Source organism: Saimiri boliviensis, chromosome 8 (assembly GCF_048565385.1).
Source record: "Saimiri boliviensis isolate mSaiBol1 chromosome 8, mSaiBol1.pri, whole genome shotgun sequence".
In the NCBI taxonomy this organism is placed as follows: Eukaryota; Metazoa; Chordata; class Mammalia; order Primates; family Cebidae; genus Saimiri; species Saimiri boliviensis.
This window is the reverse complement of record NC_133456.1, coordinates 48,501,936-48,566,879: the sequence shown is the minus strand read 5'-3', so window position 1 is coordinate 48,566,879 and position 64,944 is coordinate 48,501,936. Positions and strand designations below refer to the sequence as shown.

The following is a 64,944-nucleotide window of genomic DNA, read 5'->3' as shown; positions in this document are numbered from 1 at the left end:
TGGAACGCAGAATACTTCTAGGTTTTTATAATTTCTCCATCTGATTTTTGACAGATTTCTTGTCCATACCTAACTCAATTGCATTTTTTTTTTTTTTTTTTTTTGCCTTTTTAAGCAATTCACTTTTGAGTCTTTTTTTTTTTTTTTTTTTGAGACGGAGTTTCACTCTTGTTACCCAGGCTGGAGTGCAATGGCGCGATCTCGGCTCACCGCAACCTCTGCCTCCTGGGTTCAGGCAATTCTCCTGCCTCAGCCTCCTGAGTAGCTGGGATTACAGGCACACGCCACCATGCCCAGCTAATTTTTTTTGTATTTTTAGTAGAGACGGGGTTTCACCATGTTGACCAGGATGGTCTCGATCTCTCGACCTCGTGATCCACCCGCCTCGGCCTCCCAAAGTGCTGGGATTACAGGCTTGAGCCACCGCGCCCAGCTACTTTTGAGTCTTTCCGAAACGCTCAACTTTGTTTTCCTTGAATATTTTATCTTTTTACACTAGATTTCAAAGTTTCACGTAATAAGTACTTAGATTATATGATTATAATCACATTATAACTGGAATAAACTGGTTTAGAACCAAATACAACTCAAATTGGTGGGAGTGGAAGTCCACATTCTGGAGAGGGAGTGAAAAGTAAGTCAGTAGGCTAGCAAAGCTTTTCTTGTATTCTTTCATTTATCTTTGAAGGAAAAGAAAACATTTTTGCCTCTCAAACAATTGAAGCTGATTCCCAGTTTGGTGATGAGGTGGATGTTGGTGATTCATCAGATAGTATTGAATTAGCAAAAGTATTGGTTCCCAAACTTTCTAGTAATCATAATCTGGGGAGTACATATTGTATGATTCTATTTATATGTAATTCTGGAGAAAGCAACACTATGGGGAGTGAAAATAGATTAGTGGTTGCCAGAGATTGAGGAAGAGATTATTCCCAAATGCAACGGGCTTGCCTTTGGGAATTTTTAGGGTGATGAAGCTATTCTGTATGGTACTGTGATGGTGGATACATATGTCTAGAAACTTGTCAAAATCCATAGAACAATACATCACAAAATCGGAACTTTTTTCAATTTTCAAGCTTTGCCCAAAAATAAATCTATTGAGGATGTCAAAGTGATCTCAGAATGGAATGTGGACTGTGACAAATGACACCAACTGTATTACAAATTTATGACATAACTCACTGAGCTAGAAACAAAAAGAACTGCATAGGAATCAGGAGGGAGACCGAGGCATTTGGGATTCCCTCCCCTGTCATCCTCTGTGCATCTCAATAGAAGAGAGAGCAGGCCAGCTGGCGCCTTCTGAATCTCCTTCCGGAAAACAACAAGCCAGGCCTTGGGGAAGCTCCCCAGAAGGCACTATGGAGAAGGCACTATTTTTACTTAAAACAAGATCAAACCAGAAACCTTTTCACATGTGAGTCCTAAAACTGTAAACCAGAACCCTTTCATATGTAATTCCTGAAACTGTAAACAGAGACCTTTTCACATGTGAGTCCTAAAACTATGAACCTAAGATTCTTCCACGTGTAACATCTAAAGTATAAGCCTATATAAAGGCTGAACCTCCCTTTGTGAGGAGCTTGGCTGTTGGGCACATATGCCACCAAGCTACCAGCTGCAATAAATTCCTTCCTCCTGTATTCAGTGTCTGAGATCCTTTCCCGTGGCCGCTCCTGCTACAGGAACACTCTACTCTGATTGGTAAATGTTTCTTACAGAGGTACAGGTTGTCTGTTCTGCAACTGCATCCATACTAGGCTCGAACAAATAAGTAAATATAGATAATGATGGCCAGGTACCTCACTGCTAGAAAAAGAACTTACAGATATGCAAAGGAGAAATGCAGGAATGAACTCTGTGGTGCTGGGTTGGGGTTGGAGATATCAGTATAAACTCATGTCTATACAGGTAGTTACGGAAATAAACATAGACATATATATGTCTATATAAATATAAATGTTGCTGGGTAAAAGGCTGACACATGACCCGCTTATCCGGCACAGGACGGGAGTGAATGGAAGACCATGCTTCATGCTCAAAGCAAGGAAGACCTCTCTGAAGCACCGGAATGTGGTCAGACTTGCTGGCTCTAGCTGCAACCTTTTCCCATCTGTTTACTGATTGACTCTAAAGTAGAGCATGCTCTGTACCTCCAAAGGAAATGCCAAACTGCCACAGCTGTAGATCATCTGCTTGATGCTTCGCTTCCTTTTCACCCACCACGTCCCTGAGCACAGGCTTTTTTGTTTAAGCACTCAATAAATAGTGTGGGTCTCCAGTGCTCGGGGCCTTCGCATCCTTCTACTTGAGTCAGCCCCTGGGAGTCCACCTTTATGCATTCGTACTTTTGTCTCTTGATTTCTTTGTCTCTGCAGACCCTTGTTACTTCCTAGGTTGTGTCTGGGCTGGACCCCGACAAATGTGTATATATGTATTTATATAAGTATAAAGATATAGTGTATATGTTTATTTATGAGTTAGTATACACACATACATTTCTAGCTCTGTACAGGCCTTGAAAGAATGATTCTTCAGTGGCAACATGCACACCTAGCACTCGTGTCTTGGTCTCTACCATTCTTCAATAAAAGGGAACAAGGCTCTTTGGTTGATTCCAGGGATGAGGCAAAGAAAAAAAATGATCCCGGAACATCTTATAGTGCCAGAAAGAAAGGAAGTGATAAGCAAACAAATGATCAAGTGCGTCAAAAAGACACGTGAACCTACTCGAAAGAGATCCCAATGGCAAAAGCTGGAACAATTTGAGCAGCAAAATAACAACGGATTATAAATCAAAGAATAAAATAAATATCCATGAGTGCACCCTGATGTAAATAAACTATTGAATAAATAAATAGGTGGAGAAGACGAGACAACTCTTTTTTCTAATGTTTTATTCCGCTCAGGTACAGAAGGACAACTCGTACAGAACACTTCCAAATGATAAATGTGAAGGAATGAAGGAAATAGAAAAATCACCATCAGGAAACCACTATAATAATTTCTACAGCAGAAATCCACTGATGAATGCCAAAATTAATGGGCAAAACTAGAAGAAGAGATAGAATATTTGTGTAGCCTCAAAGTATCTTCCCTTAAATATATATTGATTATTATGATGGTTTAAACATGTACTCAAAAGTTCTTTGATACTTCTTTCTTTTTTTTTTTTTTAAGATGGGGTTTCACCATGATGGCCAGGCTGGTCTTGAACTCCTGACCCCGGTGATCCACCCGCCTCGGCCTCCCAAAGTGCTAGGATTACAGGCGTGAGCCACCGCGCCCAGCCGATACTCTTTTCTTTATAAGGTAAAGCTTAATTTCCCTCTCCTGAGTGTGAGCTGGACTTAGTGACTTGCTACTAACAGATGGAGTGTGGAAAAAGAAAATTAGCAACTCTGTTGTGGAGCAACATAGCATATAACATCTCAATCAAGTGATCAAGGTTAACATCACCAGTGACAAATCATGTATGATCCTTAATCTGATGCAGTGAAAACATTTCACTCTGGTATTATTATCCCAAGTCTAACCATGAGTAAACAAACACCAGGCAAACCCAAACTGAGGGGTAATCTACAAAATGATCTATCTATCTATATATATATATATATATATATATATTTTGGAGACAGAATCTCACTATACTCCCAGGCTGGAGTGCTGTGGCACAATCTTGGCTCACTGCAACCTCCACCTCCTGGGTTCAAGTGATACTCCTGCCTCAGACTCCTGAAAAGCTGGGACTACAGGCGTGTGCCACGACGCCTGGCTAATTTTTGTATGTTTAGTAGAGATGGGGTTTACACTGAATTCGCCAGGCTGCTCTCGATCTCCTGACCTCATGATCCGCCCACCTCGGCCTCCCAAAGTGCTGAGATTATAGGCCTGAGCCACTGCGCCCGGCCTGATCATTACTCTTCAAATGTTTCTGAGGGACTGTGATAAGGAAAACCAAGTCCACGAGGGGCGTTGTTTCAAAGGCAGGAATTGCCAGCTCCACGCCTCTATCCACGTCCCCATCCGGGAGTGTAAAGTTCTTTGTCCAACTCCTCCGAGGTCAGGCTAGGTGGAGATTGCAGGGGAGCCCCTCTGCTGAGCAGCCAATCCGATATCAAAGTTGAAGATCAATCACTCCAGAGGCGGTTTGAAAGAACTCCTCTCATTGGATGAGAACGTGAATGGGGCGGGAATAACTCCGAGGTTAAAAATCCACCGCTCCCTGGCCAGGCGCGGTGGCTCACGCCTGTCATCCCAGCACTTTGGGAGGCCGAGGCGGGTGGATCACGAGGTCAAGAGATCGAGACCATCCTGGTCCACATGGTGAAACCACGTCTCTACTAAAAATACAAAACATTAGCTGGGCATGGTGGCGCGTGCCTGTAATCCCAGCTACTCAGGAGGCTGAGGCAGGAGAATTGCCTGAACCCAGGAGGCGGAGGTTGCGGTGAGCCGCGCCATTGCACTCCAGCCTGGGTAACAAGAGCAAAACTCCGTCTCAAAAAAGAACGTTAATGGAACAAATGGTGAAATCCCAATGAAGTCTATGGAAGGTTGGCTGAGAGAAAGGAGAACAGACCTAAAGTCAGGCAAACAAGTTTTATTAACCTGCCGGGTTGCTCCGTTACAATCAGAGGAAGCAGCCTCGACCTTACAAAACGAGGGGTTTAAATGGAACGAGAGGGGCATAAGGGAGTTGCAGGACTGAGGTCATCTATCCGCTGGTAACAGGCCCAGAGATAGTTCGCCAACTTGTAACAGACCTGCAATACATCATCCTGTGTCTTTTGTGGCAGCATTTTTTTTTTTTTTAAAGAGAAACCAGGGTTCTTTTACAGATACGTGTCAAACAGTAATTATTTACAAGTATGGGTAACAAACACTTGTTTTCCCTATCCTCCCTTGAGCTGCCAGAATGGCTGTAATCAGGCTTTGCTTAATTGTAGCACGTCTGACAGCCTTGCTGTGGTGCCTAGGCAGGGTTCAGGAATGCAGCTGCAGAGCAATCAGAGTGGGGGGACGGGGTCAGCTTATATGGAGCGGGTTTTGGGAGGCAGCTCGTCTCCAACAGTCTTCAGTTTATTGTATTGCATAAATGTTAGTTTCTTAGTTTTGGTAATTATACCATTGTTACATAACATGTTAACATTAAGGGAAGTTGGATGAAGGGTACACAGGAACTTTAAAAAAGATTTATTTAAATTGTACAGACAGGGTTTCATCATGTTGCCCAGGCTGGTCTTGAACTCCTGAGCTCAAGTGATCCACCCACTTGTGCCTACCAAAGTGCTGGAATTACAGGTGTGAGCCACTGCATCTAGCCAGGAACCCTCCATATAGAGAAGAACTCGTTGTAACTCTTTTTGTACATTTAAAATTAATGGAATAATTTTTTAAAAGTCTTTAAAATCTGGACAGCTTTACAAAATGTGGATATTTGTTACTCCTGCCCTTGGGACTCTGATTCAACAAGTCGCGGGTGCGGCTCAGAATCCATATATATATATATATATATATATATATATATATATATACATTTATTTATTTATTTATTTATTTGAGACATCTCACTCTGTTGCCTAGGCTGCAGTGCAGTGGCGCAATCACAGCGCACTGCAGTCTCCACTTCCTAGGTCAAGGGATCCCTCCACCTCAGCCTCCTGAGTAGCTGGGACTATAGGCTCGCACCATCGTGCCTGGCTAATTTTTTACATTTTGTCGACACAGGGTCTTACCATGTTGCCTAGGCTAATCTCAAACTCCTGGGCTCAAGCAATCCTCCTGCCTTGGCCTCGCCATGTGCTGGGTATAGGAGATCAGAGCGGTGGGAAAAATCACAGGAAAAGAACACGAATCTTGAAAGGTCGGAGGGTTTTGCAAAGCTCCAGGGGAGAATAAGCTGAAGGTAGCTGTTCTCTGCCCTGAGGCAGAGGCCAAGGAGCAGGTGCAAGGTAGGGTAGGGGAATTTCTCTAAATAGGTTTGTTTATTTATGTTCTCGGGAAACCAACCTTTGATCATTCCCACTGGAGATTGCTCCCTGTAAGGGGGAACAATAATGTTAATTACCCTCCGTTTGTATTGGCTCCAGGCTTTATGTCTACTGAATAGAAGCAAGCAGCTCCAGCTGTTCAGGGCTGGTCTCTCTTTGGCCATTAGCGCCGGCAGCCCCCCGCCCCCCAAACGAGGGTTTGTGGGATGAACCCGGCAGCTGGGATTATAGACCTGAGCCACCACGCCCAGCCTCTCTATTTTTAAAAAAGCTACTGTTTGGCCGGGTGTGGTGGCTCAAGCCTGTAATCCCAGCACTTTGGGAGGCCGAGGCGGGTGGATCACGAGGTCGAGATCGAGACCATCCTGGTCAACATGGTGAAACCCCGTGTCTACTAAAAATACAAAAAATTAGTTGGGCATGGTGGCGCGTGCCTGTAATCCCAGCTACTCAGGAGGCTGAGGCAGGAGAATTGCCTGAACCCAGGAGGCGGAGGTTGCGGTGAGCCGAGATCGCGCCATTGCACTCCAGCCTGGGTAACAAGAGCGAAACTCCACCCCCTCCCCCCCCCCCCAAAAAAAGCTACTGTTTGGCTGGGTGTGGTGGCTCATGCCTGTAATCCCAACGCTTTTGGAGGCTAAGGTGGGTGGATCACTTGAGGCTAGGAGTTTGAGACCAACCTGGCCAACATGGTAAAAACCCCATCTCTACTAAAAATTTAAAAAATTAGCTGGGCGTGGTGGCACGCACCTGTAATCCTAGCTATTCTCGAGGCTGAGGCAGGAGAATCGCTTGAACCTGGGGGGTGGAGGTTGCAGTTAGCTGATATTGTGCCACTGCACTCCAGCCTGAGCGACAGAGGGAGACCCTGTCTCACAGACACACACAAAAAGCTACTAATGTTATCTTTATTATCAGTGGAATTTGATTTGAGGACCAGGGAACTGGAGAAATCAAGAGTGCAGGAAAAAAATCAATCTAATTTTTCCCTAAACTATGCATGTGAGATTAGTCATCATTAATTACGACTTTTTTTTTTTTTTGAGACAGTTTCACTCTTTTTTTTTTTTTTTTTTAAGATGAGGTTTCACCATGTTGGTGAGGCTGGTCTTGAACTCCCGACCTCAGGTGATCCGCCCACCTTGGCCTCCAAAGTCCTGGGATTACAGGCGTGAGCCACCACTCCCAGCCCAGTTTCACTCTTGTTGTCCAGTCTGGAGCACAATGGCGTGATCTATGAGTGAGTACAATGGGCTCACTGCAACCTCTGCCTCCCAGGTTCAAGCGATTCTCCTGCTTTAGCCTCCTGAGTAGCTGGGATTACAGTCACCTGCCACTATGCCCAGCTAATATTTTGTATTTTTAGTATAGAGATGGTTTCACCGTGTTGGCCAAGCTGGTCTCAAACTCCTGACCTCAGGTGATCCACTTGCCTCAGCCTCCCAGAGTGCTGGGATTACAGGCGTTAGCCACTGCAGCTGGCCAATTATGACTTTAAAAAGGAAAATATGGCCATTAATTTGAGGTCATGGACCAACACACTAGCGACATCAACTACCTCTCTCCCTTTTAGTCTCTTACCCTTGGCAACCTCCTCCAGTTGTTCATGGTGTTTTGGAACAGAGTGGTTGGTACCTAATGTGACAGTGGTCACTTAATTTTCATTAGGTAGATGGCCTTGGAGCCCAAATTTCCATAGCTTGTTCAAAGTGGGGAAGCAAAAGAACTGAACAAGGAACTGACTTGGGCTCAGGAGTATGCATGTAGGCTTCCATAAAAACATCTGAATGAACACAGAGTCCGCTGTGGTCAAGAAAGACAAAAATACTTGATGTGCTTGTACCCCAAGCTTCTGCCATCAGAGACAGGTTGAATTTGCTTTTATTTGTCTACTCTTAAGATCCATGCTTTGTTTTGCTTAGAGAATAAAGTATGGCATTTTTAAACACTAGTGTCTAAATCACTTTTCAGATGGGACAGAAATTACTAGTTCCTTAGGTTTCATATCATCATATAAACCTTTTTTTTTTTTTTTTTTTTTTTTTGAGATAGGGCCTCACTCTGTCATCCCGGCTGGAGTGCAGTGGCATGATCACAGTTTACTACAGCCTCAACCTCCCACCTCAGCTATCCTCCCACCTCAGCCTCCTGAGTAGCTGGAACTACAAGCATGGATCACCATGCCTGGTAAATTTTTTTTTTTTTTTTTTTTTGAGATGGAGTCTCACCCAGGCTGCAGTGCAGTGGCATGATCCCAGCTCACTGCAGCCTCCACCTCTTGGGTTCCGGCAATTTTCCTGCCTCAGCCTCTTGAATGGCTGGGATTACAGGCGTGTGGCACCACACCCAGCTAATTTTTGTATTTTTAGCAGAGACGGGGTTTCATCATTTTGGCCAGGCTGGTCTTGAACTCCTGACCTCAGGTGATCTTCCCACCTTGGCCTCCCAAAGTGCTAGGATTACAGGTGTGAGCCATCGTGCCCACCCTGGTTAATTTTTGTATTTTTTTGCAGAGACAGGGTCTCACTATGTTGCCCAGGCTGGTCTCAATCTCCTAAGCTCAAGCGATCCACCTGCCTTGGCCTCCAGAAGTGCTGCGATCACAGGTTTTGAGCCACCATGCCAGGCTGTGAGATAATCATAAATGAACATTCAGTGGTGTGGTTCCTAATTTACAGTAGAGGAAATGAGTGCAGAGAAGTTAAATAGTTTGCCTAGGATGCACTACCAGTAAGAAGCAAAGCTGTGGTCCCGATCCAGGTAGGCATACTCCTTGCGTGACAGTATTCTTCACTGACTGTGCTGAGTTGGGAGTGTGGGGGCTTTGCAGTGAGAAATCTTTTAAGAAACTGGTGGTGATGGTTGGGGTTCTCTGATCGGGACTGCTCTTATTTGTAGTTATGACTGCAAAATATGGGTAAATATGGGTAAGATCACTCAAATGCCTCAGGGTTATAAGTGCTTGGGGGAGGATGGGGTCAATGAGGTCCAAAACCATGTCCTAAAAGTCACCTTGTCCTAAGTATTTTATCAGTTGTAAGACAGCCAAACTGTACATGAGGTGGGGGATCCTTCCGGGAGATCTACTATATGGGGCTCCTCTTTGATAGTAGAAGGAAGCTACCTTTATGTCCTCAAAAGGCCCCAGCGTGCGGGATTTCCTCGAGGAAGAAGGAGCATTAGATTCTTACTAGAGAAGAGATCTTTCACCCTGTGGCAGGACTTCCCTTTATCCCATTCGCGGATCCGGTTGCCCACGATGCAGGCCTGCCACGAAACACATCTGAATGAGCACGCAGAGTCCATTATGGTCAAGAAAGAGAAAAATAGTTGTCACGTATGGTAATTATTTCTTAAACCTTGGATAGCAGTACGGGGGCAGGCCTGCTTTTGGGGTCTGTGTTAAGTAACCCCTGTGCTCCCAGCCCTGAGAAACACAGTGCAGCCCACATCCCTTCTGGTTTCTTGACCACGTGTTGTCTTCTAAGGACTCCTCTCCGTTCCTGAATTTCACATAACTGCGACCGGCGATTTACCAGTTGGACAAATGTCCAAAACAGAACAACCCAGAACTGGGGATGGTGGGGCGAGGAAAGTACTCTTTGCCGAGAGACCCACATCGTGTACAGCGAGGGTAAAGGAACAGGCTGTTTCACCGGCGAAGGGAAGTTGTGGACTCATGTCAAGGCACGGGGAGATTCGAGGATCCGCTGCGCACGCGCTCGCACTTGGCGAGCCGCAGTTCTGCGGTTCAGGGCACCGAGCTCCTCCCCCGCCCAGGAAAGGCTGCCCGAGCCGTCAGCTGCGGGGCGGAGCTGCAACCCTTGCTGCAGGTGGATGCTCCCAGGAGAACCCTGAGGTCCGAAGGCCACCAGGAGGCGGGTCGCGAGGGGGGCGGGACCTCGGGCCACGGGGCGACGCCGCATGTCGCGTGGCGCGCGGGAGCTCGGCGGCGTGGAGCCCCGGGGCGTCCGCTCGGCTTCCAGGCCCGCGGGTGCCGCCGCGCGCGCGCTGCCGTTCGTCAACGCCCTCGGCCCGCCCCCGCCGCAGCTCCACCAATCGGAGCCGGGGGTCGGAGGTGAGGAGGCGTGGCCGGCCGAGGAAGCCGGGGGCCAGCGGCCGCCGGGCGTCGGGGTCCTGGGCCCGGGGAGAGCGAAGGGGTCGGGCGGGCCCCGGAGGTGAGTGCGGGCTGCGGGCTGCGGGCGGGCGCCGGGAGGGGCCGCTGCGGGCGGAGCGACCCATCGCCCGCCCTCCCTGGCGCGCTCCTCGGCTGCGAAGCCCTCCTCCGCGCGCTCCGGCCCCCGCGCCCCCCGCCCGGAGCCGGGGGTGCAGCTCCCGGGGCGCGGCCGGAGGGGGCGCGGGGGCCGCGGAGGGGCGGCCCGGGGCGGGGGCGTCGGCGGCAGCGGAGCCCGGAGTTGCCGCAGCGGCGCGGCTGGGAAGCTGGAGGCCAGGCGGGTACCGGCGGGGCGGGGCGGGGCGGGGCGGGGCGGGGCGGGCCGGCGTCTCCATCCTCGGTCCCCTCGGCCGCCGCGCCGCCGCTCCGTGCGGTCCGCACCTCCGCGCCGCCGCCAAGGGCCCCAGTCCCCCGGGCGCCGCCGCTCGGCCCGTCGGTGCACAGCGCCTGGCGGCGTCTCGCTGCCCGTCTCACGCCCCGCGGCTCGTCGCCGCCCCGGGCACCGGCCGCCCCCTGGCTGGCGCCGCCGTCCCGCGGTGGACCGCCGTGGCCGTGCTGAGCCGCCGTTTGGGGACACCGGATTCAGGTCGCGAGGGAGAAGGGAGTGTGACTTGACGGAGCGTGACGCGGAGAGCCTGGCCTGGCGCCCGGTTCTGCCTGATGTCAGGCCGACGAGGGCGGCGGTAAGAAGGGTGCCCAGGCGGGATGGAGGCAGCATGTACGTGAAATGGCACATGTTCTTTCCTTTCGGTTATCCGCGATAAAGGGGGATGGTGGCCACGTATCCCAACGAGAAAGAACCGCCCTGCTCTGGCGGGGCTCCTCCCTCCTCCCTGTGGTTCACGACCGTTCGGAACCTCAGGACGTGTTTGAAGCTGGCAGGACTCCCAGCCCCCGACGATGGTCCGAGTGGAGGCAGCAGCATCCAGTTTCTCCGTCGTCTTTAGGTTCTCCTTGTCTTTCTTTTCTTTCTTTTTTTGGCTTCTGACCAGAGATTCGGTTCACAGCAAAGGTTCTGCTTTTCTTTGACTTTCTTAGTCTTTTTTTTCCCCCATGTCTGTTACCCTCACAGTCTCTTTCGGGCTGATTGAGTGCTGTTGTTTGTTACTGAGGAAGGAAAACAAGGGGTGAATCACAGAACTGGGGTCGGCTGTCCCTATTGCCCTGGAATTGGGTTGTCCTGACTGGATAATTCAAACATCATTTTGAAAAGGTCATCCTTTTACCAACTGAAACGAGTAACACCCCCGGTCATTCTATGCTAGTGATTCTCCTGCCTGGCTGTATGTTGTAATCATCTAGGGACCTTAAAAAAAAAAGCTGCTTCTTGGGCCTGTTCCCACAGATTCTGATTTAATTGGTTGAGTCAGCTCCAGTTATTCATATTTTTAAAAAGCTTCCACGATGATTATTAACGTTCATGCAGGTTTGAAGACCACAACCTCTCAATGTGTTCAATATTTTAAAAATAGCACTTAGTACGCTGTAACTTACATAAGTGATTTTATTACTGCTCCACCTGCCATGTAACTTCCATGAATACATGGGGCCCTGCTTTGGAAGAAGGGCAAGGGAAGGTCCAGGTGAGTCAGCACTTTGGGCACGTGGCGTTGGAGGACATGAAGGAGAAGTGGCATCTGCGGAAACAAGTCTTGTAGACTACTGTCCCTGCTTCATCCTTGTTCAAGGACTGACCCCATTTGGTTAACCCGTCATTGTTGTGGTCTTGGATGGGTCTCCAGTTCTTCGTTCTGTAGATCCTGCCCTGTTTCAAGGTCTTATTCTGCATCCTATGAAATGCAGCTACTCTTTGCAAAGTTTGAAATATAAGCATTTAAGTGTAGATACTTTCCATGTAAATCTGTGCTTTTGTCTCTTACTATTCTTCTAAACTGTTCTGAACTAAAGTTGCTCTCACTAGTACAATTACATTGATGTGGCTAACAGGTCAGATTATTTAGGATAGAGACTGCCTCAGAAACTGGACAGTTCCCATGCAATTGTCCTCTAATATATTGTCTTTGTGGAATGTTTGCCTGAGACCATTAGCTCCCCAGGGGGTATAGGGTTGCTGTCTAATTTTCATTATTTAGTATTGAATTCAGGAATTTCCTTTGTGTTACTGACAATTGTAAATCTAAATGATGTAAGCAACTACTTTGTGATTCTCTTGTGAGAAGGGGTAGAACCCTAATGGCAATCTGGGATTATTGTCACAGGCCATAATGAAGTTAGATTGGCCACTGTGAGTCTTAGATATGGAAGTAGGCTTAATAAAAATTTGGCAGAACACTTCCAACAAATACTGGGTTCCACATGTAAGTCAGAGCATGCATTTAACTTTTTGCTTGTCCTTTGCACATATTAATAAAAATAAAGCATGAATAAGTGGTGGTCCGGCATTTGAAAACACGATCACTCAAGTTTAGATTCCTTGAATTATAACTTTTAGATCTGTACAGATACTTATTTTTTTTTTTCTGTAGAGGAAAACAAGATCATTGAATTATTGAGCTACATAATTGTAATAGTTTTTAAGAAAAAAACATTTGGAGCTTTTATCTTTGGTTTCTATTTTTTTAACTTATATTGCTATTTATTAAGTTTTGACCTTCAGCCAAGGTCTGAGAGTGATTTGCCAGTTTGAAGTTAATGTATTTAAATAGACAATTACTATTTCTTATTAGTAAGGAAAAGGAAACATTCCTATCCCCACTCCTTCCACTGTATCATATATAACTCTGCCTGTAAAATTGTACTCTTAATTTCTACTATTTTTTAACTTCATTTTCAGTATGTTTAACCTTTGTATCATGTGCATATTTCCGTTGCAGCAAGAAGAATGATATAAAAATAAAAAAAAAACATTTATGTGTGTTTCAAATGTGGCATGAAGAAAATAAGCACTGCTGGTCAAAATTGCCTGAGTTCAGAATTTCATGCTAGAAGGAAAGTTAGACATAACTTCTAATTTCTAGTTCCAGGAAGCATCTCTTCTTGGAAAATTTCCGAAAAAGGTAAATTACATTGAATTATATATTTTTACTTTATTGGTTAATCTGAGAAACTTTGGAATCATTCCCTGCTAACACTGTTGTTCTTACTTGATTTTAAGGCTCCTTACAAATAGCTTTCTTTTTGTAATGCGTAGGTTTTATATTTATAGGACAATACTAGAAACCTGTTATAGGCTTTTTTTTTTTTTTTTTAAACTGCAGTTACCTCATGCTGTAAAATAGGTTTCTTCTTTTCCTTAAAAACTCTTTCAGTTTAAGTTGAATTGATTTCACATATGATTTAATGCTTTATTTCTCCTATATCTCATCTTTAATTTTTACTTTTCGAAATTGGTTTTATTCTTTATTTTATTTAAGACAGAGTCTCGCTCTGTTACCCAGGCTGGAGTACATTGGTGTGATTATGGTTCACTGTAGCCTCGACCTCCTAGGCTCAAACAGTTCTCCTACCTCAGCTTCCTGAGTAGCTGGGACTAAGGTAAGTGCCACCATACCCAGCTAATTAAATTTTTTTTTTTTTTTTTTTTTTTGTAGAGTTGGGGGTCTCATTATCTTGCCTAGGCTGGTCTCGAACTCCTGGTCTGAAGCAGTCCTCCTGCCGTGGCCTCCCAAAGTGGTGGGATTACTGGCGTTTGCCACCATGCCTGGCCCAGCTTTATTCTTTGTGTTTTTGATTTTTATTTCCTGGTGAAAAATTGGGGCATACAGATAAAAGAGGAAGCAAAAACTGCCCAGAGGTGACAACTCTTAAAATTTTAGTGGACATCTTTTCAAAGAGAGGTCTGTCTAGTGTGCCTCACATACCATCTACTTAGGTGTACAAATGGGTCTCTCAAATGTCAGCGTTCTACTTGCTTATAGCACAAAGTCAGGTCTTTTCCTGGCACGATCCTCCTAAATTATTGTCAGTAGAGGTCTCTAGCTGGGAGGGGCTTCTTGCCTTGCTGCCTATAGCCCTGTAGTTTTTTCACGTTAGAGTCTCCTGCCTTTGCCTGCCTTCTGCATCACTGACAGTGTTGTGTTGCTGCGGCCTGGCCGAACCACGCTAATGTCCTTTAAATGGCTAGTGTCCCCGCAACCCACGACCACACCTGCCTATGGTGCGACTGAACTCCTGTGGAGTACCATCTTTGGTCTTTTCCCTCTCTAGCCATCAGGGAAACCTGGGTTTTTTTTTTTGTTTTTTGTTTTTTGTTTTTTTTTTTATAGACAACTTTTTGAGAAGCATTTCGCTAGCAGAACAACTGGGGTCCTGATGACAGAGTTATCCTCTGTTTCACAGCCAGTTTCTTCCCAGAATGTATAGGCAGTTTGAGGTGGATGAGTGCCTGGATATTGGACAGGGGAGGTGTTAGCGGCCAGGGAGTGGAGAAGCACGTCTTTTGCCGTTCCCGGCGTCCCTGTGGAGGTGGCCAGGACTGGTGGATTTATGTTTCCTTAAGAAGGGACGGACGTCTTGTCTAATATGAGTGTAAGCTTTTCAAGGGGAATTTCTGGCACTTACTACAGTGTGTGGTACAGAGTAGGCCTCCATAATTATTTGTTGCATACGGGAAGAAGTAAGTACCTTGAACAAATCAGAAAAGTATGATACAGTTCACTAAGTTGCTTTTTCTCTGATGTATGGTTTTAAAAAAATATAATTGGTATAGTCTAGTTTGAGAGATAAGAAATACAAATGGAGGGTGAGGGAGAAAAAAATCCAAACAGAGATCAGCTGAGAAGTGAAAATCGTAAGTGCTCTGGGAACTCTGAGGATGGAAAGCTTGTTGGAATGGCTCACCCTTGTCTCCTTTGTAAAGCTGATTGGTATTGTCATTGAGATTGGGACTGGTTCAGACAGGTGAGGCAGAGGAGTGAGAGAATGGGGGCTTGCCAGGTCCAACACAAGGCGGAGCAAAGCATTGACACAGCTGAGCTATTCCGAGATACTCTGTACCATGGTTTTGTGCCCTTTCTGCCTTCATTTCTGTGTCCTTCTCCCCATGGAAAGCCTCTCTGGGGACAGAATACTAGGACATTTTCTGTTTACTTATCTCAAAATAGCAAGTGGAAAGAGCATTTGAAGTTGTTGCATGAGAGAACACTTAGGCATGGCTGACTCTGAAGTCCTCTGCCGGTAGCAGATGTGATGAAGGATTTTGGGATCCCGTTACCCATTTTTCAAGGTTGATTTTTCTGCCCTCAATCTTCCAGGCAGATGTGTGTCCTCCTGTGCCTTATTACTTAGCTGAGGGAGCATCAGGACCACATACGTGGCGGGAGAGAGCTGGAAACCGAGAGAGTGTGTCCTATCTCCTGCCATACTTAGGAGAGGTACTCCTTGTTTTCCAGAGAATGTCGGGATGCTTTGCACTGGATCCCAGAGCCCTTCATGAAAACTTCCTCTTCATGTTCTTTAAGTGTAATTAATATAGCAGTGTTATATAACTTAAACTAAAGGGCACGGGAAGTGATTTTATTTACTGAGATCTCTGTAGAAATTTAACAGTTACTTTTATTTCACAGTTTCTGAGTTTGAAGACATACTTCCTTGATTCTTAACAGTTAAAACCTAAATAGGCAATAGGGAACATTTTATTGTATTTACACAGAAGCCTGCCCTGGGAAAGGGGACTTTGAGGAGATTGTCTGGAAATGAAAAGACATTACTGTGCTCTGGCTCTTGCTTTCTCCTTGTGACTTTGGGCCTTAGATAAGGTTATGGAAGAGGAAATGTGATGTTTTTCCTCTCCCCCGACTCTAGGCCATTGCAGTTGGTGATGTTCTCTCCTCTTTGAAGGAGTTCTTTGAAGAAAAATGTGCTCCTTGAATCAACTGCAGTCTCTCCACTACATAAGAACTCTTAAGGGTACTAGCAGAATAGAAGCAAATGAAACTGAAAGCTCATCTGCAGCTCAGAAAAACAAAGACATGGAATTTTAAAGAGTGAAGGTAGCCTGGTGTCGGCCATGGGTGATCAAGACACAGCCAGACAATGTGGACCAATTTCTTCAAACTACGGCTTTTCTGCTGTCTGCTTGCAGTGTTGATGGTGGTGGTGCTGGTCATCAATATTACTCAGGTAGAGGTGAGTACCCAGTGTAATCCCTCATAACTAAGGAAGCCCTGTCTGGGGATTTGGGTCTAACCAGCCTGGGAAAATATTGGTTATCGGAAGCTTATCCTAGTTACAGTTCTTGTTTTCATTTATTCAATAGGTATTTAAGTGCCTAGAATGGTTATCTACTGGGCTAGTCACTGAGGGTACAGTGAAGACATTTCTTCACTTACGGGCCTTCGATTCTAGAACTCACACTGTAAGTGTGCATGGAAGAAAAGAATAAGTAATAATCACATAATAATCACAATGATGGCTGGGTGCAGTGGCTCACGCCTGTAATCCCAGCACTTTGGGAGGCTGAGGTGGGTGGATCATGAGGTCAAGAGATCAAGACTATCCTGGCCAACATGGTGAAAACCCATCTCTACTAAAAATACAAAAATTAGTTGGGCATGGTGGCGCATGCTTGTAATTCCAGCTACTCAGGAGGCGTAAGCAAGAGAATTGCTTAAACGCAGGAGGCAGAGGTTGCGTTGAGCCTAGATTGCGCCATTGCACTCCAGCCTGGGTGATGGAGTGAGGCTCTGTCTTAAAAAAAAATAGTAATGGTAATTGGAGATTGTGAAAAGTACAATAAGGAAAGGGAGTTATTCTAGGATAGCTTTAGAGTGATGAAGGAAAAGCCTCTTCAAGGAGGGGACCTTTTAGTCGACACATGGGAAAAAGCTGAAGGAGGATTTCAAGGGAGGGAGTAGATGGATCTGTTTTGAAGATTACTAGATGGCACTCGGGTAGAGACCTTGTCTTACTGAATCCCTCACAAGGGCCTGGCACTGAGAAGGATCCTAGTAGTGTTCCTTCTTCCTTGCCCCAAGCCCCAACATGACCTCATATAACCAAAACCTATGGAGGAGTTCTGGATAAAAGGATGCTTTCCTTTTGTTTTGTTGGCTTGTGGTACTTCTCAGATTACATATCCAACTTAATTATGGCATTTCTTTTCTTACTAGGGGTAGCATAAGATTCTCTAAAAGCTAAGCCATAGGCTTTTAAAAACATCTCTCCTGCTGAAACCAACTTTGTGATTTTTAGGAGAACACCTAATCTCACTACGAAATGGGCACACTAAGGTCCTACAGATATTTTTATGTGTGCAATGAGTAAAACTTGTTAGGTACTTTGGAGACTGTGAAGTAATTCTGTTAAAGATTTCCTGTTGGAAGTAGCTTAAGGCATAAAAGGTGGGTATTTCTTCCTGTTTTTCTTTGCTTAAACTGTTCTTGGATGTTTTACTATGTAAGGTACTACCAGTTCTGCACCAGTAGTTCCTTTTACCTGGTAGCTGTTGCTGATGTGTCTAGGTATTTTAGAAACTCCTCTTTTTTTAAAAAATTTTTTGTGGTAAATATACATAACATAGAACTTGTCATTTTAACCACTTTTAAGTGTACAATTGAGTAGCATTAAGTACATTCATATTGTTATGCAACCACCACCACCATCTATGTCTAGAGCTTTTTCATCTTCCCAAACTGCAACTCTTTACCCATTAAACAGTGATTACCTAGGCCAGGCGCAGTGGCTCGTGCCTGTAATACCAGCACTTTGGGAGGCTGAGGCAGGAGGATCACTTTAGGTCAGGAGTTCAAGACCAGCCTGGTCAATGTGGCGAAACCCCGTCTCTACTAAAAATATAAAAATTAGCTGAGCATGGTGGTGCACGCCTGTAATCCCAGCTGTTGGGAAAGCTGAAGCATGAGAATTGCTTGGACTTGGGAGGCGGAGGTTGCTGTGAGCCGAGATTAAACCACTGCACTCCAGCTTGGGTGACAGAGAGAGACTGTCTCAAAACAAAAACAAAAACAAAAACCCAATGACAACAAAAAACAATGATTACCCATTCCTCCCTACCCCCTGCTCCGTGGCATACACTCTTCTTTCTGTCTCTATGAACTCGACAACTCTAAGAACCTCATATAAGTGGAATCATATGGTATTTGTCTTTTTTTTTTTGAAACATAGTCTCACTCTGTTGCCCAGGCTGGAGTACAGTGGCATGATCTTGGCTCACTGCAACCTCTACCTCCTGCATTCAAGTGATTTTCATGCCTCAGCCTTCCAAGTAGCTGGGATTATAGGCATGTGCCACCACGCCCTTTGTTTGCTGTTGGCAAGTATATCTTTTTGTATATAGTATAAGGAAGGAGTCAGTTTCAGTGTTTTGCATATGGCTAGCCAATTATTCCAGTACTGTATATGATATTGTATAACCACTCTATCTTTCCTTCGTTTGCTGTTAGCAAGTATGTCTTTTTCCATCATTTTGGTATTATTATTATTATTTTATTTTATTTTTTTGAGATGGAGTTTCGCTCTTGTTACCCAGGCTAGAGTGCAATGGCGCGATCTCGGCTCATCGCAACCTCCTCCTTCTGGGTTCAGGCAATTCTCCTGCCTCAGCCTCCGAGTAGCTGGGATTACAGGCACGCGCCACCATGCCCAGCTAATTTTTTGTATTTTTAATAGAGACGGGGTTTCACCATGTTGACCAGGATGGTCTCGATGTCTTGACCTTGTGATCCGCCCACCGTGGCCTCCCAAAGTGCTGGGATTACAGGCTTGAGCCACCACGCCCGGCCATTTTGGTATTATTATTATTATTATTATTATTTTTGAGGCGGAGTTTCGCTCTTGTTACCCAGGCTGGAGTGCAATGGTGCGATCTCGGCTCACCGCAACCTCCGCCTCCTGGGTTCAAGCAATTCTCCTGCCTCAGCCTCCTGAGTAGCTGGGATTACAGGCACGTGCCACCATGCCCAGCTAATTTTTTGTATTTTTAGTAGAGACGGGGTTTCACCATGTTGACCAGGATGGTCTCGATCTCTTGACCTCGTGATCCACCTGCCTTGGCCTCCCAAAGTGCTGGGATTACAGGCTTGAGCCACCGTGCCTGGCGGTATTATTTTTTATTGTTTTTGAGACAGGGTCATGCTCAGTTTCCCAGGCTGGAATGCAGTGGCACAATCGTGACTCACCACAACCTTTGTCTCCCATGCTCAAGCAGTCCTTCCCACTCAGCCAGCCCTTCCCACTCAGCCTCCTGAGTAGCTGGGACTACAGGTGTGTGCCACCATGCCTGGCTATAATTTTTTTGTAGTTTCTTTTTAGACACGGGTTTCACCATGTTGCCCAGGCTGGTCTTGAACTCCTGGGCTCAAGTGATCTGGCTGCCTTAGCCTTCCAAAGTGCTTGGATTACAGGTTGAGTCACCACATCCAGCCAGTTTACTATTTTTTAAACCTATTTGTATTTTTATATTTATTTATTTATTGAATTGTATTTTTTTAAAAATTTATTTCAAGTTTGAGGGTACATGTGAAAGTTTGTTACATAGGAAGCATATGTCAGGGGGGTTTGTGTACATATGATTTCATAACCCAGGTATTAAGCCCGATACCCTTTCTGCTCCTCTCCCTTCCCCCACTCTTCCCCCTCAAGTAAACCCCTGTTGTTTCTTTTCTTTGTGTTCATAAGTTCTTATCATTTAGTTCCCAGCTGTAAGTGAGAACGTGCAGTATTTGGTTTTCTGTTCCTGTGTTAGTTTGCGGAGGGTAATAGCCTCCAGCTCCATCCATGTTCCCACAAACAAACATGATCTGGTTCTTTCTTACGGCTGTATAGTATTCCATGCTGTATATGTAATATAAGATTTTCTTATATTTCATATGGAATATAAGGTTTTCCTTATCCAATCTGTTATTGATAGGCATTTAGGTTGATTCCATGTCTTTGCCATTGTGAATAGTGCTGCAGTGAACATTCACATACATACATCTTTATGGTGGAATGATTTATATTTCACTGGTTATATACCCATTAATAAGATTGCTGGGGCTGGGAGCGGTGGCTCACGCCTGTAATCCCAGCACTTTGGGAGGCCGAGGCAGGTGGATCACGAGGTCAAGAGATCGAGACCATCCTGGTCAACATGGTGAAACCCCGTCTCTACTAAAAATACAAAAAATTAGCTGGGCATGGTGGCGCGTGCCTGTAATCCCAGCTACTCAGGAGGCTGAGGCAGGAGAATTGCCTGAACCCAGGAGGCAGAGGCTGCGGTGAGCCGAGATCGCACCATTGCACTCCAGCCTGGGTAACAAGAGCGAAACTCCATTTCAAAAAAAAAAAAAAAAAAAAAAAATTGCTGGGTGGAACGGTAGTTCTGTTTTCAGGTCTTTGAGGAAATGCCATACTGCTTTCCACAATGGTTGAACTAATTTACACTCCCACCAACTGTGTGTATGTGTTCCCTTTCCTCTTCAACCTTGCCAGCTAAAGGTTGCCAAAAAATCTGTTATTTTTTGACTTTTTAATAATAGCTATTCTGACTGGTGTGAGATCTCAGTGTGGTTTTGATTTGTATTTCTCTAGTGATCAGTGATATTGACCTTTTTTAAAATATGCTCTTTGGCTGTATGCATGTCTTCTTCTGAGAAGTTTCTGTTCATGTCCTTTGCCCACTTTTTAATGGGGTTGTATTTCTCTTGTAAATTTGTTTAAGTTCCTCATAGATGCTGGAGATTAGAGCTTTGTCAGATGCATAGTTTGCAAATATTTTCTCCCATTCTGCAGGTTGTCTGTTTACTTTGTTGATATTTTCTTTTGCTTTGCACAGGCTCTTAAGTTTAATTAGATCCTACTTGTCAATTTCTGCTTTTGTTGCAATTGCTTCTGGTGTCTTTGTCATGAAATCTTTGTCCATTTGTCCAGGATGGTATTGCCTAGGTTGTCTTCTAGTGTTTTTACAGTTTTGGATTTTACATTTAAATTTTTAATCCATCTTGGGTAGATTTTTGTATATAGTGTAAGGAAGGAGTCAGTTTTAATGTTTTGCATATGGCTGGCCAATTATTTCAGTACCAGTATAATTTTCCTCATTGCCTGTTTTTGTCAGCTTTGTTGAAGATCAGAAGATGGTTGTAGATGTGTGGCCTTATTTCTGGATTCTCTATTCTGTTTTGTTGGTCTCTGTGCCTGTTTTTTTTTACCAGTACCATGCTGTTTTGGTTACAGTAGCCTTGTAGTATAATCTGAAGTTGGGTAACATGATGATTTTAGCTTTGTTCTTTTTTGCTTAGGATTGCCTTGGCTATTCAGGCTCTTTTTGGTTCCATATAAATTTAAAAATAGCTTTTTCTGGTTTTGTGAAGAATGTTGTCAGTAGTTTGATAGGAATACCACTGAATCTATAAATTACTTTGGGCAGTGTAGCCATTTTAATGATACTGACTCTTTTAATCCATCAACATGGAATGTTTTTCCATTTGTTTGTGTCTTCTCTGATTTTGTTGAATAGTGTTTTGTAATTCTCATTTTAGAGCTCTTTTACCTCCCTCGTTAGCTGTATTCATGACTATTTTATTCTTTTTGTGGCAACTGTGAATGGGATTGTCTTTCTGATTTCGCTCTTGGTTTGGCTATTGTTGATGTATAGGAATGCTAGTGATTTTTGTACGTTGTTTTTGTATTCTGAAACTTTGCTGAAGTTGTTTGTTAATTGGAGGAGCTTTTGGGCTGAGACTATGGTGTTTTCTCGATACAGAATCATGTCATCTGCAGACAGACAGTCTGACGTCCTCTCTGCCTACGTGGACGCCCTTTCTCTCTTTCTCTTGCCTGAGTGCTCTGGCTAGAACTTCCAGTACTATGTTGAATATGAGTGGTGAGAGGTGACATCCTTTCCTTGTGCTGGTTTTCAAGGGAAATGCTTCCAGCTTTTGGCCATTCATATGATGCTGTCCATGTGTTTTTATATTTAAAGCAGGTTTTGTCTAGCTAGCATGTAATCGGATCTTGTTTTTTATCCAATCTGACCGTCTTTGCCTTTTGGTTGAGGTGCTTAGCCTGTTTATAGTTAATATATTTTTTGAAAGCGTTGTGGTTACATCTGCCGTTTTGCCGTTCGTTTTATATTTACCCCACATCTTCTTTATTCCTTTCTTTTTTTGTGCCCCCCTTTTTTTCCATATTAATTGACAAGGCTTTTTTTTTTTTTTTTTTTTCTGGGCTTTTCCAGTCTGGCTGGTAAGAAGTACTATTCCTGTAGAAACCTAGTTATTGTTCACTTTTTTTTTTTGTCTCAGATAGTTCTTTACCCAGCCTCCAGTAGTTTCCTTGTGCACATATGCTCATCATCATTCTGCTGAATACTTGAGTGGGACTCTCTGCAATGTCCTGAGTTATTTTCTGCACAGTTGTTCTGCTTTCCTGTGAATTATAAAAACCATGGTCTTTAAGACTCGGCCTCATCTCCTTGCCCTGGGTAGTTTGCCAGGCTCCATCCACCAGGGCTCCTCTCCCTGTGCTGCAGCTTGGAAGCTCTCTCAAGATCTAAGCAAAGGACAGTCACAGGGCTCACCTCATTTGTTTACTGTCTCTCGGGCATCACTGTGTTTTATTGCCTGATGCCTGGTGTCTGGAAAACCATTGTTTCGTGCATTTTGGCTTTTTTCTTTCTTGAGTGGTTTCATGTGGGAGGCTAAATCGCATTACTGTTTCTCTATCTTGGCTGAAAGTAGAAGTTTGAGGGACTTGAATTTGAGGAGAAAGAGAATAGAGAGAAGCTGAAGAGGAGGAGAGATTGAGATCTACAGCACAGACGGAGCATATAACGTTCTACAGGACAAGGAGCACGAGCACATTGTGAGGCTTCCTGTTATTTTATTAAGTATACAGGAGGAGCCGTGTTCCTTCCTCCGACCTAAGAGGGAAAGCAAGCTGTGACGATGGTTGGCAGTGCAGATACATTTGCTGCCAGAGAGTAGGACATTCGGGATTTTCCGGCTGTGAAGGAGACGGAAGGTAGGAGGAGGCTGGAGCCCAGGAGCTTTGTGTACAGGGGTTTGAACTAACGGCTTTCTAGATGGCGTTTGAAATAACGGATTTCTAGATAGAGTAGGACAGCAGAGAGACAATAAATTTCAAGACCTTAAGTGTCATGGCACTCACCTGCATGGGTTTTGTGAGTGTGTATGCTAATTTTATCATATTCAACAGACCAGGTATTATAATAGAGAAAAAAAGATAGTTGTGTAGGTCTTGAGCAGAGGAGGAGGAAGGTAAAGGGAGAGACAGACTTGAGAGGGTGGGCTACAGTCCCGCAACAGCAGTGTTATGACAGTCAGGGGCTGGGTGTGGTAGCTCACTCCTGTAATCCCAGCACTTTGGGAGGCTGAGGCGGGCAGATCATGAGGTCAGGAGATCGAGACTCTCCTGACCACATGGTGAAATCCCATCTCCACTAAAATATATATATATATATATTTAGCCAGGCGTGGTGGCATGCTCCTGTAGTTCCAGCTGTTCAGGAGGCAGAGGCAGAAGAATCGATTGAACCTGTGAGGCAGAGGTTGTAGTGAGTCAAGATTGCGCCATTGCATTCCAGTCTGGTGCCAGAGCAAGACTCCGTCTCAAAAAATACCCAACAAACAAAAAACAGTCAGGAAGGAATGTTAGAAAATTCCCCTTTTGTTCTACTTTAGTTCTTGGAAACTTCTGTACTTAATGCCAGTTGAACCCTCTAATTATCTGAACAAACCAACTCTTCTCTACTGAATGGAGAAGGGAGGTATCAGTATTGAATAAACAGTTCTGATATTGAAAATCAGATGCTTCTGGTAGTGGAGTGAGCTATAAGCATTTTCACCTGTCTAAAGAGGTCACCTTGTCCAGCATGATACTGTTGTCATGAATTTTAAGCCGTTTATTACTATGATGATCATGGGTAAAGAAGCTTGGAGTAAAGGGGGAAAAACTCTGAAATTTGGCAGTCTCGCACTCCCTAATTCCTTTCTATACTATGCTGCTGATCCTCACTATACTCTTGATGAGTGGAGTATATGAGCATTTTCTAAAAAGCAGACTCAATTTTAATTAAAAATATTACACTAGTTGGGGACAATGGCTCATGCCTGGATTCCTGGCACACTGGGAGGCCCAAGTGGGCAGATTACCTGAGGTCAGTAGTTTGAGACCAGCCTGGCCAAACATGGTGAAACCCCGCCTCTATTAAAAGTACAAAAATTAGCCGGGCATAGTAGTGGGTGCCTGTAATCCCAGCTACTCGGGAGACTGAGACATGAGAATCCCTTGAACCCAGGTGGTAGAAGTTGCACTGAGCTGAGATTGCACCACTGCACTTGAGCCTGAGCGACAGTGAGACTCCATCTGAAAAAACAAACAAACCCATAATATGAGAAAGAGGTATTTGTATCAATATCTAGCAAAAGATTGGAGGGAGAATTGCAGTCTTTTACTTCTCTGATGAGCTCTCATTGAGCAAGGCCTGTATTTTTTTTCTTTTGCCTTATTCATTGATATTTTAGATACGTATTATAACACCTGCGTGTTAGGGCTTTGGGCTTCAAGTAAACGACACCTGATTCAAGCTAATGATAATATATATTATTCATTTGAATAGAAGTCAGTATATAGGTTAGGCATAATTCTTTTGGGAACCAGCCTTTGTTTGTAAGCCTCTTAACTGTGCCTTCTTTTTTTTGAGACGGAGTTTCGCTCTTGTTACCCAGGCTGGAGTGCAATGGCGCGATCTCGGCTCACCGCAACCTCCGCCTCCTGGGTTCAGGCAATTCTCCTGCCTCAGCCTCCTGAGTAGCTGGGATTACAGGCACGCGCCACCATGCCCAGCTAATTTTTTGTATTTTTAGTAGAGATGAGGTTTCACCATGTTGACCAGGATGGTCTCAATCTCTCGACCTCGTGATCTACCCGCCTTGGCCTCCCAAAGTGCTGGGATTACAGGCTTGAGCCACTGCTCCCGGCCAACTGTGCCTTCTTTTGTGTTACCTTTTATGTATGGCATCCTCCTTCATGGTTGATTGTAGGATGGCTGCCAGAGCAATAGGGTGGTTGTTTTCTTGTACATGTCCACCTGAAGAAACAGTTGTTCTCTTGAAACCATCTCAAGATACTGCTTGTGTCAGGCCAGGTGCCATGGCTCATGCCTGTAATCCCAGCACTTTGAAAGGCCGAGGCGGGCAGATCGCCTGAGGTCAGGAGTTCGAGACCAGCCTGGCCAATGTGGCGAAACCCCCATCTACTAAAAATACAAAAAATTAGCTGGATGTGGTGACACCAACTTGTAATTCCACCTACTCGGGAGCCTGAGGCAGGAGAATCGCTTGAACCTGAGAGGAGAAGGTTGCAGTGAGCCGAGATTGTGTCACTGCACTCCAGCCTGGGCGACAGAGTAAGACTCCATCTCAAAAAAGAAAAGAAACATTAATTGTGTTTTTTCATTTGCAGGTGAAATTCAAATGGCTGTTACCAGGGGGCTTAGTGGTCCCTGGATTTGGCTGCATGCAAGCGTAAGCCTCCGGCAGCCTCTTCTGATTCTCATAGTCCAGAATTGGGTCACATGCCCATTCTGAACCAGCCGTTTACCTGAGACTACCCCTCCATCAGTTAGGCCCACCCTTGACTGACCGGTCAGCAAGCAGCATTGCCGTGGTTCAGTAGGCCAGGAGTGAGATGATGTGGGACAGGCAGTCGCCATGTTCATTCCAGCCCGTAGGCTGTGACGGCTTGAGGAGCGAGCCATCTGTTTCCTCTTAGCCCCAAACCTAAAAGGGCGGCAGGCGTGAAGTTGCCCCTATCTTTAGGAAAATTCAGCAAATTGACATTTTCACCTTTTTTTCGTTTGCAAGTAAAATGCAGGGGAATTACCACCCAGTGTTTGGTGATTTCTGGATTGGGTTGCATGTGTCAGTCAGCTGGCCTTGGAGACTTGGTGTGGCTACCCAGGGAGCAGGAGTGAGAGTGAGCAAGGAATTAGGAAGACGGGGTATGCTGTGAGCACATGGTGCATGATTTGGTCCTTCATGGTGTGTCACAGACTTACAACAACTAAGCAGGAGAGGGTGGCTGAAAGGAAATTCCTTTCCTGAAAGGAAATCAGGAAGGTAATACAGAGAATTTTTCAGTAGTTTTCTATTCCCCATGCCACTTTTTAAATGAACGAATACTACCATGTACCCCTTTAAAATGAAGGCTCCTAAATGAGATCCTTTAACATGAAAATGTGTATATGTTAGTGTAAAATGAGAGGGGAAAATACAGAATCTAAGAAGAGCATTAAACATCATTGTATTTTGAGATTATTTTTACCTTATGTAGGATTCTGAAGTGGTTTGTCATAGGTGGGGAGCCTGAGACCTTGTTAAGTGTTTTGCTAGAAACAAGGAAATGCTATAGCTATTGAGAGAGATTCTTGGTTTTGCTTTGCTATTGTTGCTGCAGTTTAATTGCATAATGTAAGATACAGTTTTCTACATTTTAGATAGATTAGTTATATGCCTCAGGTTAGGTCTGTAACTTTTTTCCTGCTCATTTGTTCCTCTATCCTGTTTACTAATAACATAACTCATGGGATATCTAGACATCTCAAAGAGTAGAGAATGGTATTAAGCACATTATTGGATCCCCTCCCCATTCTTTTCTCTGAGTGAATGTAATTGCTTATTTTTAATTATTTAGGTATTAGCTTACAAATCAAGATACAAGTACGTAATGTATAATTAGTGCTAACCTTTACGAGGTATCTCCCATCTTGTTCATATGAGGTACTGTAGCGTGGGTGGTTAAGAAAACAGGCCTCACTTCAGACCGCTTGGCTTCTAATCCTTTGCTGCTTCTAACCTACATGGCCTTGAGCAAATTGTTAAGCTGTTCGTTGTCTCAGTTTCCTTGTCTATAAAATGGACATCATAATAACAGGACTTATCACATGTGATAATTTGAGCATTGAATTTAAAGATTCATGGATACTCTTTCCAAGCGTACCCATAACGTAAGGGCTTACAGTAAATATTGGCTGTTTCTGCTACTACTGAATTTTTCTTTTCTTTAGGCACAGGGTCTTACTCTGTTGCCTAGGCTGTTGTCAGTGCTCACTGTAACCTCGAACTCGGGTTCAAGCAGTCCTCATATATATATTAAAAGAAATATGTAAATATATATATATAAAATAATAATTATTATTTTCCTGTTTTAAAGTTTTTGAGACAGAGTCTTGTTCTGTTGCCCAGGCTGGAGTTTAGTGGCGTGATCTCAGTGCACTGCAACCCCTGCCTCCTGGGTTGAAGCAATTCTTGTGCCTCAGTCTCCTGAGCAGCTGAGATTACAGGCATGCACCACCACACCCAGCTAATTTTTTGTACTTTTACTAGAGACGGTGGTTTCAGCATGTTGCCCAGGCTGGTCTCAAACTCTTGAGCTCAAGCAGTCCTGATCCGCCCACCTCTGCCTCCCAAAGTGCTGGCGTGAACCACGGTACCTAGCCTAGTTTTAATTTATATTTGTTTATTTATTTGTTAGAGACAAGGTCTTGCTCTGTTGTCCAGGCTGGAGTCCAGTGGTGGGATCATAGCTCACTATAATCTGGAGTTTCTGGGTTCAGTGGTACTCCCAGTTCAGCCTTTGATGTAGCTAGCACTACAAGCATGTGCCACCATGCTTGGCTAACTTTTTAAAAATTTCTTGTAGAGATGAGCTCTTGCTATATTTCCCAGGCTGGTCTTGAACTCCTGGCCTCAAGCAGTCCTTCTGCCTCAGCCTTCCAAAGTGTTAGAATTACAAGCATGAGCCACCACACCTGACCTACTACTGTTAACATAATGAAAGATAAGGTCTCTGCTTACTTCATTGTTTTTCCACAGTTTGTAAAATTAATTTCATTTCTATATATAACATAAAATAATGTCTTTAGCCTTTTATTTCCCCAACAGCATGAGATAACATATCTGAACTTCCTACTCTAAGTGATGAAGAAAGCACGACTTCATTCTTTTATATTTGTTTTCCACTAGTTATAAGATTACTTTTGCATCATTAGGTGCGTTCTTTATGGATTGTACCCTTCAAGGAATTGGTCCATTTCATCTGGATTATCAAATTTGTGGACATAGAGTTGTTCATAATATTCCTTTATCCCTTTAATGTCCATGGGATCTGTAGTGATGGCCTCTCTTTCATTTCTGGTATTAGTAATTTGTATCCTTTCTCTCTCTGTTTTTTTAAGCCTGGTAGAGGCTTATCAATTTTATTGATCTTTTAAAAAAACAGCTTTGGGATTGATTTTTCTTTATTGATTTCCTGTTTTCAACTGCATTGATTTCTGCTATCATATTTTTAATTTTTCTTCTGCTTGGTTTTAGATATTGTTTGCTCTTCTTTTTCTAATTTCCTAAGATGTAAGCTTAAATTACTGATTTTAGGTCATTTTTGTTTCCTAAAATATGTGTAGTATTATGAATTTCCCTCTAAACATTTCTCTTGCTTTGTCCTATAGTGTTTAATAAATTATATTTTCACCTTCACCTAATTAAAAATATTTTAAAATTTCTCATGAGATTTTTGTATGTTGTCCATTTGTATACTATTTTGGGATTTTTCCAGCTATCTTCCTATTATTGATTTCTAGTTTAATTTCATTGTGGCTTAAGAGAAGATACTGTATGATTTTTATTATTAAAAATTCGTTAAGGTGCGTTTGGTGGTCCAGAATGTGGACTCTTTTGGTTAATGTTCCACGCGAACTTGATAAGAAGTAGTTTACCGATGTCAGCTACATCCAGTTTATTGATGGTGCTGTTGGATTCAACCATGTCCTTACCGATTTTCTGCCTACTGGAGCTGTCTATTTCTGGTAGAGGAGTGTCGAAGTCTCGGACTATAATGTAGATTCATCTCTTTCTCTGTTAGTTTGTGCCTCACATATTTTGATACTGATTGGTTAGGTACATACATGTTATGGGTTGTTATTTGGAGAAGTGACTCCTTTATTATTATGTGATAACCTTCTTTATCTCTGATAACTTTCCTTGCTTTGAAATCTGCTCTGTCTGAAATTAACATAGCTACTGCTGCTTTCTTTGGATTAGTGTTAGCATGGTATATCTTTCTCCAGCCCTTTCCTTTCCTTTTTTCTTGGTGTTTCCCCCTCTCGGGTTGGACTGGGTGGCTAGAAAGGGCTGGAGTTAGGTACTTCCCTTCTCTCAGTTTGGTTAGGCTCTGATAAAGCTCCGGTAGGCCAGGTTCTGATGAAGTAGTTTCTCTTCAGCAGCCGGCTTTGTGAAGAACAACACAGTGCGGTACATACTTCAAAATGGGTCCTATTTCCTTTCTCTTGCCAGAAGCCCAAGGGGATGTTTCTTTGATACTTACTGTGAGAATCTGATTGAGCTCCTGGAGCTAAAACTCACAGAAATATGGGGAGCCCTCTGTGAATTTATGCCGAAAATACAGAGACTTACATAGTGGTAATTTCTGTTGTTTGTGTCTTCTTCTTCAGTACTTGGACCATGAGACTGTTTCAGCCACATTCATCGACAGCAGTGGGCAGTTTGTTTCCTCCCAGGTGACGAGAATTAGCCGGAATCCCTACTGTGGCTATGATCAGCAGACCCTGTCCAGCCAGGAGCGCATGGAGGAGGACTCCTTGCTGGCGGCCTTGCACGGGCAGGTTCCAGATGTGGGCCCAGTCCCCTTTGTGAAGAGCACTGACCCTTCTTCCAGCTACTTTGTTATCTTGAACTCTGCTGCCTTCTTTAAGGTGGGAAGCCAGCTGGAGGTACTGGTTCATGTACAGGATTTTCAAAGAAAGCCCAAGAAGTATGGTGGAGACTACCTGCAGGCCAGAATTCACTCCCCCAAGCTGCAGGCCGGGGCTGTGGGCAGGGTGGTGGACTACCAGAATGGGTTTTACAAAGTTTTCTTTACTTTGCTATGGCCAGGCAAAGTTAAAGTGTCCGTATCTCTGGTCCACCCCAGTGAAGGGATCAGAGTTCTTCAGCACTTACAGGAAGATAAACCAGACAGGGTCTATTTCAAGAGTCTCTTCCGTTCAGGAAGAATTTCTGAAACTACTGAGTGCAACGTGTGTCTTCCTGGGAATCTGCCCCTGTGTAACTTTACAGACCTCTACACTGGGGAGCCCTGGTTCTGCTTCAAACCAAAGAAGCTCCCTTGCAGTAGCAGAATTACCCATTTCAAAGGTGGATACCTGAAGGGTCTCCTAACTGCTGCAGAGAGTGCATTCTTCCAGAGGTATGTGCTGCTTTTTCTTGGGGATAATTTGAAGAGTTCTTTTCCGCTGTCCTTGTCCCATTTAGGAGACTTTGTGGTATTGGGTATGTGTTTCTTATGTCTCTTTCAACTTGACCTAATTTGGAAGAGATATTGAATTCAACCCCCATATATTTGTATTTTTCCGTAGTGTTTTAAAAGTGAAGCTTAGTGCTTATCCAAGTCCAAATTAAAGACCTTTTTGCCCTTGAATTTTTGTTCTTTACCCTCATATCTGTGTTTTACTTTCAAACTACATAGCATGTTTACACAGTAGCTGTGTAAGCAAAATCCCTTATTCACAGAACAGATAAAAAAATGATCCAAGGGCCAGGTGTGGTGACTCATGCTTATAATCCCAGCACTTTAGGAGGCTGAGATGGGAGGATTGCTTGAGCCCAGGAGTTTGAGACCAGCCTGGTCAACATAGCAAGGCCCCATCTATTTTATGCAAAGAAAAAAATAATCCAAGAACAGGGCTGGTAGGGCCAGGAGTCAGGCTGGTATTTTATATTTGTATCTAGTGAACAGAAACTTTTAAAAGTGATATAATAGCAGTGTTTAAAATCATTTGAACATATTGATTAAAAAACTATGAATATGGCAACATTGCTGGGTGGACTTAATAACAAGCATAGGAAGCTAGAAATGCCACAGAAAATTATATTTTTTAAGCTAAATAGTTAAAATTGTTGCAGTAATGTGTTCAAATTTCTGTGTCAAATATAAGCATATTTTGAGCGTGATGGTAAATATATGGAATAATGTTCAGAAAGGAATATGAAACCAGTATGAATGAAGAATGAAAATTTGTGTTTTCTTCAATATTCCATAACATCACTAAGAAATAAAAAATTGTAAAAGCTACTTGTTGACAAAGTATCATTTTGGCCAGGTGTGGTGGCTCATGACTCAGCACTTTGGGAGGCTGAGGTGGGAGGAAGGCTGGAGCCCAGGCATCTGAGGTGGCAGCGAGTATGATCATAATTGCACTGCAGCCTCGGCAACAGAGTGAGACCCTGTGTCAACCAAAAAAGTACCATTGTTTGAAATAATGTGTACATGTTTTTGACTTTTTAATGAAATATATTGTTTGTAAACCTTCCTCGGTAGAGAGGATTTTTTTATTGCATAAAAGGGAGGTCTTTTTGTTAAGTACATCTGGGCAACCTAAAAATTTTCATAGTTTATGTCTACTCATTACTGGATGGCAGAAAAGTTGCTATCATAAAGTATGTGGTTTGTAGGCACTCCTGAAATAAAACCCTTCAGTTTTTTTTGACTCCCAAAAGTCATACCAGGTTACGTCCATGTGTAGCAGATTCATGCTATACTTTCAGAAGGCCAGCAGAGGGAGCACTACTCAATGTACAGTCTTGACTGCTCAGACGACTGGTATTTTCCATGGCTCAGTCCAAAATGAAAACAAAATTAAATTTCAAAACCAAAACAGAATTTTTCATTTTATTCCTGGATTCAGGTTTCGGACATGCCATTTGTCAGTGACTAAGCAGATTATTTTATTTCTGTGTACTTTTTTGCCTATGTATGAAGACTACTCATTTACCCTATTGCAGAGGATCTGTTTGTTCGTTTTGCACCAGGGTCTGGCTTTGGCATCCAGGCTGGAGTGCAGTAGCATGATTGTGGCTCACTGCCGCCTTGACATCCTGGGTTCAAGCGATTCTCCCACCTCAGCCTGCCGAATAGCTTGGACTACAGGTTTGCACCACCACACCCAGCTAATTTTTGTATCTTTTGTAGAAATGTGGTTTCATTATGTTTTCTTTTTCTTTTTCTTTTCTTTTTTTTTTAAAGATGGGGTTTCACTGTGATGGCCAGGCTGGTCTTAAACTCCTGACCTCAGGTGATTCATCCACCTCGGCCTCCCAAAGTGCTGGGATTACAGGCGTGAGCCACTGTGCCCGGCCCATTATGTTTTCTGGAATGGCCGAAACTCCTGGGCTCAAGTAGTCACCCTGCCTTGGCCTCCCAAAGGGCTGGGATTACAGCTGTGAGCCACCATGCCCTGTTAGAGTTGTGTTTTTAGATTTTTAAATTATGGATACATACTACTTGCATATATATATTTTTTCTTTTTTTCATTTTTTTTCCCCAGAACCTAAAGTACAATACTTGCATATATTTTTGAGGTAGATGTGATATTTTGATACAAGCATATAATATGTAATGATCAAATCAAGGTAATTGGAGTATCCAGTACCTCAAGAATTTATCATTTCTTTGTGATAGGAACATTCCAGTTCCACTGTCAGAATTGGTTTGAAATAGATAGTAAATGATTGTTAGCTGTAACGGCCCTATAGAGTTTGTTGCCAGTCTACATGGCGGCCTCGCAAAAAGGGGGAAGCAGAGTAATTCACTCAAATTCCGTGTGGAGAATAGAGAAAGGTCAGAGAACTAAATCAGTGTGAAACCGAAAAGTATTTCTGACTGTAAATTCCACTATTCAAAACAAAAAACACCCGTGAACCCACAGGGATAAAATAATGTGTTTGTCCCTGCCCTTAGTTGCATGTCCCAGGTGAGGCTGGTTGATGGTACCTTGGTGTAGAATAATTGCGGAATTCTACTTACCTGAAAGTTTGCTGAGAAAACAGTGTTTGAGGTGGCATAAGTTTTTGGAAAGAAAACGTTTGACAGAGTCCTGATAATGGATTTTCATTTTTCTGTCCTTTGTTCTGTTAAAGTTCTGAAATGTTACATAAGGCTATCTGAAAAGAAAAAGAAAAATACTGATACTGATTTTTTTTTTTTTGGTGATTTTTGGGTTTATTGTTGTGAACTTATGGCCCAAATGTGTTGAGCTGATAACCTTTTTTTTACCTATCTTCCTTGGTGACTCATAACCTTACTTAAATCGGAAAGAATTAAGAAGCTTAGCCTTGGTATTTGGTTCCATAAATGATAGTTGAAAATAAAAGGATGTCGTCTTTGTTCTTATAAGGGAATAAAAATGTTACTTTTGGAAAGGACAACAGGTCTTTCCTTAAAGATCCAATTAATATAAGGGAAGACCTTTTAAAAGAATGGGCTTATCACCTAAAACATTTCCCTTTATTTTAGCACGATTGCTACTTTTTTCTTTTTAACTTTATATTAAAAAAAATGGAACCTTTAGAAACACTGCAGGAATAATAGTGAACTCTTAGATTCACCATTATTAATGTTTTGCCACATTTTGTTCTATGTCTCTCTGTGTTTATATGTATCTGTGTGTAATTTTCCTCCCTGAACCATTTGAGAGTATGTTGCAGGTACCATGGCACTGCTCTCCATAAATATGCCTCTCCTAAGAAAATGGACTTTCTCTAACATATAACCATAATGATCACATTTAGGACATTTATCATCATTAAAGCACTATTATCTAATATGCAGTTCATATTAGATATTCAAGTTTCTTCAGTTGTCCCAATAGTGACTTTTATAGCTATCTTTTTAATTTTAACTAATCTAATCTATGATGACACAGTGTGTTTGGTTATCTCTTTAATCCGAAAGAGTTCTTTTTCTTTAGCTTACTTTGTTTTGTATGGCATTGGCAATTTTGATGTTGCCGTTTTGTAGAATGTCCTTTACTTTTTTTTTTTTTTTTGAGACAGAGTGTCGCTCTGTCACCCAGGCCGGAGTGCAATACAATGATCCTGGCTCACTGTAACCTTCCCTCCTGGGGTCAAGTGATTCTTGTGTCTCACCCTTCCGAGTAGCCGGGACTAGTAGGCATGCACCACCACACCTGACTAATTTTCGTACTTTTAGTAGAGATGGGGTTTTGCCCTGTTGGTCAGGCAAGTCTCAAACTCCTGGCCTCAAGGAGATCCGCCCATCTCGGCCTTTCAAAGTGTTGGGATTACAGTTGTGGGCCACCATGCTCAGTCTGCTTTGGATCTGCTTTATCGTTTCTACTTTCCATGTGATTAGATTGAGGCTAAATATTTTTGCAGGAAAATTATTGAAGAAATTTTCCTGCAAAAATGGAAATTATGTTTTTGCAAGATAATTGTATAATAATAATAATAATGAAATAATGCTTTTAACTGTAGAGAAGTAAATTATATTTCTTCTTTTCTTTACCATAAAACTCTAAGGTCATGAAAGTAGTTTATATGTGCTGTCTTAAAAAACCACTTTTATGAAATTCGATTATTCTCTAATGTTGCCAGGCCTGTGTATTTCCTTCATTCCTTGTTTTTTTCTGTGTCCTCTATGTAAGCTCCATGAAGAAAGAAAGGCTGTGCATTTTTCTTACTGTAATAGCCTGGGAGTCTAGGACAGTACCTGGCTTAAGAAGCTTAAGAATTATTTTGCTTATTTGTTGAATAAACAGTTTTTTTTCTGAAATTGATGAAATAATGAAAAATGACTTCACATTCCCAGATCAAGAGTTTGGCAAGTTAACATTTTATTTATTTATTTTTTGTTTTTGGTCTAAGTACAAGAGGCCTTGTTTTACTGTGACTCAGTTTCTGGAATAGTTACCTTGGATTTTCAGTGCTTTTATCCTTTCCTTCAGTCTCCCCCACGTTTTAATGCAGCCCTCCAAAAATATTGACTGAGTATGGACTCTAGACCAGGGCCTGTGCTAGGATACAAAGGTGAATGGGGCACCATCCTTGTCTTTGATTAATGTATGTTTTATTTTATTTTATTCCTCCCCTCCCCCCCGCTGCCTCCCTCGAGTAGTGTATGTTTTAGTAAGGAGAACTGACGCTAAAGACTCCTGTAATGATGAACAGAGTACTGCGTGAGTGCATATCTGGGGGTCAGGTGTCCCCAGCAGGGCTCCTCTCAGATCTGGAAACTCCCTAGGGGATCTGACTCATGACTTAATGCAGCCTGTGGTTGCAGCCCGAAAACCAGGTAATGACAAAGTAGACATTCTTGTCAGTGTGAGCCACTCTCTGAGTCCAAGGGGAGTATGTAATTCAGACCAGAATCGGTCATTTTGGAGTTTGCACTCTTAGCAGTGTAGAGTGCAGCGAAATTTAAGAATCAGTGTAATTTCTTTTCAGTTTATATGTACATATAACCTGCTTATTATAAGAAATGCAGTTTATTATTTGTGTTGGTTAACGTAAGTATATTTCATCATAATAAGGCTCCGTGAAATTAGTCATTTTATCATTTGCTAATAAAGACATATATCTGAAAATAAATGTTCCAGAACCTAAGCTTGTACTTTTTTATTCCTCTTAAAGTGGTGTCAATATCAAAATGCCAATCAACTCCAGTGGACCTGATTGGGTAACTGTGATTCCCAGGAGAATAAAAGGTAAAAAAAAAAAAAAAAGAGCTTGATGATTTGTTGTTTTTCTTACTAAGCAGTTGAGGCTCTATCGTTTCATTATGTTCTAAAAACTTATATGCCATAGTTACTTCTGGGGACAATCAAAAATATTAAAAGTACTGTTTGATTAAAAAAAATCAAATCTTGTGTGCATAATTCTGAGTTTTGCTATTTACTGTTATTTTATTTTATTTTATTTGCTCTGTTACCTAGGCTGGAATGCAGTGGCGCAGTCTTGACTCACTGCAGCCTTGAACTCTTGGGCTCAAGTGATCCTTTCACCTAAGCCTCCCGAGTAGCTGGGACTATAGGCACACACCACACCTGGCTAATTTTTGTATTTTTTTTTTGCTAGAGACAGATTTTTGCCATGTTGCCCAGGATGGTTGAACTCCTGAGCTCAAGCAGTCCTCACACCTTGGCCTCCCAAAGTGCTGGGATAGCAGACATGTGCCCGCCCGAGTTTTGCTATTTATGCTCATGTAAAAGTTTTCTTTTCTTGCTAGACCTACTCTGCTGTTTGGCTCTTCGAGTCCTTTTAACAGTGTTGTCCAATATGATAGCAACTAGTCACATGTAGTGATTCAAATTTAAATTAAGATTAAATAAAATTCAAAATCTAGTTATTTAATCGCACATGCCCAGTAGCTATATGTAGACAGCATTTTATACCCACAAAAAGTTGATTGGATATTGCTGCTCTAGAGATACTTGAGAAATATAGGTAAAATTATCATGGAAATGTTTTAAAATAAAAAAAAAAAAACGGGTTGGAGAATTGCAGCTGTTCTCAAAGTGTGATCTGTGGATCAGTGGCATCAGCATTACCAGGAGACCAGATAGAAATGCAGATTCTCAGGTCCCATTCTCAGGTTTCTGTTTCGGCTACAGAAACAGAAACCCTGGCAGGTGGGGCCTGGCAGTTTGTGTTTTAACAGACTTTTCAGGTGATGCAGATTTATTGGTGTACAATATTAATAGTAGAAGAACAAATTCAGAGGAGTAACTGTTTATGTTATGTTTTTGCAGAGTAGATCTAATTAGCTGTCGTGATTTTTAGAAGGAAGGGATGAACGTTACTAGGAAGGCTTAAGCAGATGGCAGGCCAGGTCCTTTTTAGCTTTTAAAAGCGTGTGAACTCATAGTACTCTACTCTGCAGATGTCGCAAACCCTTTTGCTGCAGGGGCTCGACATTTAGTGCATGTGGAGGGAGCAAAGTGGGTATTAGCCACATGCCTTGTGTGGGTGCCAGGGAAGGAACTGAAGTCTCAAGGTTCTGAAGTCTCTTCAGTTCCTGCTGCTTTGTTACCATGAAGAAACAAACCCCGTGTGGCCAGATCCGTAGATTGTTTTTTCCAAGAGAAACTAGAACTTCGAATTTTTAAATGTGATATCTCCGGATTTTAGAACATCGACATCCAATTCAAGACTTTAAAAATACTGTATGGGCTAAATAAAATTTGCTTGGCCCATTTGCAGCCAGGGCACTGCCAGTTTATATCTCTTCTCTCTGCTATCGTATGCCACAAGAATTCCCAGTCTTTTCCTAACAAAGAGCTGTATCTGATTTACTTGAACCACATGAATTACTAATTTTAGAGGACATATATGTGAGGCGTCAATAGTGGAAATATTTATCTTTTATCTGTTTGGGCCTCAGCCCTGAGGTCAAGATGTCGGTAGACAGGGCGTCGGCTCTAAACACTCTCCATGTCCGACGTCCTCAGGAGGCCCTGTCTCCCGCCACTGGATCCGCCCTTTTTCCTCACCGACTCGACCGGCTTGCCCTTATTGTGATGCCCTAGGTGAACCAGGAATGGTTCGTGGGAGGAACTTTGGAAAGTTTAACTGTCCCTGACAAGTCTTGAGGATCGGCCAGGAAGTGGCCATGGGCTTATGATTTAAATACTCTTCTGGTTAGAGGGAAGATAGATTTGGTAATCACTGAGCTTTTTGATGTATTTTTAGAGGAAAAAATGTTGAATTAGTAGGAGCAGAAAATCCTGATTTTGAATAGGAAAACTGTCTTGCGACAGGTATATAATTGGAAAGAAAACAGGAGGGCAATTGCTGTATGGAATATAGAAGGAACGCAGAACCTCATTGAATTTCATGCTAGTGACCAGCAGGGGGCACTCAAAGACCCTAAATCCAGGGCTCATATTTTTCTCTGCATTTCAACTTCATTCTAGGCAAACATTCCGTTTCTGCTTAAACTTTCACCAACCTTGTTACCAATTCCTGCAAAAAACAAACAAACAAACACCCAAAACAAACAGAAACCTTTCACCAACCAATTTTAGCATTCGTCCAGGTTCGTCAGATCTTGCCTGTAGCCGTGATTTCTGAGGCATTCTAATGGTGACTTTTTATGTCTCTCATTCTTTCAACATTTATGAGTTGGAATTCTTCTGCAAAGAAGAGTTGTCCCTTCTTCACTTTTAAGTATTTGTATCTGTGTAGACTCAGGATGATTTCATTCTTTGGGTTATAATCCAATTCAGTCATTCTTTTCTTTTCAAATCGTTCCGTTTTGGCAGTTGGCAGTTGGGAACACGTTCCGTCTGGCCTCTGCGTCACCTGTGTGCTGCCATCTGTTTGTTTTCAGCACTTCCTTATCTTCTGGCACCGCGAGATGCTGGAGGCTTGTCTTGCGTTTTCTTTGGCTTAGCATTAGAAGGGGTTTGTAGTATTTCTACTTTTATTTCACTTACGAATCCTACATTTTGAAGCCTTTTCCCTATGAAATTGTATTCATGTATTAGCTAATACATATGAAATTGTATATGTATTAGCTAATATTCTTACAAGGTAAAATTATGGCTAAGATTCATATTTAGATTGCTTGAGATTGCCAGTGCTACTGCTACTTGTGGACATAATTCCAGACAAAGTCAAGGAAAAACAGTTTTTAACTCGAATTGACCTAATTAAGGGCAAGCATCTGGTTTATGTCAGGCTTTTCCATTGCTAGAATCACTGCGGAATTTTCATTAATACCTGTAATGTGGTCCGCAGATTATCACAGCTAAGTGGCTCAGGGGCCTTGACAGATTCTGACCTCATCAACAACTTGAGCTTATATTTTTTGGGGGAACTTACTGAGAGTTTGGGATAAGACTCGATCTAATAGCAATAGTATAGATAAGAACAATGAGGTTTTATATTTATGTGTATCTTTGTAGCTACGGTAGGATGAATACTAAGATGACTAACAGTGATCTGTGCTCTTACTTAATCTCCTGCCCTGTTACGTATGGGAGGGACATGTAAATATGATGGTATATCATTACTATGATTTGATTATGTTATATTTCAAAGTTGACTTTAAGAGACTGATATTATCGTAGGTAGACCTGACCTTATATCAGATAAGCCCTTAACAGGGGCCATATTCTTCCTGAAGAAACAGATTCAAAGTGTAAGAAGGATTCCACAGGAAGGAGATTCTTCATTGCTGGTTTTAAAGATGAAGGGGGCCACCTGGCTAGGAATATAGGCAACTTCTAGGAGGTAGAGGGCATCTCCTGGCTGATAACCAACATGAATCGGGAAACTCAGTCTTACAACCACAAGTAACTGAATTCTGCCAGCAACAGTATCAGAACAATTTATCCAATATTGATACCTCCCTTCTCCATTCAGTAGAGAAGAGTTGGTTTGTTGAGATCATTAGAGCTTTTAACTGGCATTAAGTACAGAAGTTTCCAAAAACTAAAGTAGAACAAAAGGGGAATTTTCTAACATTCCTTCCCGACTGTCATAACACTGCTGTTGCGGGACTGTAGCCCACCCTCTCAAGTCTGTCTCTCCCTTTACCTTCCTCCTCCTCTGCTTAAGACCTACACAACTATCTTTTTTTCTCTATTATAATACCTGGTCTGTTGAATATGATAAAATTAGCATACACACTCACAAAACCCATGCAGGTGAGTGCCATGACACTTAAGGTCTTGAAATTTATTGTCTCTCTGCTGTCCTACTCTATCTAGAAATCCGTTATTTCAAACGCCATCTAGAAAGCCGTTAGTTCAAACCCCTGTACACAAAGCTCCTGGGCTCCAGCCTCCTCCTACCTTCCGTCTCCTTCACAGCCGGAAAATCCCGAATGTCCTACTCTCTGGCAGCAAATGTATCTGCACTGCCAACCATCGTCACAGCTTGCTTTCCCTCTTAGGTCGGAGGAAGGAACACGGCTCCTCCTGTATACTTAATAAAATAACAGGAAGCCTCACAATGTGCTCGTGCTCCTTGTCCTGTAGAACGTTATATGCTCCGTCTGTGCTGTAGATCTCAGCCTCTCCTCCGCTTCAGCTTCTCTCTATTCTCTTTCTCCTCAAATTCAAGTCCCTCAAACTTGCACTTTCAGCCAAGATAGAGAAACAGTAATGCGATTTAGCCTCCCACATGAAACCACTCAAGAAAGAAAAAAGCCAAAATGCACGAAACAATGGTTTTCCAGACACCAGGCATCAGGCAATAAAACACAGTGATGCCCGAGAGACAGTAAACAAATGAGGTGAGCCCTGAAATATATAGGAAAGAAAAATAAATTTCCAAGGTGTCATAGGGGGAATTCAAGGAGTAAACTCAAACTTAAGCCATTACAGTGACTGTGTAGCTGGGTCCTTCTCATATTCCCAGCGCTTGACAGAGTGTTCCTAACCAGCTCAGGACACACTGCCTCCTTTCCTCACCCTGTCGAGGGCTGTCTCCCCCTGTTGACCTTACTCCAGGCTTCCTATGCTCATGGCAGTCTCTGGTGCAAGGATTTGGTTGATCCCATTTCTTCTGTCTTTTTCTTTGCCTTATTAACTGTGTACTCCCTCTGTCCTGCCTTTTACTGTTCTTAATTCTGCAGACATTTCCATACCATAAAATTAAGGGACAGGTTTGCTACACATGCCCACCTGGTACCCCCCTGCCCCCCACCTGCCTTAATTCATTCTGTGTCCTTTTCATCCAGCTCTTTCTGGATGATTTAGGAAAATTTATCTCTCTGCCTTTTTCTCTCTCATTTGGCATTGTGGCTAATGGATTAAGTGGATGACACCCTTTGGAAGAAAATGCAAACCATGGGCTTTAAAGAGAAGCCGAGAAGTTTTAGAGATATAGAGACATTATCTTCAAATAACAAAAAAAGTCCCTTCTTGTTTTGCACAAATCTTCATATCTACTTTTACAACCACCCCTGTTTAAACTTTTTCCGTCACCAGCAATATTCAAGATAACCATAAAGTTGGGTAATAACTCATTTTTATGTTTTTGTTTTATTTTTGTTTCATGTGAATAGTACATTAGGGATTATATAATCTATTTAGGAGACTTTTATATCTCAGTTATCTTACATGAAATGCATTCTGAGTTCCAAGAAACACCGTTTAAACAGCCACAGACTGCTTAAAAATAAATTGCCAGGAAATGTTTTTGTCCCAGCTGACCGTAAGGGGGCAGTGTAGGTACGTGCATTTCATTTAAAAAAATTTAAAAATTTTTTCTCAGGTAGCATGCGGCATGTTTAAAGAATTAACGTCAGATTTAGTAATTGATTTGCGTTGCTTGACTTAGCTCTGGTAGTAAATATAATTAACATTTGAATGGACATGGTAATTGTTTCCTGTGTGACATACACTTTTCTTTATAACACATATTTGACACAGAATAGCCGAGTCTACCGAATTCACAGTGGTAAAAAATTGTAACGTCCAAATTACTTTTAATTCTTGTTCTAGTAAATGTTTTCTGTGGGCCTTTGGTGTTGTCTCTGGAGCTCTCTAGCTATGCAGCCTTGATGTACTGATACAATGAGGGAACGTTGCAGAAGGTGCAGTAAAATGGTAAAGCTACACCTGATAACATGTTCAGAAATTATTTTTGAACAAGCCAAGGAAATACTTACCCTACCTCCCAATTTTTCTTTGATAATCACATTTACCAAAAAAGCTTTTAAAGTCAGCATTCAGTTTCCTTTTCTACTTGGGCTCTGAACCTGCAAAGAATTAGCAGATGCGTAAGAAAAAAGATTAGATATGTATTCTCTGTCAAATAGAGCATCGTTGTTGGAGGGAGAAAAACCAAAATAATTTTGAGTAACACAGATAGTGTCGAGGCAAATAAAGCTAAAAATAGTCACAAATAGGGGACTCACTCAAATTTAAATTTCTGAGTTGTGTAGCATTTAAATTCCAAATTGTGGCTTAATAGGTGACTATAGAATGACTGGATTATGACTAAGGTTGTGTAAGAAAATGATATAAACTGGTGGTTTCTTGAAGATTGTATGTTTGAAATGAATAAATATATACCTTGAAGAAAAAAAAAAAGAAATGGCTGACATCTGTAAGCATCTTGTTTTGAGATGTGCTCTAGCTCAGTGGTTAAGATCATGGGGGGCTGCCCTGCCTGGGCCAGGTCTTGGCTTCTCTCCTTACGAGCTCAGCTCTGGGATCTTGGTCAAGTTGCTTAGCTGTTCTGAAAGGCAGGGACAGTAATGGGACCTACTTTAAAGAGTTACTGTAAGCGTATGAGGTAATATGTTTGCTCAGAATAGTTTCTGATGCAGAGTAAACTTGCAAGAACTATTAGCCATCACGGTCTGTTTTGAAGCACGTAGCATGTGGTGTTCCCACAGCGGCATTTTCTACAGAAGGTGTTAGGGCAGGAGGATGTTGCCTCTCCCTCTGAAAGGTGTCCTTTCGCTTGTGTTATCATGGGTAGCTAGGTTACAGCCAGGAGTATACATTGGTGATGTATTTTTAGTATTGTTCATTACATGTAAAGACTTTCTGAACCTTTTGTATTATGGAGAATAATTCTTTAGATCAGGGGTCCCCAAACTTTGTACACAGGGGGCCAGTTCCCTGTCCCTCAGACCATTGGAGGGCCGGACTATGCAAGGCGTGACACCCTTCACAGCCAGCGCTGCTGCCCCCACTATCCCAGACAGCGGTGTGCAGTGTCACAGGCCCAGCACCGCCTCCAGTGCTGTGTACAGGGATGGCGGTGATCAGCCTGTGACACTGTGTATACAGCGTCCTGGACATCTGCAGCCGCGGTGGGCCTCTTCTGTGGGAAGCCCACTGCTGCATGTTTCCCCTGTTATAAGACACCTCCTAAAAATAAGACAGGCCCTGTCTTTTGGGGGTAAAATTAATATAAGACAGGGTCTTATAATAGGGGAACACGGTGTGTAGTCATGTGGGGAGAGACTTTTGGGCAAAGGGAGGTTATGGGGCCATTATGCTGTTGTACATTTGGGGGAGTATGGGGGCCACTGTGTAGTAATGGTTATAATGCTTTGCCTTTCTTCCTACTTCTGCTGTTATTTCACACTGCTTCCGGTGATGTGGGGCGCCGCAGCCGCAGACCGGATGTGTGTCATATGACGCGTTTCTGGAGCCGTGACACGTGCGTCCCGCGTCACTGGAAGTAGAACTGTACGTGAGCGAAGCTGCGCTTTGCGGTGCCGCCACATACAGTACTCCAGGAGCACAGGATGCTGATGCATCACTGACCACCAGTGAAAGAGGTGCCCCTTCCTGAAGTGTGCCAGGGGCCCGATAAATGGCCTCAGGGGGCCGCATGTGGCCCGTGGGCCGTGGTTTGGGGACCCCTGCTTTAGATTGTATGCCATTAGTTTGTTCTCCATATTAAGTGGTTTTTTTTGGAATTGGAATTAAAATTTGGAGGTAGGATTCGTGGATTCTAACTTTGCTTTTAATGGGCTGAAAACAGTGAACTGATACTACTCTGTATGTGTAAAATATCAGTCTAAGTTGTTACTTGCCTCACAGACATATGGGTGAGAAACTGTTCTCTTGTGGGATAATGCTGGATAAGTGCTTATGTCCACACATATACTTGGCTTTCATCTTCCTTTACATTTGGCTTTGATAAAAACATACGTAATCAGGATGGACATGGTGGCACGTGCCTGTAATCCCAGCATTCTGGGAGGCCGAGGCTGGCAGATCACTTGAGATCAGAAGTTTGAGACCAGCCTGGCCAACGTGGTGAAACCCTGTTTCTGTAAAAGATGCAAAAATTAGCCAGGCATGGCAGTGCACGCCTGTAATCCCAGCTACTTGGGAGGCTGAGGCAGGAGAGCTGCCTGAACCCAGAAGGTGGAGGTTGCAGTGAGCTGAGATTGCTCCACTGCACTCCAGCTTGGGCAAAAAGAGTGAGAGTCCATTAAAAACAAATGTAATCAGAGGGGATGCTGAAAGTCCCCCTTTTCCTTTCTGTCCATCAGTATCCTCATGCCTATTTCATATTTGTCCATTTTTGTACAAAAGAAAACTTAAAAAAAATTTTACTTTACGTTCTGGGATACATGTGCAGAATGTGCAGGTTTGTTGCATAGGTATACATGTGCCATGGTTGATAGGTTTGCCGCACCCATCAACCCATTATCTAGGTTTTAAGCCCTGCATGCGTTAGGTACTTGTCCTGATGCTCTCCCTCCCCTTGTCCCCACCCCCCCGACAGGCCCCAGTGTGTGATGTTCCCCTCTCTGTGTCTGTGTGTCTCATTGTTCAGTTCTCACTTATGAATGAGAACATGTGGTGTTTGGTTTTCTGTTCCTGTGTTAGTTTGCGGAAAATGATGGATTCCAGCTTCATCCATGTCCCTGCAAAGGACATGAACTCATTCTTTTTTTCATGGCTGCAGAAAACCTTTTTTTAATCAGGAGGAAAGTCTGGGATTTGAGATCTGACAGCAGGAAATGTTTTCCACATGCCAGCAGGCTAACAAAAATACATGGGCATAATTGTTTCTTGGGACATCTTTCATCTGTTGTTTGAGGATAATATTAAAATGTTTCTTTCTTTCTTTTTTTTTTTTTCAGAGACTAATAATCTAGAACTATCTCAAAGCTCAGGAACTTTTCCTTCTGGGTATTATTATAAAGACCAGTGGAGGCCCAGAAAGTTTAAGATGCGTCAGTTTAATGACCCTGACAACATTACAGAGTGCTTACAAAGAAAAGTGGTGCATTTATTTGGGGACTCAACAATCAGGCAATGGTTTGAATACCTTACTACGTTTGTTCCAGGTTGGTACTTTGCTTTTTGTTTCATAACTCTTTTCCACATTAGCTTTGAAATAAGCAGACTCACTCAGGTGCCTGAAGAAAGGTTATCAGGTGAAGAAACACGTATTTCTCTGAAGGACTGAAGAGGTACCCAAATCCTGAAGAGATGCGTGACAGTTTCTGATCAATAGCTGTGTCATGTCGTGTTGTATTCATGGAAGCACTGGGTTCTCATTGAGGTTTATGCCACTGATGAGCTGCATGACTTTGGACAAGTCATTTACTTCTCAGGGCTTCATTTCTCCACGTGTGAAGTGAGACAGCTGGACCATGTCCCTTCACCGCTGTCTTTCACTTCTGATACTCTGTGTCGTGAAATGGAGGTGGACATTTCTAGTTGTTTCACCCCTACTTCTGTCTCATCCAACTTTAAGCTTATAGCAGCTGTAAGTAGAAGGAGGCAGCCAGACATACTGTTGTCCATTTTAATGCATTCTTGCAGCAAAGCCATCCCGGTGTTATCCGTTGGGTCTGTTGGGGTGCCTCTGAGGGGGAGTTGGCTCCTCCTGAGGGAGTCTGGGTAGGCTCCGCATTCTTAACTTCTTGATTTCTCTGTGTGGCTCTGGGGCTGTTCTCCAGACTCAGAACAAAACCCCAATGGCTGGAGGCCCACTCCTTCACAAGGGCATTCTTCTTTCTGAGAGGGGTGTGGATGAGGTAAGGAAGGTGAGATCTTGGAGGAGTAGAAGTAAAGACCCTGCTTCCAATTTGGAGAGCTGATAAATAGTTTCATGGGAACTGTTTTTAATGGCTATGTGTGGACAAGGCTTTTAATAAAGTAAAGCCTGATGGTTTGTTGTGAGTTGTTTGTGATTCTTTTAATCAACTCTTTTATTTATTAGGTCAACTTAGTTGTGTCGTTTGATTGAGACGAGGTTTCACTCTATCTCCCAGGCTGGAATGTGAAGGTGTAATCAGGGCTCACTGCAGCTTCAACCTCCTGGGCTCAAACGATCCTCCCACTTCAGCCTCTCAAGCATTTGGGACCATAGGCATGAGCCGCTTTACCCGGCTCATTTTTTTTGTATTTTTTTTGTAGAAATGAGGTCTCGTCGTGTTGCTCAGGCTAGTCTCAAGTTCTCATGCTCAGGTAGTTCGCCTGCCTCAACCTCCCAGAGTGCTGGTGGCTCACACCTGGCTTCAACTTAGTTTTAAATTTAATTTTTAGAGGGAAGGGAGAAGTACATATTGTCCCCAAAAGTGTAAAGTCAATTCCGCTTTGTTTCGCTTGTGTTTTTACTTGAAGCAGATATCACTAAAGTGTATTTGGTAAGGTGTTAAGTTATGCATCAGGAGAAGGGAAATGCTTTGTGTGGCGTGATGCTAGGCGAGGTGCGATGTGGCGCTGGCCAGGGAGGGCCAGCTTGTTGTTGCCTTTGATAGCAAGGATCACACTGACGGTTTTGCATGCTTCCTACCATATCCTTTACCGACATGTCTTCACCTGCTAAAAATAAAGCCTTGTGTCAGTGCTTGATCTTAATCAAAAGACAGTGGTAGCTCGAGCTTTCTATTCAGTTTAAATGGAGCTAGAAAATCTAGGAAAATCTCGAAGAGAAACCTGGAACTGCCAGGAGAAAAAAGTGAAACCCACTTTAACCTTTAAGAAGAATATATGACAATTATATTCTTTTTGTTTGTTTTTGAGCTGAAGTCTCGCTCTTTCGCTCAGGCTGGAGTGCAGTGGTGTGATCCTCCTGACTCACTAAAATCTCTGCCTTCCAGGTTCACATGATTCTCCTGCCTCAACCTTCCAAGTAGCTGAGATTACAGGCGCCCGCCACCATGCCTGGTTAACTTTTGTATTTTTATTCGATACTGGGTTTCACCATGTTGGCCAGGCTGGTCTCAAACTCCTGACCTCAAGTGATCTGCCTGCTTCGGCCTCCCAGAGTACTGGGATTACAGGCGTGAGCCACCATGCCCAGCCTATAGAACAATTATATTCTGCTGTTACTTCTTCAAAATTGACTGTGAACTCCCTGAGGGCAAGGACTGTAGCTTATCCATGTGAGCATTGCTGGCTTGTAGCACATATAGTAGTGGGAACTAAGTAGGTGCTTAGGAAATATTAGTTGAATTGGGTTGTTAGTATTTACTTAAGGCACTTAAGGGAATATTAAGGGATATGAGACAAATCCTCTTTCCTCACGGGGCACATACTAAGTGGTGAATTATACAGAGTGGTTTTTAAGAATAACAGTGAGTCCCACTGATTTCCTGGGACCTTCAGAATGTCTCCAGGCAACTAGGCCTTGAAATACAATTTAGAAAAGGGAATTCTAACTTGTGATGCTATCTACATCATTCTCATGATAGAGATGGAAGTTTTTCTTTAGGACATTGACATGATTGTTCATCTCTAGGGTACAATTGAAAGTCAAAAGAAACAGGGTTGCTTCTTTCTTTTGCCTATTGCAGAAAGAGGTGTTTGTTTTCATTTTTCAGAATTACATTTGGACTTGCTTTAATTTTATTTTAAAAACATTTCAATTTTAATCAACAGGTAGGTATATTTATGGGGTACAGTGTGATATTTTGATACATATACATTGTAGAATTATATCAAGTAAATTAACATATCCATCACCTCACATAATTAAATTTTTATAGTGAGAACATTTAAAATCTCCCCTTTTAGCAATTTTGAAATATACAGTACATTATTATTTACTACGGTTACCAGGTTGTACAATGGATCTCTAAAACATTTTCCTTCTGAGACTTTGATTAACATCTCCCCATTGCAGCAAACTCCTGGGAACCACTATTCTACTCTCTACTTCAACTTTTTAAAGTTCCACATATAAGTCAGTGTAAGACAAATATTGCATGGGGTTCCACATAACAGACATCTGTGTCTGGCTTATTTCACTTAGCATAATGTCCTCTAATTTCATTCATGTTATTACAAATGACAGAATTTCCCAAAAGAAGTATTTGATTACTAACATGTGCTCATAAAACAGAAGTTAAAGCCCCTGTCTTGAAAGAAATAATATTTATCTGTAGGAGAATAAAATGTAAATGCCAAGTTGATTTTTATAAATTAAATGATTATAAACAGACACTTCTCAGAAGAAGACATACATACAGTCAACAAACATAATGAAGAAAAAGCTCAGTATCACTAATCATTAGAGAAATGCAAATCAGAACCACAGTGAAATTGTGGTTCTCACACCAGTCAGAATGGCTACTACTAAAAAGCCAAAAAAATAACAGATGCTGGCAAGGTTGCAGAGCAAAGTGAACACTTTTACACTGTTGGTGGGAGTATAGATTAGTTCAACCCTCATGGAAGGCAGTATGGTGATTCCTCAAAGAGCTAGAAGTGGAGCTGCCATTCAACCCTGCAATCCCATTACTGGGTATATACCCAGAGAAATATAAGTCATTCTGCCTTAAAGACACATGCAAGCAAATGTTCATTGCAGCATTGTTCACAATAGCAAAGACATGGAATCAACCTAAATGTCCATCAGTGACAGACTGGATAAAGAAAATGTGGTACATACACACTGTGGAATACTATGCAGCCATTAAAAAGGCTGTATCTTTTTTTTTTTTTTTTTTGAGACTGGGTTTCACTCTTATTGCCCAGGCTGGAGGGCAGTGGCATGATCTCAGCTCACCAAAACCTCTGCCTCTTGGGCCCAAGCAATTCTCCTGCCTCAGCCTCCCAAGTAGCTGGGATTACAGGCATGTGCCACCACACCCAGCTAATTTTGTATTTTTAGTAGAGATGGGGTTTCTCCATGTTGGACAGGCTGGTCTCGAACTCCTGACCTCAGGTGATCCCCCTCCGCCCTGCTGAGATCATGCATGTCTTTTGTGGGAACATGGGTGGAGCTGGAGGCCATTATCCTTAGCAAACTAACACAGAAAACACTCCATGTTCTCGCTTGTAAGTGGGAGATAAATGATAAGAACTTATGAACACACAGAAGGGAGCAACAGACACTGGGGTCTACTTGAAGAGGGAGAGTGGGAGGAAGGAGAGGAGCCGAAAAGATAACTGGTACTGGGCTGAAAACCTGGGTGATGAAATAATATGTGACATGTTTTCCTATGTAACAAACCTTTACATGCACCCCCAAACCTAAAATAAATTAAAAAAAAATTTAGATTAAAAAAAGGGCACAATACAAATAGCAACATTTCTTGGCCTAATAATTAAAGAAAAAGGGGTTATTTTGTTTTTTAGGCATAGACACGTGTAGAATCTATAACTGATGGTGTTATTTATAAGGAATGTTATGTTTGTGGCATAATTTAAATAATAAATATGTTAGAATAAAGGCCCATTGATAGACAAAAGGGGGCAGAATACAGTGAAATAGGTATTCCCTTTACATTTATATTGTACCTTTTCGTTGTACTTAAAAAAAAAAAAAGCTGATTATTTGAAGCTACTTAATAAGGTAGAATCAAAATATATGTGCTTGGTGTGAATGTTTTTATGAACTTGAGTTTTCCTTGTTTCAGATTTAGTGGAGTTTAACTTGGGTAGTCCCAAGAACGTGGGCCCCTTCCTTGCAGTGGACCAGAAGCACAACATCCTGCTCAGATACCGCTGCCACGGCCCGCCCATCCGCTTCACCACCGTCTTCAGCAGTGAGCTCCGCTACGTGGCGAATGAGCTGAACGGCATCGTGGGAGGGAAGAACACGGTGGTCGCCATAGCCGTGTGGTCTCACTTCAGCACCTTCCCCTTGGACGTGTACATCCGGCGGCTCAGGAACATCCGTCGAGCGGTGGTTCGGCTCCTCGATCGGAGCCCGAAGACGGTGGTGGTCATCCGGACGGCCAATGCCCAAGAGCTGGGGCCTGAGGTGAGCCTTTTCAACAGCGACTGGTACAACTTTCAGCTGGACACCATTCTTCGGAGGATGTTCTCAGGGGTCGGAGTATATCTTGTGGATGCCTGGGAGATGACCCTGGCCCATTACCTCCCACACAAGCTGCACCCTGATGAAGTTATCGTGAAGAACCAGCTGGACATGTTCTTGTCCTTTGTGTGCCCCTTCGAGACCTAGCCTGTCCTGGAAGGGACTGGAGGAATCATATTCAGTGACCTTCTCAATTGACCTGAGCTACAGAAAGTGGCCCCAGTGAGAGACGACTGCCGTGAATAAGTATAACATTTCAAAAGAGCAGGACTTTATATGAGGAGCTTAGAAAATGCAGGTCACATTTATATCTACCTATAGGATTTTATCCAATCTTGACTTAGCCGTGGTAGAACTCTTATTAACAGCATCTGTACACTGTATTGCTCTTGTAACCAAAGATGCTAATGAGTGTATTTGAATTAGCTTCTTCTGGGAGGGGCGATTACTTTGCTAAAGACTATGAAACGTGTTCTGATGGAAGGGACAATGGCAGAGTGTTTGTAGCTTATCTGGTAAAGGGAATCGAGTGCATCTGCATGAGTAGCACAAGCAGTCCGTCTTCTGGGGGTCAGTCGGAGGAAGCTTGCGGTCAGAGGCTTTTGCACTGAAGACTGCTGCATCTCAGGAGTTTCTCTTGATGATCTACCTTTTCTGAATTACTTGAAAAGGCCAGTGTACTTGGTTCGAATTTTATAGTGAGAATATTTGCAATTTCCTGCTTTTATCTAGAAAAGAAGCAAAAGGGAAATAAGCAGTATGTATAAAATCTGTGTTTGGAATTAATATTTGCATTTGGTGATTGTTTTTTATTTGATCCAGCTAAATTTTATGTGTTGAATACTTACTCTAGAATAATTACTTTTGGAACTGGAAGGGGAAATCTGTAAACAGAAATTTATTTTTATGTTCTGAAATTTGAGGGTTTTAAGAATTGACTTTTATGTAATGAATGCTATTGTATTATAAAGCTGTGAAAGTTTTTCCCGCCAATTTCAGATGTTTTTCTTGTTATTTTGAACTACTTACCAAAATTAGAAGTTAAAATCTAATTAGAAATTAACAAGGTATTTTGGTATTTCTTGATTTTTTTTCCTTTTTTTTCGGTTATTTTCTGATTTGAGCATAAGGTACACCCATTCGCTCATGCTTGGAAGAAACTACTATTCCTACTGGCTATCTAAGAATAAGAGAATTATTAATTTTATTTGACTTATTAATTTCAAATGAGTTCAGTTAATTTGGGATCATTTAGTAAGTACTTTTTTCTTTTTGAGCTGTGACAGATCGTAGTTTAGTTTAAGTCTCTCCTAAGTGGACATGTGACGAAAGTAGGCAGGCTTTAGAGAGGAAGACACATGCTTGAAGTATGAAAAATATGTACCCTTAGAAGAATGGGTCAAATAATTGGAGTTTTTAATTAAAACAGAGGGCCCCCGATCTTACGTTCCTATCCCTGAGGAACACCTTCAAGTTTTTAACGTATTTTATGAGGAAAGAAGATTTTTAATTGTTTCTGAGTCTGATGAGGTAGTAAAATGTATTAAAACAGCTTAATTTTAATAGTCCTTAAGCTTTACACTACCTAAGGATTACTTGTAATATCTGACAAAATTGCAGAATTAAGAGTCATGGCGGGGTGCTGTAGTTTAAGCCTGTAATTCCAGCACTTCGGGAGGCCAGGCAGGAGGATTCTTTGAGGTTGGGAGTTTGAGACCAACCTGGGTAACATAGCAAGCCCTGGTCTCCACAAAAAAACCATTTAGCCAGGCATGGGCCTATAGTCCCAGCAATGAGGGAGGCTAAGGCAGGATGACTGATTGAGCCCAGTAGTTTGAGGCTGCAGCGAGCTGTGATTGCACCACTGCACTCCTACCTGGGCAACAGATCAAGACCTTGTCTGTGAAAAATTTTCTTAAATAATAGAAGAATTAAGGCCAGGCATGGTGGCTCACATCTGTAATCCCAGCACTTTAGGAGACCAAGGTGGGCTGATTGCTTGAGCCTGGAAGTTCAAGACCAGCCTGGATGACATGATGAAACCCCATTTCTACAAAAAATACAAAAACTAGCTGGGTGTGGTGGCACCCACCTGTAGTCCCAGCTACTTAGGAGGCTGAGGTGGGAGGACCGGGTGAGCCCAGAAGGCAGAAGGTTGCAGAGGTTGTAGTCAGCCTTGATTGTCCCACTGTTCCCCAGTCTGGGCAATAGGGCGAGACCCTGTCTCTAAACAAACGAACAAACAAAAAATCGGGATCCTGATGCCTCTGGGATTTATGGAACCAATCTTTGTGGCAAGGGCTCAGTGATTCTGATGATATTCCGCATTTAGAGAAACACTAAGAGGTAAGACAGAATGAGGGAATAAACATGGCTTGTTTATTCCCAATAACTAATTTAATTTCAGAGGTTTTACCAATAACTAATTTAATTCTGTTCATGATCCAGTACTGTAGGTGATATTAGCTTCATTTTATACATGAGGAACTTGGGTTTGGATTTGAAATAAGGTATGTGACGGTCCATATCCCTTTTTAGCTAAACTTGGGAGACTTTTGTAAAGGGTATTGATTTATTTATTTTTGAAACAGGTTCTTGCTCCTTTGCCCAGGCTGGAGTGCAGTGGCATGATCATGGCTCAATACAACCTTGACCTCCCGGGTTCAAGCAATCCTTCCATCTCAGCCTCCTGACCAGCTGGGACTACAGGTGTGCACCACCAGGCCCACCTAATTTTTGTATTTTTTTATAGAAAGTAGGTTTTGCCATGTTGTCCAGGCTGGTGTTAAACCCCTGGGCTCAAGCAATTCACTCACCTTGACTTCCCAAAGTGCTGGGATTACAGGTGTGAGCCACTGTGCCCAGCCGAGAGGATTTCTTCTCATGAAATAACTTACATTTCCTCAAGGATTTATAAAGGAGGCTGAGGAGTAATTTTCCCAGAAGAATTTTAAAAAGAAAAGAGGGCATTGCTTCTCCAGTGGTTTGGAATGATGCTACTTGATTGTACAAATGATTTCTTATGATCTTGTCTCATTTCTGTTATTTTTTGATTTGGTGACATAGCTCTTAAAGATTTGGTGGCACAGCTTCTTCAGGTATTCTTAGTCACTTTTATCTCTCTTAAAAACATTTTTTTTTTTTTTTTTTTTTTGAGACAGAGTTTCGCTCTTGTTACTCAGGCTGGAGTGCAGTGGCGCGATCTCGGCTCACTGCAACCTCCGCCTCCTGGGTTCAGGCAATTCTCCTGCCTCAGCCTCCTGAGTAGCTGGGATTACAGGCACGTGCCACCATGCCCAGCTAATGTTTTGTATTTTTAGTAGAGATGGGGTTTCACCATGTTGACCAGGATGGTCTCGATCTCTTGACCTCGTGATCCACCCGCCTCGGCCTCCCGAAGTGCTGGGATTACAGGCTTGAGCCACTGCGCCTGGCCCAAAAACATTTTATTAAAACAACTTTTAAGTTCAGGAGTACACGTGCTGGTTTGTTTCATAGGATTTATGTCATGGGGGTTTGTTGTATGGATGGTTTCATCACCCAGGTATTAAGCTTAGCGCCCCTTAGTAATTTTCTGATCCTCTTCCTCCTCCTACTCTCCACCCTCCGACAGGCCCCAGTGTGTGTTGTTCCCCTTTATGTGTCCCTGTGTTACCATTTCTCACTTACCAGTGCGAACAACTTTCATTCCACATCTAATTTGTCTCTCTTCACTCTGGTGTGGAAATTTTGATAAAGATTCCAGTATCACTTAAACCTTTCCCAGAATAATAGATAGAATAATTTAGTTTCTTCTGAAAAGTTTATTTTAGGCTAGTGCCACATGGTTGTGAATATTAACTATAAAATCTAGAAGAAAAATCTACAGATAAAATCCATAATTCTATCATCTGAACACAATGAACAGTAGTATTTGGGTGTATTTTCTTGTAGGTTTTTTAACCATATAGAGAATATGTAATTTGGATCTGTGTTTTTTACACATAAATATTTTTCTATGTTAAATAGTCTTCGTAAGTTATATAGGTCTGCTTAATAGTTCTGCTACTGGAGTTTTCATTAGGTAAGTTGGTCGTTATGGTTGGACATTTAGGTTTACAATATTAAAATTTATATACAATATTAATATTTATATACAATTTCAGTGTTGGAAAAATATGCATTTCTATTTTGGAATGACAGTATTAGTGAATCTCATATTCCAGAACTGAGATGATTGATTTGATGCTACTTGTGACAGACAGAACCCATAATAAAACCTTTCTACACAAATTACAATTTATAGAATTATCCTGCTAAAAGTAACCTTTAGGGAATGTAAAACAGTCCTTTGATGTTCCCATATCATTCACTTTGCCATTCTGAACAACTATCATTTTAATTAAGACCACGTAACAGACACTTGCTGGATATAATTCTTAAGTTTCAGATTGAAACTTAATCGATCTGGTTTAATAACTGAATCCAGTTTCACATTTATCAGCCTGAAAACGTAGTTTGCAGATTGGTAAATCAGGGTACTTGACAAGAATAAATATGGTAAGCCTTTACATATTCATGTGTTACATGCCAGAAATGAGTGTTTCTGGACCCTGTTCAAGGAAATCGTGATCACTGAGAAAGGTACAGGGAAATAAACACCCAAGGGAAACAACAGAACTAAGCGTTCCCAACTTCACAGAAAAACTGCTCAGCATTATCTCTGTGAGTTCTGGGTAAGTTCAGCTTTTTCACAACAGCTAGTCACTAATGCCAGAAAGTCTACCTTCAGTGTATTTATTTTCCTGTGTTAAGCATTATTCAACCTGGTTTATGTCTACAATGTATTATCAGTGTACTTAGGATTCTTGATACCTGAATGTGCAATAAATAAAATTGTGAAGTTGTTAGTTTTTCACTTTGAAGGTGAGACCACAGCCCCTGAGTTCTAAGAGAACCTGGGAATCCTAGGAGAATGGAGGTGGTGGAAGGTAAGAGGGTGGTTGAGGGCAGGAGTTTAAAGGACACGGAAGCTAGGAGAGCACAAAACGTACTCCACCAGCTTTAGTCTGACTTGCCTCTTAAACGTGCGTTTACATTTTAACTTTTTAAAAAAGTGGGCTGGGTGTGGTGGCTCACGCCTGTAATCCCAGCACTTTGGGAGGCCGAGGCGGGTGGATCACCTGAGGCCAGGAGTTTTGAGACCAGCCTGACCAATATGGTGAAACCCCGTCTCTACTAAAAATACAAAATTAGCTGGGTGTGGTGGCGCGTGCCTGTAATCCCAGCTACTCAGGAGGCTGAGGCAGGAGAATCACTTGAACCTGAGAGGTGGAAGTTGCAGTGAGCCGAGATTGTGCTATTGCACTCCAGCCCGGGCAAACGAGGGAAACTCTGTCTCAAAAATAAATAAATAAAATAAATAAACATAAAGGGTGAACTTAAATATATTTATATGTGTGTACACATATTTTTATTTTTAGTATTCTGGTAAAATGAGAGGCCATCAGGCCTCTTTGAGTTTTAAGAGCCTCATGATATGTAACTCTAATCCCCATTTCAACTGGATTTAACACTGCCTAGGGAATACAACTTAAAAAAAAAAAAAAAGCAGTACCGAGATTAGCATCAAGTGTACTCAATGGAAAAGAAGTGAAACTAAGTCACAGCAGAAATCCTTTCAGTGTTGCGCAATGGTTCATCTGCTGTTAAATCCACTCCGTTCCCATTCCCCTTCCCCCCTGAAAATCAAGTGGTCTTCATGTTCCAGGAACATTGCTTTATTTATGTCTCAGATGCCTTGTTCCTTAATTAGTCAATGAAGGCACATGAGGCTCTACTACTTTTTGATTGTATTGTAAAAGGTCACTTCACCCGCCCACTGCCCCTCCCCCCCCACATTTAGGGGCCACACAGAAAAAGCGAAATAAGATGAGGCGAATGTAGTGAGAGGGCAACTCTAATGCCCAGCAGGAGAGTCACTGGGACGTTTTAAAAGGCCGTCTTGAAGGAGAAAGTGTTGCTTGTAGCTGTTGCCTCTGATTCCTCCCCGCGGTTCCAGTCCTGGTCTTGGAGCCGGCCATCCGGGGGAATGTCCGGGACTCGGGTCGATACCTTTTGGCCCGGGAATTTCCAGTGTGCAGAAAAAAATCCACAGAGCGAGCCCTCGCTGCCCCCTCCTCGCCTGCTCTGGCCCTCCTCGGTGCCCACGCAAGCCCGTTCCAAAGAGAGCGTGACGGTATCCTGTGTTGTAGAAAACAGGCTCTTAGCGTCCGCCGCCCCCGTGCGCCCTTCGGTGGCGAACAGAAAGCAAACGCTATAAAGGGCGCCGGGGCGAGGGGCTGGCCTCCTGCTGCCACGAGGTCAGACGGCGAGTGCTTCGGGAAGAAGGCTGCCCAGTTGCTGCTTATCATGTAACCTCAAAAGGAAACGGATCGTCTTTCTCATGCTGTCACCTACTGGGGTTATGATCGCTGATGACAGCTGGAAACAATTGATTTGCTTTTACGTATTTGTGTGACTTGAACTCTTCAAACACAAAGGTATATTTTTATTATTTGGTATTTGGTATTAAAATATCTTAAATGCTAAGATTTTTTTTTTTTTTTCCTTTTACTTTCCTTTTCCCATAGTTGGATTCTTTACTTTGGAGTCAGCCTCTGATGTTTGGGTAGTCATACTTGCTTTGGGGCAAAATATTGGGGTATAGTTTTTTAGAGGAAGAAAATCTGGGATGTTTTTGTAGTTTAGTAATAGCAAGAATCATGTCTGTTTGCTTCAAAGGCCCAGAAAGGACTAAGATGCTAAGGGAGGGGATGGACAGAATGGTGGTGAAATGTCATAAATCTAACGTAACACTTCATCTTCTGTCAATGACCTGTGATATCCCAAGGCAGAAGTCTCCCAGGAGATTTGATATGTGGGTTTAGAGATATACTCTCCCACCAAGTGTCGGTGTGAAACTATATGGGAAAATATATCAGAGTAAATACAAATACTTTATAGCATGCTCTAATTCATTCTTATATTACTTCTGTAAACTTAAAATGTATAAATGGCAATTTTATGAATGAAGAAAGCCTGAAATTTGATGACTTGGCTGGACACCCAGATTCATGATCATCTGTATATATTAAGAGGTTTTGTTTGAAATAATTTCTAAATAGAATGGATTAGAGATTCTCTTCACTGGGATTAGTGAATTTGCTGTAGTGGCTGAAGGTGCTGTCCCCAAGAAGATGACAGTTATGTAAATTTTGAGCATTTGGTAATATATATTCCCTCTATTTAAATCTGACATTTAAGAAATATCCGGCTGGGTGGAATATTTTTTTGCTTCTGTTAGTCCGGCAGTAGGAGGTTCAGACACTAAAAGGAGAGAAAAGTTTCCAAGTGTCATTCACCACCCTGCATAATCCCTGATGGAGCAGGGGATCTGCCCCACAGATCATCTAAACGTGCAGGTAACCATGCAGTCTTTTGATTTGGCTTCAGAGTACAAGGTACAGTCCACCACCCATCTCCACCGTCTTTCTAACATCATTACTGAGGCTGAAGACACAGCTGGGCAGGGTGCAGGCGTGGAGCACGGCAGCGACAGAGGAGTCAGTCTGCGAGGAGTTAGCACATGACATCAGTACACAGCGCAGATGATGGGAAACGTTTGGCAGCATCCTCTCCAGTGTGGAGCGGGTGACCGAGGTCAGCAAAATCTAGCTGTTCAGATACAAACTTTTCCTCGCTGAGGAAAAGGAGGCAGACCCTTCCTTTTACTTGTCTTGAAACAGACCTTGCTCTCAGAGAGCAAAATCAACCCTTTCAGAAGCTACAGAGTCATGGAAAGAAAGGATTATAGAAGGGAAAGATTTTCTAATTGTTCTGAGACTACCAATGAATTGCTCCTGAAAACACCATTTCCTTTTGGCTCATAGCTGACACTGGTCTGGAGGCTCTTGATTTTTTTTCTCCCAGGTTAACAGGAGGATCTTGAGGGCCCTGGCTGAACTTCACCCTTTGGCTTTCTTGGCCTGACACTGAACTCCCGAGGGTGAGAAGGGCTGATATTTCTAAACAAGTAGCGTCCAGGTGTTACCTGGCCCCTGGCGATGTCAAAAAGGGTGGTGGGATGTGTTCTTAGATTTTTCTCTTAAATTAGCCATTTTTTTTGAAGTTGCTGAAAAATTGCTGTGAATTTTACTTATAGGCATTTTACTGTGATTTCATGAGAACTAAGATTTTGTGTGTGTGTGTGGTTTAGCATATATATATATATATATACGCACATACACACACACATATATAAAGTTTTATTTTACTTTAAGTTCTGGGGTACATGTGTGTGTCATGCAGGGTCGTTGATTAGGTGCATACTATAGCTGGCATTTCTCATGTTGTCCCTCCCCACCTTCCCCACCCCATGCTGTCCCTCCCCTAGCTCCTCCAACTGCCCACAGTGTGTAGTGCTCCCCTCCCTGTGTCCATGTGTTCTCATTGTTCAACACTCACCTATGAGTGAGAACATGCGGTGTTTGGTTTTCTGTTCTTGTGTCAGTTTGCTGAGAATGATGGTTTCCAGGTTCATCCAAGTCCCTACAAAGGACACAAACTCATCGTTTTTTATGGCTGCGTAGTATTCCATGGTGTATATGTGCCACATTTTCTTTGTCCAGTCCATCATTGATGGGCATTTGGGTTGGTTCCAGGTCTTTGCTATTGTACTGAGGGCTGCAGTGAACATACGTGTGCATATGTCTTTATAGTAGAACGATTTATATTTCTTTGGGTATATATGCCTAGTAATGGGATTGCTGGGTAAAATAGAATTTCTATTTCTAGATCCTTGAGAAATCGCCACACTGTCTTCCACAGCGGTTCAACTAATTTACATTCCCACCAACAGTGTAAAAGTGTTCCTATTTCTCCACATCCTCTCCAGCATCTGTTGTCTCCAGATTTTTTAATGATTGCCATTGTAACTGGTGTGAGATGGTATCTCAATGTAGTTTTGATTTGCATTTCTCTAATGACCAGTGATGATGAGCATTTTTTCATATGTTTGTTGGCCTCATAGATGTCTTCTTTTGAAAAGTGTCTGTTCATATCCTTTGCCCACTTTTGAATGGGGTTGTTTGTTTGTTTCTTTTAAATCTGTTTTAGATCTTTGTAGATTCTGGGTATTAGCCCTTTGTCAGATGGGTAGATTGGAAAAATTTTTTCCCATTCTGTTGGTTGCAGGTTCACTCTAATGATGGTTTCTTTTGCTATACAGAAGCTCTGAATTTTAATTAGATCCCATTTGTCTATCTTGGCTTTTGTTGCCATTGCTTTTGATATTTTAGTCATGAAGTCCTTGCCTATGCCTATGTCCTGGATGGTTTTGCCTATGTTTTCTTCTAGTGTTTTTATGGTGTTAGGTCTTAGGTTTAAATCATTAATCCATCTGGGGTTAATTTTAGTGTAAGGTGACAGGAAGGAGTCCAGTTTCTGCTTTCTGCACATGGTAGCCAGTTTTCCCAACACCATTTATTAAACATGGAGCCCTTTCCCCATTGCTTGTTTTTGTCAGGTTTGTCGAAGATCAGATGGTCGTAGATGTGTGGTGTTGCCTCTGAGGCCTCTGTTCTGTTCCAATGGTCTATGTCTCTGTTTTGGCACCAGTACTATGCTGTTTTGATTACTGTAGCCTTGTAGTATACTTTGAAGTCTGGCAGTGTGATGCCTCTGGCTTTGTTCTTTTTGCTTAGGATTGTCTTGGCTATGTGGGCTCTCTTGTGATTCCATATGAAGTTTCAAGTGGTTTTTTCCAGTTCTGTGAAGAAGGTCTTTGGTAGCTTGATGGGGGTGGTGTTGAATCTATAAATTACTTTGGGCAGTATGGCCATTTTCACAATATTAATTCTTCCTAACCATGAGCATGGAATGTTTTTCCATCTGTCTGTGTCCTCTCTTATTTCCTTGAGCAGTGGTGTGTAGTTCTCCTTGAAGAGGTCCTTTACATCCTTTGTTAGTTGTATTCCTAGATATTTTATTCTCTTTGTAGCAGTTGTGAATGGGAGTTCACTCTTGATTCGGCTCTCTGTCTGTTACTGGTATATAGGAATGCTAGTGATTTTTGCACATTGATTTTGTATCCTGAGACTTTGCTGAGGTTGCTTATCAGTTTCAGGAGATTTTGGGCTGAGACGATGGGGTCTTCTAAATATACAATCATGTCATCTGCAAATAGAGACAATTTGATTTCCTCCTTTCCTATTTGAATACCCTTTATTTCTTTTTCTTGCCTGATTGCTCTGGCTAGAACTTCCAGTACTATATTGAATAGGAGTGGTGAGAGAGGGCATCCTTGTCTAGTGCCTGATTTCCAAGGGAATTCTTCCAGCTTTTGCCCATTTAGTATGATATTGGCTGTGGGTTTGTCATCAATAGCTTTTATCATTTTATGATAGTGTCTTGCTTTGTGTTTACATTCTCATTTTTCATGGATTTTGAAAGTACTGGTTTCCAGACGAGGAACAACATTTCTGGTTTCTTTTCTCCTCCTCCTCCTTTTTACCCTCCTCTTCTTCTTACTCTCTCTCTCCTTTATTCATTTATTTATTTACTTTTGATATAGAGTCTCAAATTCATCGCCCATGGTTGGTGTGCAGTAGTTCCATCTTGGCTCACTGCAAACTCCGCCTCCTGGGCCCAAGTGATTCTGGTGCCTCAACCTCCTGGGTAGCTGGGACTACAGGCACATGCCACCACGCCAGGCTAATTTTTGTATTTTTAGTAGAGATATGGTTTCACCATGTTGGTCAGGCTGTTCTTGAACTCCTGACTTCAAGTGATCCACCTGCCTCAGCCTCCCCAAAATTTTACTTTTTTTGAGGGGGATGGAGTTTTGCTCTATCACCTGGGCTGGAGTGGAGTGGGAAGATCATAGCTCACTGTATCCTCTACCTCCTGGGCTCAAGGGATCCTCCCGCCTCAGCCTCATTAGTAGCTGAGACTACTACAGGCGCATGCCATCATGCCAAGCTGCTTTTTTCTTTTTTTGTAGAGATGGGGTCTTGCTGTGTTACCCAGACTGGTCTCAAACACCTAGATGCCCAAAATGTTGGGATACAGTTGTGAGCCACCATGCCTGGCTTTATATTTCTTTATTTCAGGAAAGTTTTCTTCTATTATATCCTTAAAAGATACATAAAAGTTGCCATCTTACCCATTTTTAAGTGTACGGTTCAGCGCCACTAAGTAGTTTTCATACTACAACGTTTAACACCAGCCATTTCCAGAACTTTCTCATCTTCCCAAACGGAAACTTCATATCCGTTAAACAATAATTCTGCACTCCTCCCTCCCTCAAGTCCTTGGCAACGACCATTCTACTTTTTGTCTCTATGAATTTGATGACTCTGTGTACCTTATATAAATGGAATCATAGAATATCTCTCTTTGTATGACTGGTTTATTTCATATAGCGTAATATTTTCAAGGTTCATTCATGTTGTATGAATGTCAGAATTTCCTTCCTTTTTAAGGCTGAATAATATTCCAGTGTGTGTGTGTATGTGTGCATACCACGCTTTGCTTATCCGTTCATCTGCCCATGGACATTGGGATTGTTTCTATCTTTTGGCTATTGTGAGTAATGCTGCTGTGAACATGGGTGTACAAATAGCTTTTTGAATCCTTGCTTTTATTACTTTTGGGTATATATCAAGAAGTGGAATTGCTGAATTATATGGTCATTCTATGTTTAATATTTTTAAGGAAATGCCATACCATTCTACACAGTGGCTGCACCATGATGAATTTCTTTTGAATTCATTTTGTGCAGTATTCAGTAGGGTGCAGTGAATAAGTGTGTATACCGTGAATGAGACAGAAAATGACATGGAGTTCTGAGTAAATCTGCTGAATGATTCGGCACCACGATTAAAACGACGTCTCCTGTTTACTCATCCTGGCATGTCCGCATAGTACAGCGCGCACACACAAGATGTTCATGCTTGGGAATAACTCCTGTGAGAATCATTGAGGTAATGCACTTAGATTTAAAGTGGGGCAGATCTTTTTGCAAATTTGGACCACTGGCAGCGGAGTTCTACATCTAAAAGAAACCTAGGGAGGATTGCTGGCGATTTAAAAGGACCAGAGCTAAAGAGGTGACGCATAGATGTGGGGATTAGGTCTTGTGAATGAAGATGAACTGAGGACACTTTGAAGATAGCAATTGTGTGAGTTCTGATTTCTACCCTTCTCCTCCCTTCCACACTCATTCCCTCACCGCTGCAGCATAGCACAAGATTTCACACATTTTGGTTGAACAAACAACCCGGGATGGAAAAACGAATGAAAGGATGATTTATTTTTAATCATAATAGCTGTGACGCGTTGTTCTGAAGTCCTCAGAACTTTCTTTGTTGTATTTCTGCTAGGAAAGGAGGTATGTTTAACTTGAGGTAGAAGGTAAGAGTTTGAGGAAACCGAAAGCGATCACTGGGCAAGGCTGCCAAGATTTACCCTTGGCATTGCTAGTAGCATGAGAGATGAACTGTGAACCATGGGAGAGGCTGATTTATCATGGACCTTCCCAGCCCCGTTCTTTTGTGGTAAGGTTTCAGATCTCGTAAACAGCCAATGAAAACACTTCTTCGTGTTTACAGTAATGTTGAACAGTATCCAGCATTTAGATGAGAAAGGGATTGTTAAACCCAACAACTAATGTCAAAATCTAGGGCAGAGTGACAGATTGCAACCAAACTGTAGCAGGCAGGAGTTGGCCTGGGTGGGTAATCGTGTTAAAGGACACGCTTGCTCCAGCCCAGACGTCACTTAAAATTGTGATAAAAGATACATAAAAGTTGTAGCAGGCAGGAGGTGGACTGGGTGGGTAATTGTGTTAAAGGACAGGCTTTCTCCACCCCGGATGGCTCTCCACATTTCATGGTGGTTCATTTCTGGGAGCTTCTCCTAAAATGCAAATAACCTTTAAGAAGGGTTACTGTTCCCAACGATGATAGACTGGATAGGGAAAATGTGGTACATATACACCATGGAATATTACGCAGCCATCAAAAATGATGAGTTCACGTCCTTTGTAGGGACATGGATGAACCTGGAAACCATCATTCTCAGCAAACTGACACAAGAGCAGAAAATCAAACACCGTATATTCTCACTCATAGGCGGGTGTTGAACAATGAGAACACATGGACACAGGGAGGGGAGCACTACACATTGGGGTCCATTGGGGGGAAATGGGGGAGGGATGGGGGGGTGGGGAGGTGGGAAGAGATAGCATGGGGAGAAATGACAGATACAGGTGAGGGGACAGAAGACAGCAAACCACACTGCCATGTGTGTACCTATGCAACAATCTTGCATGTTCATCACATGTACCCCAAAACCTAAAATGCAATTAAAAAATAAAAAAAATAAAAAAATAAAAACAAAAACAAAAACAAAAAAAAAGAAGGGTTACTGTTGATGCCGTGGTGTGAATGAATTCTTAGATTCTTTCTTGAAGTTTTACTGGATGAGAAGGGCACAGAGACGGCCCCAATCAGATTGCAGCTAAGGGGTGAGGTAGAGTGGCAGGGGCAGTGCAGGGAGCCAAACGTGAGGGTGAAAATCGGGCTTGGTGCCTCCCCCACTGTCCTTCACGCTGCTTTCCTGTTGCTGTTCTTGGTGGCACCACGATCATTCTCAAGGCCCTTGGAGTTACCTCTGACCCTTCTCTCTCTTTCTTTCTTTTTTTCTTTTCTTTTCCTTTTTTTTTTTTTTTTTTTTTGAGACAGAGTCTTGTTCTGTTGCCCGGGCTGGAGTGCAGTGGCGTGATCTCGGCTGACTGCAATCTCTGCCTCCTGGGTTCAAGCAATTATCCAGCCTCAACCCCCAGAGTAGCTGGGACTACAGGTACCTGCCACCGCTCCTGGCTAATTTTTGTATTTTTAGTTGAGATGGGGTTTCACCACATTAACCAGCCTGGCCTTGAACTCCTGACCTCAGGTGATCCACCCGCTTCAGCCTCCCAAAGTGCTGGGATGACAGGCATGAGCCATCACACGCGGCCTCTCCCCTCTCTTTCTGTGTTCAATCTTTTGTCGGTCCTATAGATTAAATGTGTGAAATCTCTAAACAATTCCCCTCTTTCCATGCCTGGGAGCACCACTTCAGTTCAGACCTTCATGACCAGTCACACTGACTGTGGCAGTGTCTTTCCTGATCACCTACACACAGCTGCCACTGTGATCGTGTTTTTATGGTGTTCAAAACCCCTGAATGGCTCCCTGTCACATCGGCTATCCCCTGTTCACAGGCAGCATCAAGGCCCTGCAGGGTTCCAGACTTGACTCCGTGGTTTTCCTCTTCAAGTTGGGCTGATGGTCCAAAGAGGCCAAAATGCTTAACAATAAAGTATTAATTAGAACTTTGAAGAATGAATAATAGTTATAACTACCATCATTGGGTGTATATTATGTGCCAGGAGTTGTGCCAGGTATGTCATGATGCTACCACATTTAACCTACATACTGGCTGAATGCAGTCAATCTACCCATTTTTTTGGATGAGCAAACAGTCTTAGAGAAGTTAATGAAAGCTGGATGGTTATTGAGTGGAGTTGGGATTTGAACCCACATTTGTTTGGCTTCAGAACGCTATGCTTTTAATCAAGGGAAGAAGAATATTACAGACAAGACTTCTAAGCCGGGTGCGGTGGCTCAAGCCTGTAATCCCAGCACTTTGGGAGGCTGAGGCGGGTGGATCACGAGGTTGAGAGATCGAGACCATCCTGGTCAACATGGTGAAACCCCGTCTCTACTAAAAATACAAAAAATTAGCTGGGCATGGTGGCGCGTGCCTGTAATCCCAGCTACTCAGGAGGCTGAGGCAGGAGAATTGCCTGAACCCGGGAGGCGGAGGTTGCGGTGAGCCGAGATCGCGCCATTGCACTCCAGCCTGGGTAACAAGAGCAAAAAACTCCGTCTCAAAAAAAAAAAAAAAAAAAAAAAAAAAAACTTCTAGCTTGGATAAAAGTTTGGGGCAAGAATTAGTGTGCTGTTTTAGAAGATATTCCGAAGGACTGCATGTTGAAGAATAGAGATGGAAGCATGATGGGTTAATGTGTTAGTATGCTAGGGCTGCCATGACGTGATACCACAGGCTAGCTGGCTTAAGCAACAGAAATCTGCTTCTCGCTGTTCTGGAGATTGGAAATCCAAGATAAGGTGTTGGCAGGTTTGGTTTCTCCTGGGGCCTCTCTCCTGACTTGACATGGCCACCTTCCCACTGCGTCCTCACCTGTGGCGCT

The 64,944-nt window shown here is 42.6% G+C and overlaps 1 protein-coding gene across 6 annotated transcripts; it reads left to right on the top strand.

Annotated features, from left to right (window-relative positions):
- Positions 1–10,090: 10,090 nt before the first annotated feature.
- NXPE3 (neurexophilin and PC-esterase domain family member 3) lies at positions 10,091–54,564 on the top strand. 6 transcript variants are annotated; one of them, XM_074404440.1, is made up of 8 exons: positions 10,091–10,174; positions 13,005–13,187; positions 13,569–13,665; positions 15,934–16,257; positions 29,597–30,351; positions 35,592–35,665; positions 44,530–44,736; positions 49,264–54,564. In XM_074404440.1, exons 4-8 carry the CDS (start codon positions 16,165–16,167, stop codon positions 49,812–49,814), a joined length of 1,680 nt encoding a protein of 559 aa, XP_074260541.1. In that variant the 5' UTR covers positions 10,091–10,174; positions 13,005–13,187; positions 13,569–13,665; positions 15,934–16,164; the 3' UTR covers positions 49,815–54,564. The 6 variants fall into 6 exon arrangements, with proteins under 6 accessions (XP_074260541.1, XP_074260539.1, XP_074260538.1 ...); XM_074404438.1 differs by having other exon boundaries at positions 13,549–13,665; XM_074404437.1 differs by having other exon boundaries at positions 13,545–13,665.
- The last annotated feature ends 10,380 nt before the right edge of the window (positions 54,565–64,944 follow it).

Coding starts and splice junctions, on each gene's coding strand:
- NXPE3 (XM_074404440.1), top strand. CDS start 16,165: ATGTGGACCAATTTCTTCAAACTACGGCTTTTCTGCTGTCTGCTTGCA. Junction 16,258..29,596: donor TCAATATTACTCAGGTAGAG/GTGAGTACCCAG, acceptor CTTCTTCTTCAG/TACTTGGACCATGAGACTGT. Junction 35,666..44,529: donor GATTCCCAGGAGAATAAAAG/GTAAAAAAAAAA, acceptor TTTTTTTTTCAG/AGACTAATAATCTAGAACTA.